Raw genomic sequence first — 72,089 nt, 5'->3', positions numbered from 1 at the left:
AGAAAACATCCCCAAAGTTACTGTTTTGACAACAATTCAATTCAGAATGTCACGTTTCAACCCGATAAAGGCTAACTCTCGCGTGGTACCACTTCAGGTAGGCGTCGTTCTGGATTACTGGTACGCTTCGTCATTCCCCCCTTGAGATGGTTTGTGCGTACGGTGACAGAGGGGACTAGGGGTGAAGGATTGACTGCAGGCTGCAGATCAATTGACGTTTACAGTTCATGAAACCAGTACTTCTTTGTCACCAAGTTCGGATCCTACAGGGAATCAAATGTCATGTTTCATATCTCAAATAGATCCTTTCAACTCTGTGACAAAGTAATTGGCAAAAAAAATAACAGAGGGCAATATAATGATTATAAGGCAGATTCAAATTATTCGTTTCAATCAAGATTTCTTTGAACTGAGAAACCCCAGCAATAATTGACGACGAATCATGCTTATCCGTATTAATAGACATTTCGTTGTCTCTTACCCCCTCCAGGGGTAAGAGGTTAAAGATTTTCCCTTTGAATGGGTGATCAATCACAAGGTATGTATATAAATTACTTGCACTGCCATGACAAGTTCACGTTTGTCAATAGCTCTATCTGTCAGACTTGCATTTGCGGAATACTCACTTGACAGCAAAACTTGCCCAGTATAGCCTCCATTGAAAGCTGTAGATAATTTGAGATGAGTTTTGGGGTCACAAATCAGCGAATTTTCTCCTAAGAGCAACCGATCTTAATCTTATAGTGGTAGCGCGCTTATTATCACTCCAATTTGCGAGTAAGCACTGCAAATACAATACAGATCTAAATAAACATGGTAAACCTGATACACTCAATATCCTTCATAAAGCAGGTAATGATATATATCATTTAAAAGGCTGAGAACCGACACTTCCCACTTCGATACAATTGGAAGTGTATGGTAAGGAGCGATCCAGACAGATGAATCGTACAGCTACCACGTAAAGCCAGGATGAACAGTGTTAGCTGTACATATTTTAATTATTTTAATACAGTAAAAATAACAAATTTCGAGCTGTTCATTTGCCATCCTCGATATCCAAGGGTCACGCTTACTTTTGCTCTCTACACCCCTGGAGTATGTCATACCAAACTTGAAGGCTCGGTGTGCGCCACCTTGTTGATGAAACAAGACTACTAGTTCGATCCTTTGATGTACATCAAAAGAATCTCGCGGCCACGTAACGGTAAAAATTGACAGTCTTTGAAGTCGGGCGTCTCTTCTTTGTAATCTTCAAAGGACAGGTATCAACCTAGCGATAGGTCAGGTGTTTTTTCTTACCTGAGACCAATCAAACAGCTATCTTCGTGCCTTCAATGTTGCTATGACATATCCCAGGGGTGCTGACAGGGAAAGTGAGTGTAACCCCTGGATATCGAGGATGTAAATAACACACAATACAGACAAATAGCTAAATTTGTTAGAGCGTGTCCATTAACGGGGGAATAATAAATGTATATTGTGTGAAACCTTCAAACGTTTCGTCACGAACAGCACTGTGATGTTCATTTTGAGGAACACGTTCATACATAAGGTAATAGACAGTGACAGTTAGCCGTACCTGCAGTTATCAGTAATGACATGCAGTGGAGGAGTTCATGGTAACATTGTTCAAAAGTGCCATAGACACATTTCAGTTCGAGTACAAAAATGTGTGCCATGAATTTGATAAGTAACATGACTATATTTAAATTCCATCTGACGTATGGAAAGGGGGAAGCGATACATCAAATATTTTGTATATACATTGATATCATTGTATGTAACCAAAAATTATTCAATCGATTTGTGTTTGTAACTACCAAGTGAAATGTTTGAATACCAAATGCTACTTTAGCTCCATCAAAATCCTGTTTTTGGTCCATACTGCCTCTCCGTTCTGATGAGTCCTGTTATTCGTAATATTCTGCCTTATTATAATGGTCAGCCATGTGTTAAGTTATATACTTTTTTCTTTCTGTGACGGTCAGTCTTGCGTTTGACTATGCACTATCTCTCGCGCGTGGTCAGATTGTGGGCGGATTGGCTGAGTGGTTAACACTCCGGCCCTCCACGCAGGCGGCCAGGGTTCGATCCCCGAAATCGTCGTACGCATAGATATTCAGAGAAAGTGTTTTTTCTCCTTCCATACAACTCCAACAACCCAGATGGAGTATAAATTGGTCTGTGGTGGATGTTGCGGTATTTGTGCTGTAGCATTCAAGTGAGGTGGTACTATAACTGATGCCGTTGGAAGTACGGTCCCACTACAAACAGAACATATTACATCTCCAGCACACACACAGGCATTCACACATAGGAAGATATTAGCCAGGTGACATAGGACTAGTAGTTGTCCCCTGATAAGGCAGCTCCTGCAAACTCTCAAAATTGTATTGATTAATGTATATGCTGATTGTATTAATTGTATATCTATGTACTGTAAAGCGCTCTAGAGTGGCTTATGTTAGCGAGATAGGGCGCTATATCTATGTACTGTAAAGCGCTTTAGAGTGGCTTATGTTAGCTAGATAGGGCGCTATATCTATGTACTGTAAAGGGCTTTAGAGTGGCTTATGTTAGCTAGATAGGGCGCTATATCTATGTACTGTAAAGCGCTCTAGAGTGGCTTATGTTAGCTAGATAGGGCGCTATATCTATTTACTGTAAAGCGCTCTAGAGTGGCTTATGTTAGCTAGATAAGGCGCTATATCCATGTACTGTAAAGCGCTCTAGAGTGGCTTATGCTAGCTAGATAGGGCGCTATATCTATGTACTGTAAAGGGCTTTAGAGTGGCTTATGTTAGCTAGATAGGGCGCTATATCTATGTACTGTAAAGCGCTCTAGAGTGGCTTATGCTAGCTAGATAGGGCGCTATGTCAAATGTTGTATATTGTCAGTTCTTTGATCGTTCACATTCTGCCTTCTTGTTTTGAAAAGAAATAGGTTTGGTCGAATACTTCTTTTCTATTACGGTAACTCCTTTGTTTTGAAATATATTGCATTCAATCATGTGTTTTGTTTCTACCTGTCTTCCTCTTAAAGTCCACCATGTGCATGACAGCCCTACCCTTTCGGTAGGGCGTTCGACTTGTTGCGTACAGTTCTTGTTTAGTGACTGTTAAGAAGTATGGACGGTTTATTTCGTCGTTAATATTCCACAAGGTAATCTTGATTTCATTGTATGTATTATTATCACCTGTTGATAATAATTAACGTCTCGTGTCCGATTTAGAAGCATGACATTTACCGCTCCGGGTCTCCTGACATAATCACTGTGTACTCATGTCATTAACTTGAAGCAAAACCTGATTAATTCACTAGGCCACCTGAGTAATACCGTAAACCTCGTTATCACCACAGTAACATTTTCTACAACACGATACGTATCATATCGAAACGACGAAATGTATTATTACACTTAGAGCTATATACAACGAGTGGCTTCCAATGAAATTAGCCTCTCAATCAGTTTGAAATATTATGCTATTAATCACTACGATGGAAAACTTCATACATGGCTGATATGTTTGACATTTAGTTAACATATTTGCGAACGATATCGTTATATTTAGAAGATAACTGAAGGCATGCTTGAAAATATTAGCGATGCTTTACCTTCAAAAAAATTGAATGGAATTGTTTTATTTAGAAAGCATTCTTATTTTAGCATATACTATGCGTTTACACTACTTTAGGACGTTCAGGTCTCTGATATAATGTGTTTACAAGGTAGTAGGTAGCAGGTTGAATATATTCTTTATTTCATCATTCAAACAAGTATTCATGTTCTGTTTAAATCCTGCTTGAATATTTTTGTTTTGCAAGCATTTGGAACAGATAGATTGAGATTTTCTTTTAAGGAATGGGACACCTGCCTCCCATGCTAATACTACCTACGTATCATAGCTGTTCATTTCATTTAAATCTTACTTGGGAATCCATAATGTACATTGTTTATAATTGTCCTTTTGACTCATAAACCACAATGCATTTATCAAATGCTTTTAACCTAAGGGGATTCAGTCTATATATCAATTTATGCACAGATTGGACTCTATGAAACTATCTAAGACCATGGAATTGGCCAGAGTACCATTGCCTGTTGATATGTATTCGACACTTTTTCAACAGGAACAACACTCCTGAAATAGACAAGAGCACAATGCAGTCCTAAATTAATATAAATAGTGACGGCCATGTCATAATGAAACCTCATGTGATTCAGAAATTGCAAACCTACACAGTGGTTCAGTAATTGCAGACCTATACGGTGGTTCAGATATTACAAACCTATACGGTGGTTTAGATATTGCAAACCTAAAACGTTGGTTCAGAAATTGCAAACCTATACGGTGGTTCAGAAATTGCAAACCTATACGGTGGATAGAAATTATAAACCTACACAGTGGTTCAGTAATTGCAAACCTATACGGTGGTTCAGAAATTGCAAACCTATACGGTGGTTCAGATATTGCAAAACTATACGGTGGTTTAGAAATAGCTAACCGATACAGTGGTTCAGAAATTACAAACTTATACGGTGATTCAGAAATTACAAACCTATACGATGGTTCAGATATTGCAAACCTATACGTTGATTCATAAATTACAAACCTATACGATGGTTCAGAAATTGCAAACCTATACGGTGATTCAGAAATTTCAAACCTATACGGTGGTTCAGAAATTGCAAACCTATACGTTGATTCAGAAATAGCTAACCTATACGGTGGTTCAGAAATTGCAAACATACGGTGGTTCAGAAATTACAAACCTGTACGGTGATTCATAAATTACAAACCTATACGGTGGTTCAGATATTGCAAACTTATACGTTGGTATAGATATTGCAAACCTATACGGTGGTTCAGATATTGCAAACCTATACGTTGGTTCAGAAATTACAAACCTATACGGTGGTTCAGAAATTGCAATCCTATACGTTGGTTCAGAAATTACAAACCTATACGGTGGTTCAGAAATTGCAAACCTATACGGTGGTTCAGAAATCGCAAACCTATACGGTGGTTCAGAAATTACAAACCTATAAGGTGGTTCAGAAATTGCTAACCTATACCGTCGTTCTGAAATTACAAACTTATACGGTGGTTCAGAAATTGCAAACCTATACGGTGGTTTATTTTATTGTATTCTAATATCTCCTCTGTTTCTGTTGCTGTTGTTTTCCAGTGTCTGTACGGCTACTGTGATTGGCTTTTGGCTTTTCAACGTTACCTGTTAATTAAGCACTGAATGTTTTAGCAAATGATGTTATTGTTCTTTGTCACACATTGCTGTTGATGACAAACTTAATCAAGCTCAGTAGGGCTTCATGTAAGGTTGTCAGCAATAGAAATCTGTGTTATAGAACCATAACAATATTTGCTAAAATATTCATTATCTATATCTACATTTTGATAGAGTTGTTATGCTTTATTTAGTTATTTCGAACAGGTCTTTTTAACAAACAGCAAATCAAGTTTTGACAACTATGAAATTGATGACGTTACAATAACAAATGTTGTTAAAGTCTCATAACAACATTTGCCTCCGCAATACAGTTCATTGGAATAATGCAGAGCAAATGAAAATATTATCTGTTGGCGTCTGGCTGATTTCTGTTATTGTCTTTTGATGTCTACCTAGGTTGTTTTTATTGTCTCTTGATGTTTTGCTGGTTCTGTAATCGTCTTTTGGTGTCTCCTCGATTTTTTGATTTTTTTGTCGTCTTTTGTTGTTATTGTCTTTTGTTGTTTTCAATGTTTTTGTTATTGTGTTTTGTGGTATGAATGGTTTTTGTTATTGGCATTTGGTGTCTCATTAGTTTCTGTTATTTTCTTTTAGTTTGTCCTACGCTTCTGTTATTGTCTTTTGTATCGATCCGAGTTTCGATTTTGTCATGTGAGTAATTGTTTCTTTTTTTCTTTTCATTTGTTCTTATCATTACGTGTATTATTTCAACAGAACTTGTCGTTCAATGTGTTTTAATGCTTCATTATAATTTTAATTCGATTAAACACTGCAACGTTAATTCCTTACAACAAGTTTCGGGCTTGGTTTTCATTAATAAGCTGTTCCTATTTATAACTTGCGTTATCTGATTCAATTTTTTTTTGTATTGAACCATTTTGTAGCATTTTGCGGACATCTGTTAAACGTCGAGCATGCTGAAACAAAGTTGACGTATGTAGATTAGGTCGTAGGCTCATACCCATCCTCATCCCGTGTATAGCTGCCTAATTGGATATATTGATGCGTAATGCTTTTCCAATAAGTCGAGGAGTCGACTATGTCAACAATACACACTCGATATTACTGCCGAGCACGTTTTTCTCCAATAATACGCACTGTAGGCCGTCAACAAAGAGGACTTATATGGCTTAATCCTGTGTTTACTCAATCATTAGCAGTACGAAAAGATATGCATTGCCATTCTAATTAATCATATATGCTTATTAACCATTGGAGGTCTGGTCATCGTGATTTTACGGTAGAGCGCGAAAAATAATCAAAAGCTCCTATGTGATATAAAGAGAGACATCACAACCCTCGGGGAATTTTTTGGGGAGTTTAATACTCGGCAAACCCTCATGCTTGACTGCACAGGTTTCTCTCTCTTCATCACACACAAGTGTCTCAACTGGCGGTGAGATCTTTTGAAATTAAGCACGAGGCTTTGCCAAGTGCTAAACTTCAATTTCTTATCCCGAGGGTTGATAATTCTCTGTTTAAATCATAAGTCATTTTACTATTATTTTCACCCACCAAATGAACACTAATTAGTACGGAGATACACTCATTACATTTTTACATTACCTTTTTCTCCTTTTGACTAATTTTAATATGTTTTGCAAAATATTTCTCTCTTGCCTTTGTCTACAATAGTATATATTTTTAACCAAAATTGCTGTCTTCAATAAAGACACATTCATATTTTAATTTAAATTGTAGTCAGTCTCGATGTGAACTCTGTTGCAGTATGCACATGTTCATTCCGTCCTTTTATTCATGCAGCTATTTTTCGTATATTCCTTCAAATATGTATTTCTTGTGGGTTTCGTTAAACATTGTTATATACACATATTATTGCCTATAAAATCGTACAGTGAACACTGGAGATGGGTTTGTTACGTCTGCTTCCTTAACATTTTCACACCTCTGCGAGTGAGGTTTCCCGGTTGACGAAACCCGTCAGGTAAGGTTTAAAGGTGGCTATGTTTACCAATATACGTGTAGGGTATCCACTCTGTTTTTTGTTAAAAATAAGGGGAGGGGGTGGGGGGACAAAAATGTGGAAATCCCTTAATTCACATCAACCATGATATTTATCGAACATAGTTAATTCCGATCGTCCATCTTGCGTCCAGATTTGGGCAGACTATCTGCGCTCCTTGTCTTTATCTTCCGCACAGCACATAATGCACACACCGTATATAGTGATACGTTGCATTGTACGATGCCACAACTGTAAAACAAGAAAAAGAACATTTTACAACGGTCAAAATCGCAATACGGGGTTACATGTAGTAAGAAAGAATCACACCTAGAACCGCGAAAAACAGACGTAAAACGACCATTAGAAGAAACGTTTCCTGTAAAACGTCCTACACCTGTTTCGATGTCTCACGTAAGACTGAGAAAGCAAGACGTCAAAAACTATCTACAATACAAGTACTGTCTTTGTAAGATACTTAACTCAATACAGAAAATGTGTTTGGGAAGATAAACTTATGTTGAGTTTGATAGCCTACTAGTATTAATCACGACATTTCGGAGTAAAATTCCAGTAATTAAATCTTTGTGGTAAGACTCAACAGTCTCGTTCACACGTTGACGATTCTTATATGCGGTTGTACATGTACTCTCAGATTTGATTTAGTAAAATGCCTTAAAAGTTTGTTGTTGGTAAGAGCTGTAACTAAATAGCCTTGAAGGCCCATGACGTCATTGAGATGACTGGAGACAGATCAGTATTCTGTTTCTTAGTAATTAACGTTTCTTGTGATGATGCTGGTTTAATGGTAAGACTTGCGTCTTTGATCTCCCTGAAAAGCCTTTCATCATGCTGATTACAAATGTATTACGTCCACTATTTGTCTTGATTGTTTTTTGATTTTTTTAACATCATTTGTAGAGCTGGGTTGTACTTTGATCGTGTAGTTACATCTCCATCTGCTTGTCCTTGTATGATTCCAGATTGTTAAAATTGTGTTATGCTAAGAGACCTCACACGTGACCAAGTATGCGCGTGTGTTGATGTTACGCCGCCGCGTTTTCTATGTATGTTGGAGGCACAGTAGACTAGTGGTAGGACGCCGGGCTCATGACCGAAGGGTTGCGGGTTCGAGGCACGTCACGGCACTATGTTGTATCTTTGAGATAGATTATTTACTCCGCTTGTTCCAGTCTACTCAGCTGTAAATGAGTACGTGGTTGGGCAGTGCTAGAATTGTAGAATGCTAGCTGTGAGCGCCGAAATGGCAGCCCCGGTTGTATGCTCCCCAGGGAGTTGAGAAAGATATTGGCTGGTGGCAAAGGCCCTATAGCCACGGATGATAATTTGTTAACCGCTTTGAGACGACCTACGAACTAGGTTGTGATAAAGCGGTATATAAGTACCTCGAATTATTATTATTATTATTCTATATGTGTAAAGAGGGTTTCTACAAATATATAATGGACTACTCCCCTCATATCTAACTGACCTACATATCACTCCTTTTATAGATATTGGAACAAATTACATCTAAAGAACCAAACAGACTTAGAATTACTCAAGACGTCCTTTTCCATTTCCTTCTACTATTTGACTTAGGAACACGCTAAATGATAACTTACAAACGTAAATGTCTAACTGAAAAGTACCTTAAACGTTATCATCAAAATTCCGCGGCATATGCACAATTACGTCATCTGCACCCCTGGAATATGTCAAGACAAAATCAAAGGTTCTGTTTGCTGTACCTAGTTTCCGGATGATACAATTACATTAGTTTACTCTGGCTGGCTGGGTTCCCATGGTTCACATGCATGGCAGCGATACATTTGTTCTTAGTATTGTCGTTTCTGGACATTTATTGCCGTTCAAATATAAAATGTCTGAGTCACATGCCGAATATTACTTAGACCCATTAAAGAAAAGCGGTTAACGAGTGGTAATATATGCAGTAACTATCCAATTTCTGAGTAACCAGAGTTTGCACAATAGCACTCATAAAATATATTGCATCGATTACTCTGGGTCTATGCTAGTTATCGCATAATTTACTTAAAATTATGATTCATTCCGTACGGCTCATCCTTTTAGAAGTATCTAACTGTCTTTATAGTACGTTAATATATTGAAGACTATAGGACTCTTAATAAGGGGGGTAGGATAGGGAAATTTCACCCGAGGGGTTTTCTAATTTGCTAAAACTCAAGGCTTTGCCAAGGGCTTTGCCAAATTTGAAAATCCCGAGGTTGGAGTTTTCCTTTCCTACACTCTTGAGCTTGAAAGAGTAATTTCCTCTTATTTGAACTACTAGAATAAGCTCAGAAACAAGGAAAACTCGTTTGGACTGGCTACCATTTTTAAAATTAAAATTTCCCCTGAGCTGTTTTGACGAAAACAAAACTGACAACAAGATTAAGCATACCCCATATTTGCAAACAAATGCGCAGAAAAAAATATTTCGGTTCCTAACGTGAACGGTAAATAGATCCCAAAAGTTTTTAATCCATCACGTATTCTTTTCCGCATTGTGGTATCGGGGATTTCCAAATTCGTGACGTCACGACATTGTTGAGGAATTGTGCGGTCACGTCACGTGAAATATGGTGTTAGATAGAAATTCATTAGATCCCTTTCTTACCCTGGAGAGCTCTATCTTACAGACACGGGAAAGAGAGAAAAAAAGGACTACGATCAAAGCTGGCAAAACTGTGCGCACGCATTTCGTTTCACTTATTCAACGATGTTTGTAGATCACCAATATCGGTAACTTCCAATTTAGATCCAGCTTGACCGAAAATCAAATTAACTCTGGTGGGTAGTATCACTAAATCTTAACGGAAATGAAATGTTAGAAAACTAATAACAGCAAGTTTAGACAGTGTTGTATTTATAGATTATCACACTGTGTTTTCAGGGTTTGTCGTGAGAACAATTTTCTCATCGCGAGCACGTGGATAAAATCGAGAAGCCAACGCAGATGGACTCTAGGTTATATCTACGTGAGAGCGATGAGAAAATTGTTCGAAATACAAACACTGAAAACACTATGTAATAAACTGTGTATCGTCTATATACTACTACCTTAAATAATTCTCCTTTCACACTGATAACCCATGATAATGAATTAAGTAGTATATAGATGATAAATAATACGAACACAGGGGCATTGTACTATGCAAGGCAGGTGAGGTCACTCTTTGAGGACAACAGTTCCAACCGAGTATTTGTATATCTGAAACCCATAAAACTTTTAACTTCGTTCCATCAGTTTCGTCATGGCAAGTTCCAGGAATGCATAGAACTTAAGTGAGTGTAACCTCTTGGAATTCGAGGATGACACATATATATGTATTAAACCTAACATATCAATGTTCAGGAACAATGGGGGCCGCGTTGGCAAAGTGGTTAAGGCATCTGTCATTCTGTTACCACTAGCCCTACGCCACTAGGTCGCGGGTTCGAGAACTACGTGGGGCAGTCGCAAGGTACTGGCCGTAGATCGGTGGTTTCCTCAAGGACTTCCGGCTTTCCTCCACCAGCAAAACCTGGCACGTCATTAAAGAACAATAGCTGTTAATAGGACGTATATCACAAACAAACCAAGCCAAAGGAACACTGATGAACAGCGTCTGTGTGTACTCCCCTATTTATGACGAACATTTCTGTCACGTCAATAGCAAACCTCTCAGCCACAATGAAGAAGATGACAATTGAACGGTCGGGGGAAACGTCATTAACACTGTTTGCCTTCGTCTTGGTTGTAGTGTTAGGTTGTCATTAAAGGAAAATCAACACTTTTACATAGAATTCATGTTTTGTTTATGCTCGAAACATTAATTAATTTAGACACAACATCCATATATAAACAAATAAAACAGTCATTGACACTTATCGATTGGGTGGGTCTTGATGAATGGTTTAAATAGGATCCATTTAACTCTGAATTACAGAAACAAATTATAGAATACCTACTACGGTCGTGTGATACCTTCTATTAATGGGTGTTATGTTAGTTAGTGTAATGCTAATGGAGTACCTGCTCGTGTTTCGGGTTGTTTGTGAGTGTAATATTAGTTGGGCATCTGTTTGTGTATCATGATGTGGCACAATGTTCCATGAGTGAGCGTAAACATAATGTTGCATTATTTTCTGTGCCAGTATGTGACAAAATATTCCGTGGGTAAGTGTAATAGGATATGCTACAATGGTTTTCATTGTATTCGTGAGCATAGCATTAATAGGACATCTGTTTATCAGAATGATAGAATAGTCAGTTTGTGGTACTTTGGTAAGCAAACGAATATCAGTAATGTGTGCGAAAAGTCAACATTCTACTTGATAACATTGGCCATTAAGCCGCTTTCACTGTGTCATGGAAATGTGTCCGGTTTCCGTACTACAGAAACACTACACAAGTGAGATATTCCCTACTTACTTGAACACCATTAGGAGCATGTACAGCCTCGATACAAATTGTAGGACAGGCAAAAAATGCATGGCTTCTTCAACATTTTCAGGGATTCTACTGGCAAATAAATTTAATTTAAATGAAACCTTTTTTGTGCCAAATCAGTTACGGTACTTTACAGTTACGTTGTCTGATCCTGGTTTGTCGAAGAGAAAAAAATGACCACGTAAGTATCGTCTAGTATAATGTATAGTCCAACGTGGATGGGAGAATTTGTTAGTGTGGGTATGTTTAAATATATTCTGATGTGTATAGTGTAAAATAAGACGTAGTGAAAGTTCATACGAAATGCAATTTTCTTGAGACTACCTAGAAAGTTGTGTATTTCACTTTATCTGATATCCCAAATGGAATTTCACTGATAAATAATGTATAGGTACATTAAACAAATAGTATAATCGTAGCAACAATACGCAATCGTTAGGTAATAAAAGTGATTCACTTTTAAATCGTTTCCTATGATAATGCCGTACAAATAATAAGAAGATTAAGATTATTCACGATGGCTTGCTGACATAAGATTCGGTCCATTAGCAGCACTTAATGAGGGGGCGGGTCCTTCCTGATATCTACTTTGATGGCGTTATCGCTTTATAGGCTTATTGGAAATACACCATTTTCTGTATTGTCTTCAACATGAATTTGTCTTTACATTATTTGTAGTTGAAAAACAAAACAAATGGTATATTGAGCTACAAAGTTAAATGAAACTACACAAAACATTCAAAGTGTTGGTTGTAATTAAATTGTATTGCTTATATTAGTCAAGTATCATATGGTTTACGTTTTGTTTTGTATTACTACATAATCATGAGAAAAAAATCTTGGAAAGGATAGGAACGAACTACATTACTGTATCATTTGTCACTCTATAAAGGCTACGTACGAAACTTGGGAATGGAAATGGCTTTACTATGGTATGATATTTTCAATAATTTTGCTAATCGACAATAAAATATGTTGCGATTAAAATAACAAATGTAATATGTAAGTGTACCATATACATGTATGTTGTCTAATTCGTTGGAATACCTTTATCATTAAACATCTAGCGTACATCACGAAATAACATTCTTCCGCAGGAATTATTTCGGTAGGCCTTTTTAGGATCCATCCAATATATTATAGTCAACTATATAACACATAGCCGTTCAGGTCACACTGTTATAGCGATCAGGCTACATGATAATAATTATCTAAGGAGATTACAGGCCTGACATGTTTCGGTGTCCTAAAGAGATTTTCGCAAGCCAAGTAAACAATAATCAAGGCCTAAGCGACGTGTAATCAATACTGTTTTAACCGCAAAAGACTCAAACCACGTCAACTTCTCCAAAAAGGATACAATGATTAAATCTATTCACCAAGAAAAGGATACAAAAACCATCTCTGAAAAGAAACGCTAATCTCTTCAAAGCGTCAAAATAACCTCTTTTAAACGACACAACAACAACAACCTGGGACATAAACAACATCAACCACCTCAAAAACACATCAGCTATCTATAAAAAATCACCTAAAATAACACAACGCCCATTTTTAAGTTAAGCAGCAATCAACTTTTAAACAACAAAACGATACAACACTATCTTAAAAGCATTACAGCAACCTCTTTTAATGACACCACAACGACTTAAAAAGGATTTATTATATTTTTTAAAGAAAAATAGTCGAAACAGCAGTCATCTCAAAACAATGCATCCTCCTCAAAAGTACAGCAAACACAAGACAATACAACGATTCGTGTTAAACAATATAACATCCTCAAAATAAATTACCATAAAACCCTCTAGAAATGAAAAACCAACCATCTCAAATGGACACAACAGGTTCTTGATTTGAGGCTGGCATGTATCTCTACTGCTACAAATGTAGTAAAAAGAAATCTGCGAATGATTTAGGTATATTTCATAGCATTTATATGAGTCACTAAAAAGACAGGTGAACTAGTTCTATGACGACAAAAGCCTTAATGCCTTGTTATTATACGCCCGTCGAAATTCGACGGGGGTATTATGTAATACCGTCTGCGTCCGTCCGTCCGATTAATGTTTGGGTGCAAGTTTCTTCAGTGGTCTACAGTTCAGTCAGATCATGTATTATTGTCCTAATTTTTTGCATGGATGTTCATGTGGGGTCTAAGAAGGACAATATGGATTTAATTTGGGAAAATAATTTCTATTTTTGTAAATTTTGGACGTGTTTGGGACCTAACATTTCTCGCGCAATTTCTCGGCTAAATTTTGGGTGCAAGTTTCTTCAGTGGTCTACAGTTCAGTCAGATCATGTGTTATTGTCCTAATTTTTGGCATGGATGTTCATGTGGGGTCTAACAAGGACAATATGGGTTTAATTTGGGAAAATAATTCCTATTTTTGTAAATTGTATATACTTAGCCAAGTATGGAAGACATGTCCCTATAAACCCACAAGTCAAATCAAATTAAGGGGAGTCAAAATCATACTCTCAAGGGTCTACTGCATGCCCTGATTAAGAGGCATTAGGCAGTACATTAGCAAAGAACCAATTACATAAATGTGAACATTACAGTGATGACAATCGCTCTTGGTAACAAAAGCATCAGCGCAAGCATTTTTATCACATAGACATGACACTGGCTACCAGGCACTTTAAATATCAAACAAACAAACAAGCATTGGATAGGGTCAGACGAGCGTATTATGCATCCGTTTGTGGTGCTCTTTTTGATTATGCTAACCTCGCTATGGAACATTTAAAAAGCTAATGGCGAATTCATTATATTCATATTACATGCACAAGCTCCTATCTTTAATTGGGGTCTTTGTATATGAACTATCAGGGGGTTAAAATTTAGGGGGGACTATAGCCTCGTTCAGGGGGCTTGTTGAACCTTAATTTAACAAGATGTTCACAATCAACATTGTGTTCAGAACGATATGACATTTCCCAACTACAACACGACCCCTTAAAAAGAAAGAATTATCAAAATTCAGTAGAGAATATTTGAAGACAACAACGTATCATCTCCCTTATCTACCATTGGTATTACGAAAACAACAAAATATACTTTGTCATAATAAGCAAACATTTACAAGTTTAGTTTAAACATATTTTATTGACATCATATTGACAAAGGGATTGGTCGGTTAGTTTTCCAACTTATTAATTGACTTCTCGCGAAGTTCACATTTACAAGTACATGATTCGTAACAGTAGAAAATGTAGGTATTAAGACATTTCTTAATTCTGAGATTAATTTCGTGAGAAAGGATCATTCTTCTCACTATTTACTTTCTTGTAAATGCTTCTTATTGTGCGTTTTGCTAAAACGTGAACAGCGTAAAAGAATACTGGCGTCCTTGTATATATGCCGTTTTGATTGCACGCGTGATTTGTTATATTTTCTGTACTTCCATATACTAACTGTTTGTAATTGTCTTATTCAATGACAAAATTGATGGTTCTATATCATGTTTGATTTGAATAACAGATGAGTATCACATTACACATTAAACTTATCTGTTATTGATATTCACTTGTATGCAGCTTCAGTCTTCGGTATTTGTAAGTGAATGTTTGAAATGTGCTGTCCATTTTTTGTGAGTCCATGATGTATGTATGTATGTATGTATGTATGCATGTATGTATGTATGTATGTATTTGTGTTTTCTTTGTTTTCCCTGATTTGTGTCACTGGCCGCTAATTCTAAAGGCATTAATCATCTACATATCATTTAACCTATTAAAACTCAATTCGAATGCTAACTACACTATTGAGTCTTCGCTTTATGGAATTTGTCTGTTCCAGGTTGTGTCCATATTGGCTTTGTATACCAAATAAAAGCAGTACATTGCTTAACTGTAATTATTTTTATAACCATTTAAATATAATGAACATTTGAAAACATAAACTTTATCTAATCTACAAAAAAATGTGAAACTTTCTAATTTATTTTATTCACTCTTGTTGCCCCGGATGAAAGCGTGCAGAGCATCTTAATGTAGGGAAAACCCGAGAGTACTGGGTGAAAACCCACGTGGTTGAGCAGGTGACCCAGTACCTTTTCACTTCCGTTCATTTAAATCGAACTCTGTCGCATTGGGGAAAGGCAAGTGCCTTACCTATTGCGCCACCCGACCACCGAACATTTTACATCACTATTAGGGCTCTTCTTAACAACATATTTGGAAATTGAAACTAAGAAATGTATTGCTAGCTTAATTTCTTACTGTTGTATTAGTGCCACCATTGATGATGTTGTTTCGGCCTTGATAGTGATATGTTGTCGATGTTGGTGTCGGTGATGTTTTTGTGCTGGTGTCAGTATTTCGGGAAAATTTCGGTGTTTTTGCATAATCGTTGCTGGCGTTGTTTTTTCACAATTTCGTTATATACACAGATAGAACAGAGTCAGATAATGTTTTGGTATCTGTTATTGTACCTTGACATTATATACTGAGATAGAACAGAGCTAGATACTGTGTGGGTATGGTATCTGTGATTGTACAATTACATTATATACTCAGATAGAACAGAGTTAGATAATGTGTGGGTATGTTAATTGTGAGTGTACAATGACGTTGTGTATGCTCAAGTAGAACAGAGATAGATAATGTGTGGGTATGGTATCTGTGAGTGTACAATGACATTATATACTCAGATAGAACAGAGTTAGATACTGTGTGGGTATGGTATCTCTGAGTGTACAATGACATTATATACTGAGATAGAACAGAGATAGATACTGTGTGGGTATGGTATCTGTAATTGTACAATGACAATATATACTCAGATAGAACAGAGGTAGATAATGTGTGGGTATGTTATATGTGAGTGTACAATGACGTTGTGTATGCTCAGGTAGAACAGAGATAGATAATGTGTGGGTATGGTATATGTGATTGTACAATGACATTATATACTCAGGTAAAATAGAATAGATAATGTGTGGGTATGTTATATGTGAGTGTACAATGACGTTGTGTATGCTCAGGTAGAACAGAGATAGATAATGTGTGGGTATGGTCTCTGTGATTGTTCAATGACATTATATACTCAGATAGAACAGAGTTAGATAATGTGTGGGTATGTTATCTGTGATTGAACAAAGTTAGATAATGTGTGGGTATGGTATCTGTGATTGAACAGAGTTAGATAATGTGTGGGTATGGTATCTGTGATAGATCAGAGATAGATAATGTGTGGGTATGGTATCTGTGATTGAACAGAGTTAGATAATGTGTGGGTATGGTATTTGTGATTGAACAAAGTTAGATAATGTGTGGGTATGGTATCTGTGATTGAACAGATTTAGATAATGTGTGGGTATGGTATCTGTGATAGAACGGAGATAGATAATGTGGGGATATGGTATCTGTGATTGTACAATGACGTTTTGTGACACAACAGTAAAAGCCATTACAACTCTGCCATTCCCGTTTATTTACAAATTGAATTATTCCGACAGCTTCTCGACCAAACGTGAGACTTAAATATTACATGACAATCTTCACATTCGAAATTAATCAACCATTGGTTTAGTTTTATAGGCAAATGCCGCCTATACGTTGTACCAGTACATACAGTATTATACTTATTAAATATAGATTTGCAAGATTTATGATGTAATGACAAACCAAGATCTGATGAATTAACTGTCTGATAAGATATCAAAGCTGCGTCTCATCCACGTTTCAATGACGAGGACTAGGGCTGGTGGGAGACTTGGAGATCGCTGCGCGCAATCGATCCGAAAGAACCCGGAGTGTGGTGGGCTCGGATCCTGTTTGGTAGCATTAGTTGGTTTGGGAAGCAGGCGGTTGGTGTGTGTATAGCTAATCGTCACTTTCGGAAGCCACATGACATTGAAAACCAGGATTATTACATGTGTACTAGGACACTATAGAGACGACGTAATAATCACAGAGCTTCCGAAAGTAAGGAGTAGTGTGCAGAGTCGGGATAAATTCGTCTAGAACAAGGTAAGTACGCGGTGATGTGTGGAGGCGTGTACACGCGCGTGTATTGTATGTGTACATGTTATTATGACAGAATTGGTAGAGCTTACGGTATCGTTAGAAGGCAGTGCATTTGCCATGAAGCTTTTTATAATACAGGCAAAGACATGTAATTCGTAGGTGATCACAAAGTATACCAGTAACAAAAAGTATATGTGATAGATTGTGCGATAGTGTCCTTTCGCAGTGATGCTTGAAACTTAATATGAACCAAACCATGTATACGAAAATGTCTGAGTTTCGCCAGTGCCCCTTTTGAAAATTTAGTTTGTTCATTTGACAGATAAACATGAAAAACATAAGTAAAGTCATCGTGATATAGGGATATGATTATCATTTCCATGCAATGTTTTCCTGGAGCAATATACCTGGAACGCACTTAAATAATTAATCATACTTCCGTTGGAAACACTACTTTTAACTTTACAACGGGAATGAACATGTCACTTGGGTCTAGTTCTATCGATTTTATATATACAAAAGATCATTGTGCCATGAACCCCTTGGATGTGTTCAACAGTTTAAGTATGGGTCCGTTCACAGGTGTGTCGGGGACTTAAACAATGAATACACAGGTATGACCAAGCACAGGTGAACCTGGGACGTAAGTGACCATACACAGGTGTGGCCATACACAGGTGTACCTGAGACGTAAGTGTCCCTAAACAGGTGTGCCAGGGACGTTAATAACACAAATGAAGTGAATGTTCAAAAACCAAGTGTGCCTGGGACGTTAATGGTCGAAACCACAAGTGTGTCAGGGACGTAGAGCTACAGATCCAACCTTAAGTGTGTCAGGGACGTAGAGATACAGATCCAACCTTAAGTGTGTCAGGGACGTAGAGATACAGATCCAACCTTAAGTGTGTCAGGGACGTAGAGATACAGATCCAACCTTAAGTGTGTCAGGGACGTAGAGATACAGATCCAACCTTAAGTGTGTCAGGGACGTAGAGATACAGATCCAACCTTAAGTGTGTCAGGGACGTTGGGGTCCAACCCTAGGTTATCAGGGACGTGGGGATCAAACCATACGTGTGTCGGGGACGTTGAGGTCCAACCCTAGGTGGTTTTTCAGGGACGTGGGGGTTCAACCCTAGTTGTGTCAGGGACGCGAATGTTCAATCCTTAGTGTATCAGGGACGTTGGAGTCAAACACAAAGTGTATCAGGGACGTATTGATCCAACCCTAGGTGTGTCAGTGACGTTGGGGTATTGTGTCAGGGACAAAGTGATCCAACCCTAGGTTTGTCAGGGTCATGAGGGTCCAACCTAGGTGTATCAGGAACATGGGGATCCAACCCTAGGCTTATCAGGGACGTGGGGATACAACCTTAAGTGAGTCGGGGCCGTGAGGGTCCAATCCTAGGTATATCAGGGACGTAGTGATCCAACCCTAGGTATATCAGGGAGGTTGGGGTCCTACCATAAGTGTGTCAGTGACGTAGTGGTCCAAACCTAAGTGTATCAGGGACGTGAGGGTTCAACCCTATGTGTATCAGGGACATGAGGGTTCAACCCTAGGTGTGTCAGGGACGTAGTGGTACAACCCTAAGTGAGTCAGGGTGACGTGAGGGTTCAGCCCTAGGTGTGCCAGAGATTTGAAGGTTCAACCCTAGGCGTGTCAGGGACGTTGGGACCCAACCCTATATGTATCAGGGACGTGAGTGTTCAACCCTAGGTGTGTCAGGGACGTCGTGATCGAGCCCTAGGTGTGGCAGGACATGAGGGTCCAACCTTAACGGTATAAGGGACGTATGGGTCAAACCCAGATGTGTCGGAGAAGTGAATAGTACATACATGTATGTGTGAATGTCAGGGACGTAGGCTTCCATGCAGGGACGTAGGGTTCCATGCATATATGTGTCTGGGACGTTAGTTATCTTTACACAGATTTGTAAAGGACTTAAACACGAATGTGTAAGGGACACGGTGTGTCCATATCAGGTCTGGACTTGGAGTCCATGTACAGGTGTCTGTGTGCGTGTGCGTGTCAGGACTGAGAATGAGGTTTAAACATAAGTGGGTAAGGAAACACAAATGGTCCAAACATAGTTGTGTCATTATCAAATAAATGGGTCAATTCAAGAATTTAACCGTTAAATGTTTCATAACGATTATCAAAACAGGTGAAACAAAGCAGTCGATTATCTATATCTGTATTCATCAGTATGAATGTAAAAACATTTAAAATTTTATAATGATGCTGAAATCGATAGATCAACAGGTGGACTGGCTTATACTCTGTGCCTTTACGATCGTCTTTGATTGGCACTCGTTTCAGTACATGGAAATCTAACAGCTTTCAATAGCATGTGTCCATATGACCAGCGTGATACCCCATTGTGATACACTGTATGGCCATGTGCATGCCAGTCAGCCTCTGGGACGTATCACATGCATAACTTGTCCTACGATCAATGGAAGCCATCGGGGACGTATTGTTCAACTAGTTAGCTTCGTACATAATGGTCCACGTGCTCTGACCTATTGAATCTCTGTGTACTGCTAACACTTGGGTGTGTTTCCGAAAAGAGTCCCGGTACACTCAAGACATGCGTATATACTCGTAAACAGTAATCATTAAGAGATTTGCGTTTTAAGAAACGTTTTTACAGTGTAGCAGAAAGCTAAAACGAGAACCAAATATAACAACTCAAACACGAGCGTGATTCATACGCAGGTGCTGCTATGAAGTATTGATGATGCTAATTAGAAAGCCATTCAATTAACCGTATAACATCTGTGATATGGTCAGACATCGTGTCATAACGACGCAATGGTTTATCAATACTGCCCTTGAGATGACCACGCTGCCATAACAACCAAATTTAATCATTTTTGCATATGTGTTCTTTCAATCGCATACCATGGACGTCACTTATAGTAACTCTACCTATTATTGTTTTGTAGCCCATCGAGAATTTAAGTCATTTAGGACCAATATTTACTCTATTAAGGTAACTCGTTAAATACTATATCCCTCCCCACTTTGTTGCCAAGGAAGTTTTTCCTCAAATCAAGGGAGTTAGTACGAAAAGAAACATCTCAAACATAATTTTCCCTTTACCGAGAACAGGTTATATCATATATATATATATGAACACATCTGGTCTTTAGGAACAAAACGTCTATTTTTACAGTGTTGTTTGGCTAGAATGACTAAACTTGTCAATTGTCCGTGTCCAAAGCAAGCAAAACAAGCCAAGGGAACCAGAAACTTGCTATATCCCCCAATCTAATACCCGAACTGTTGTATAATATATACATGTAGCTTATCGTACTAAATTGGTATTTGTCGGAGGCGATATGGACGAGAGGTGTTTATCGGGAGCGATATTTTGAGGATTATTTGTCGAAGACAATTTTCCTTATATACATTTGATGGAGGAGACATAGCCGCGAGTTGTTTGTATGAAGCCATTTTGTGCTAGAAGCCATTTGTTTAGGGAAATAGGGGTTCGACGAATGCAATATTGCAGAGGAAGGTCGCAATTGCTGGCTTTGATAGGCAAGCATTCTATGAAAAACATTCCAGACCAGTTTCAAAAGAAAACATACTCTTGTCATCAATTGAGATATAGTGCAAAGTTATAACTTCAGTAGATGAAATGGAATTTAACAGCAATAGTTCAACGGAATGGTTTTTTTCCAAAGTATAAGTTGATTCTTAACAATAAGAGAAAACTATTTTGATTTCTCAGAACTCCAGGGGGTTCTTGTGTTGTTCTATCTTTGATATTGTGTGCATTGCTGCGCGCATACTGCATTTTTAAGTCATTGGTTTTGGAATACTGCTAGCTGCATTTAAAAATATTTTTTTCTATTCTATTTTTGTTATAAATTCTTATAATAGAAAAATACAGAGAAAGGGTACATTTTCTATATGATTTGTGTATGCCGCAGCTCAACGGTGTCTGCTCACAAAGTTACTTGATTGTCACGTGTTGGGTTGATGTGGTATTCTGCATAATGCTAACTAAATGCAACTTTTACATGCAAACCATTTTGTTGCCATTTAAAATGTATAGGAGTCATTAATTTTATGAAACATCCAGATTGAACCAGATTGGGTGGTTTAAGATAGTTTATGGTATTGTATTACTATAAAAAGACTTCCATCGGAACCGGGCAGGTACTATCTAATGGCGTTGACCATCATGATGACGACCGTGTTGGCTTTGCTTGTCGTTGTAAAGTAAACGAAAATGTGCAAAAAGAGTGTCCATTAAAATATTAAGACGAAACATTGATGGGTAACAAGGTGAAGAAGGTTTACTTTTTAATTTTGCGCTTATTTGTATATTCGGCAACTACCAACTTATAATTAAGGGGTCCGAAAGTGGTCGTTCAACTCTAAAGGAGTGCTAAAAGTCGTGCATATTGTAAACAACGAACATAATCACTGGAGAGATTAACATCCGTTCGGGAACGACTGTTAATTTTTTCTTGGAGGAGCAAAGCGCACGGAAGACTAAAACCGCCTTGCAATTGGAAGAATAACAACTACCCCTTTTAATTCATTTCAATTCAATTCATTTCGCCAAAGTGTCACAATCAACTGGAATTAATTTGTCTTTTCAAATGTATTCAATATTACAGAGATTGGACATGACCGTATTCCGCGGAAGCCCCTCATGTATTTTATCATTTGTCACTCTCGGGGTTCTGTAGCATATACCGGTCTTCGTCTAATATGGCAGGTTAACAATATTATTCCTTATCGGTTTATTAATATCTGACACCGTTATAAAATGAAATGTGATGAATCTTCCGAGTTATTGATGATAGAAAATCAAGATGGAGATATTGTAATGAAAAGAGAATGATATGAAAACTTTAAATTTAAATGTGAATGCCTTGAATACGAACTGAATATTTATTGTTGTGTGAAAAAAAGTGTACAGTGTACAATTTACGGCGAGTCTGGAGTTTGATATCAGTTTTATGTAACTCGTGTGTTGGAAACGCTGCGATAGCAAGAATTTAAAACCGGGGCGTTTTGTTTTCAAAAGATACTGAAAAGTCGAACAGCGATTCAGTTCTAATGTTACATGTATTGATGAGTTGATATAAAATGCAGAATACACCTCTGAAACTTGTGTCAAATTTTCATTGATTTTCAAGAGCTTCACAGTTTCACATGTAAATCAGTTGCTTGCTTATCGTGTACGTAAACCATTCAAATTATATCGAAAACGAATGTTGAAAAATAAATGAAGCTCAAATTCACTATTAATATGGTTTGGCGTGATCAGAGTAATGCATTTATTTGCAAGGCTCGGCGTTGGTCCAAGCAGCAAGTGATGTATCTCATCTTTAAATATGGATCAGCGTTGGTCAAAATAGTGATTTAAATCAGTAACTTTGCATGTCATGCGCTATAACTTGGAATTTTATCTGTAACTATTGCCCGTCGTTGGTTACAGAATATGGGTCGTTGTTGGTTTACAATATACAAGATAGTATCTAATCTGTAACTATGGGTTGTTTTTGGTTTACATATACAAGATAGTATCTAATCTGTAACTATGGGTCGTTGTTGGTTTACAGCATACAACATAGTATCTAATCAGTAACTATGGGTCGTTGGTGATTACAATATAGATTTTAATCTGTACCTATGGGTCGTCTTTGATTTCAACATATAATGTAGTATATAATCTGTAAGTATGGCCGGGCGCTGATCAAAGCGGCGAATTAAATATTTCAATAGGACTCTGTGGTGGTGGTGTTTCTTATGTATAAGTATACATTTTATACTTATTTAATAGGTATGGTTCTGCGTTGGTCACAGTAATGCGTATTTTTTTTTATGAAAGTTTAGATCAGCGTTGGTCAAAGTGTTGAATTCTATCTCTCAATATGGCTTGACGTCGGTCACGGTGGTGTTTTAATTTATATAATTATAGCTCGGCGTTGGTCAAATGGGTGTATTTAATATATATATGTGTTGGCATTAATCGAACGTATGTACCTAATCTGCATTCTTTATCCTGTCAGTGTGTATATCAATTGTTAGATATTTACACGACTTTAGCATCAATATTTCCCTTATTCATGGAAGTACCTACATGTATAGGGCAGTGCTCCAAACCCGTCGGCCTCTTGACGCTACGCCAATATTTACTGGCGTTCAAGTAAATGAACCTTGATCCCGCCATCATCACCACTTGTTTCTAGCTCCAACTGTGGAACTCTACCAGGTAAATTATTGATCGCACGATGTCAATGTAGCGATGTTCCGCTGTGCCTGGCTGTGACAAGCCTATTGTCATCGGTCGCTTTAGTATGCAAGGTAACGTTATTGGTAGTGTGGGCGGAACTCAAAATCGATAAAATATATATATATAGCATAAACTGTCTCCGCGACATAAAAAAAACTCCTCCATCCTTCTCTCCTTGTCAACCCCCAAAGCGATTCCAAAATACACAATTAACTGAAAGACAATGTTGACGGTTTATTACACACGATAGGTTATACTGTCGGCGGGAGGAAATGAGCAGAGGGCACGTACATCCGCTTCCGGTTAGGCCTTGGTCCCAACCCGCCGTACTTGCAAGTGCGTGCTGTCTACTTGCAAAAACGTGGGCAAAACTTGGGGATCCGTTTTTTAGTTTAGTTTAAACATATTTTATTGCCAAGCAAATGGATTGGGCACAAGTTATCAAACTTATATTATCCGTACGTGGTGGGTACCGCCTCAGTGCGGGCCACGTACACATTGCGCAACCGTGCGAGTGACGTGCGTTGACGTACTCTCTCCATGCTCTTGCCACTCCCTCCCAACGTTTTCAGAAAAACGTGGCGGCCGTGGCCTCCCCAAAACACGTACGGACTAAAAACACGCACGGTGGGTTGTGACCGGGCCTTTAGTCGACACAGAGATTGTTTTACCACTAGTTTGATCGAAATTGACAAATCTTACGGATCTCTTCGGCCGGTTATCAACATCAATCACACAAATGCGCGATAAAAACAAGTTATTTTGTAGTAGGTTATCGGACATTTGGTTTGTTTCAAATATATCCTCTTGACCTTAAGGACTTATGTTCGATGATAACCGGCCAGTCAACGGGTGTTATAAGTTGTTTATATATATTGTTTAATCCCTGTCAATTAGATTAAATATATACATATAATATGCGAGAAATAAATAACTCTCTGTGGACGACAAGGGTAACACTCAGTAGTTTTGCTCCATGAAATAATTGTAAGCTTTATAAACAACACTACTCAAACGCAATAACCATTCATTGCCCAATTTTTGTTACGGCAGTCGTATCTCTCAGCGCAACGTTCGGAGACCAAAACAAATATTACTGGAGAAGGAGCTCACGGTACATGTAGGTAGCTCCAGTAAGCGACAGGTTTCACAATGTAAATGTACACCCTTCTTGCAGCAAATTCATGCTCCAACCACCACAATAAGTCAATTTACTGAAACTAATTAGCCCATGGCCACTTCATTTTGATTGGTTTCGTTTGTGAGAGGGTAAACCTACGCACCAATATAAGATTGATGATAAAGCAACTAGCTGATATCACTGGGAGGCATTCATGCTCTACTGTCAAAATGAATTATGTGTATGAAGGAAATGACCAGTAAAACTCTAATTATCTACCTTATAAATGATACAGGGATACCACTTGGGAGCAGGTTCTCGCTGGTGCTTTAATTGACTGTGAAAGTCTAATTCAATTTTGTTGTGTGCTTGATACCATCATTATGCCGGTAATAAAGTGTGTTTTAACCCAAGGCGTAAAAAAAGGATGTATAGTTGGCGATGGTTAATATGTGGTACAATGTAACTATATCCGTGGATGGTTTTGTTACATGAAATAACATCTGGATCATTGTGTTTAAAAAAGTACTCTTTCGAAAAACGTTAATTGCAAGTCAAACCTTCTCAAGTAATGTGATTGTTTTTCCTGTTTTTAACACTAGCAGAATTTTGAATGGCAGCTTACTCAGGGCGAATATTTGATTTCAAATGAGTCTTTTATGTCACTGAAATGTTACGTCTGAATTTACATTTGTTTATTATTCAAAACAAAACAGAATGACAAGACATGAATCCAATATATGAATTGCCACGTATTGCCTTATCTGACTCAAAATGTCGATGGGATGTTAATGCTAGAAATGTTTCCTGTTTTGTAATTAAGAGAGTTTAAAAATGATTATATCAAATACGATTATGAACTGATTTCAAAATCGCGGGATATATTTTTTTCAAACAGAAAAGAAATGAAAATATCAAAATATTGTGTTCAAAGACGAGGTGACGGGAGAGCATGGACGAGTTGGTTTCTGACGTCAGATTGGAGCGTTGTTACACGTCTGACTTGTGAAGCTATGGCGATCGATCTGCTTAGATGTAGTGCCAGGAACTTATTTTGTAGTGTTTTTATCTCAAGGAAAAGTAATGTGATACATAATTTGCAATAATAACGTCCGCAGACCGCGCCAATCCCTTAAGTTATGTCAGTCACAGCTTACCCTGCGGTTGTAAACGGAACATATACACAGTCTAATATTCTTCTCGGAGAGAAACGCGATACGATTTTGTTGTTTGATTTTTATTGCATCGGTTCTCGTTGCTGTACAAAAGTGTTTGCCTCATGCAATTTACCCAAACACATATATTTGCCGTTATAAGCACGTTTTCGTTCAATGTCTTGCCATTGAACAAAACTATTGAGATTTGAAAAAAAATATATTGTCTCTGGCAAATTCGATTTATCTTCTGACAATGCATGAACGTGATTAGTTTAACAGAAAGAGCTATTGGACTTGTTTCAACAATTACACAAACACTGACGCCGTTGTTTACTGTCTCCTGACTTTGGAGTCCGTTCCAGAGTGCTGCCCGCCTGGGGATGGCGCCTTTCCTTATTCAGTAGTAATGTATAACTTGTGACATAAACGGATCGCATACGCATTGTGAGCTTTCTACGGAAGCACGTCAGTGCCATGTGGTACGTTATATTTGCAGGCTTTCATAGAATTTCAAAACAGAAACTCGGTAGCATTGTTGAACCTTGTTTAGTCATTCAAAGCAAGCATAGCATTCGCAGAGAGAGGATATGACTTCAAGGCAAACATCTTGGTAAATATATATCTATGATACTCGTTTTAAACGAAGGAAGGAAGCAACTGATATTTAAGTAAAATGTCACTATCAGTGCTGTATTTCTTCGTAACTTATTTTTTTAAATGTTTCAGAAATGAATTTATCAATAGGTTTCCACCCTATACGGATACATTGTGTAAATTTTATGAAAATAAACCGCATTATGTGCCTTGTTCATGGAAAAGTACAAGAATGTGTTAGCTTTAACGCTACTCGTCTTAATCAATATACAAACTGAGAAAGTTAGAGATAGGAGGAACACAAGGCCTACCCATCGTGTTTACTTTAGCCTCGTTTTCGATAACGCATTTCTATTTTAAGCTTCTATAATTTTAGACTTTCATCGTTAATACTAAACCTCGAGGGTTTTAGCTTCATGTTTATTCATCATTGAAATTCTCAAAAATATTGGAATGCATTTCCTCTCAGAAATACTACGAGGAAAGCTAGTATCATCCCATGATCTTTAAAATCGATGTTGTACATATTGTAATGTACACTTGTACACTTGCTTTTGTTCGCTGGATTAGCCGATATCGCCTTAAGACGTCCCTTTCGAAACCAATACGCCATTACTCGACCTTGAGACATGCCACTGTCTGACATATGCAGAGTAAACACAGGGTATAGAGTCTTTGTGACGTGTTCAGACTAACATGCGCAAATTTAAGTGTCCTACATTGTAATGTACGGAGGATAATCACGATATCTCATTGCCGTAAAGTAGTTCACGTACAAAGGAAATAAACTACGGATTAATGATCTGAAGATGTCCCACGACATTTACCACGGATTAATGATCTACAGAAGTCCCACGGTATTAACAACGGATTAATGATCTGAAGAAGTCCCACGAATTTAAATACGGGTAAATGATCTACAGAAGTCCCATGACATTTACTACGGGTAAATGATCTACAGATGTCCCATGACATTTACTACGGGTAAATGATCTACAGATGTCCCACGACATTTACTACGGGTAAATGATCTAGAGAAGTTCCACGACATTTACTACGGGTAAATGATCTACAGATGTCCCGTGACATTTACTACGGGTAAATGATCTACAGAAAACCCATGACATTAACTACGGGTGAATGATCTCCAGAAGTCCCACGACATTTACTACGGGTAAATGATCTAGAGAAGTTCCACGACATTTACTACGGGTAAATGATCTACAGATGTCCCATGACATTTACTACGGGTAAATGATCTACAGAAAACCCATGACATTAACTACGGGTGAATGATCTCCAGAAGTCCCATGACATTTACTACGGGTAAATGATCTACAGATGTCCCACGACATTTACTACGGGTAAATGATCTACAGAAGTCCCATGACATTTGCTAAGGGTGAATGATCTACAGAAGTCCCACGACATTTACTACGGGTAAATGATCTACAGAAGTTCCACGACATTTACTACGGGTAAATGATCTACAGAAGTCCCACGACATTGACTACGGGTTGATGATCTACAGAAGTCCCACGACATTAACTACGGGTAAATGATCTACAGAAGTAACACAAAATTAACTACGGGTAAATGATCTACAGAAGTCCCACGACATTTACTACCGGTGAATGATCTACATAAGTCCCACGACATTTACTACGGGTAAATGATCTACAGAAGTCCCACGACATTTACTACGGGTGGATATCTACATACGTCCTACAACATTTACCACGGATTAATGATCTACATTAGTCCCAGGACATTTACTACGGAAGCACTATTATCATGTTTTGAAACTGATTTGTTCCATTACGTTATTACCTTCTAAAGTACATAACGCTGGTATGTCAATTATAAGATGGTATATGAGTCTCTGGTACAACCAATCTATACATGATCCCTGGGTATATGTACTTTTACATTAAGTTTTATTAAATATAAACTAGATTGACATGTTTACTGTGGGTACGTTATATGGTTGACGTACTATTAAGTTTTGATATTTACGTTTTCTCGTTTCATATTCGAAAATTCATGTACCAAAATATCACAATCCGTCTCTTATCTCGGCACGTCTTTCTCATCAAAGAGGTTAGCAAAATAGGTAGACAATATAGTGGTTCATGGAGTTTTTTTGTGATAAAATGTCTTAAGGGTATTTTTGAAGGATCTCTCATACGACACAATCTAAAGCGCTGTCTATGATAACGTAATTCACTTTGATGACGTAATATGTCTTCAAGACAGCAAGATAATACTAAATTGTGAACAAAACTGTAATGTGAACTCAAAATCGATGAATAAAAGAAATAATTTAAAACAATGATTTACATAAAGACCATTGAGAACATACAAAGAGGCTAAGACCATGTGTTTCGGAAGAGTAAGCGTTTTCTTCTTCATCGACGACACCTGTTATATGTACATCTTGGTCTATTCCAAGTAATACTTCGTCTTTAAACTGATCATCTGAAAAACACAAAGGAAACCTGCCTAGAAACGTACAAGGAAATCAGTTCATATAGTGGCTATCATAAACTTGCCCGTAGTCTTCAAAAACTAGCATGTCTAGGTTGTATATTATCTTTCAGTAGCCGTCATCTATGACGGAAATCATAGAATATTTGGAGTAGCCTCTTCAATAAAGAATCAGTTAAGGCACGTTTACTGCCGTTCACGATTGGAATAACCTGTTTTGTATGAATACGGTCTAGGAAACATACACTAATGACTGTTCCTGAGATTATCAAATCTCGGTTTGTCCCAATTATTTCTGATCTTCATACTGTAAATGGATGTTTGAATTTACGTATTCTTAATACCAAATATTCACTTTTTTATTTATGCTGTGTTAGATTATTTAACAAACACTTTTTGAATACCGGATTTCCCCTAATAGGGTGGAGTGTTCTTATTCCTCCACATAAACTAATCGGCGTGTCGGGAAGATACACTCATGTAACTCCTGTTAAACACTGTTGATGATAATAAACTTGTTAACTTTTAACATCTCAGCCCATTGAGTGAGAGAAAGGACTAATTCTGGTCTACAGTCTATTCGTCTATAGACAATGTTCGGTCTATCGCATTTACGTACAACAATAGGGATGAGCACAGCCCGAGGACTTTATCATTGCAATATGAATCAGTGTTCCGAGTGTCGTGTTGAATTAAACCCTATATGTGACTACGTCGTCATTGTTAGTTCCTCCAATGCTACAGTTTAGTGGAACAGGACGGCTCAATAAGGTATAGGTTGTGTCTATTTAAGGTAATAGGATTGTGTCGCCATATCTGAGTAGAATTTTTTCAAATTTTTTAGTTATATTTTTAGTTATAGCTTTGCAATACTTTAATATTGAAAGAACACACTGTTCTGTCAATAATAAGCATACAATATTTATCAGTTTAATATTAAACATTAGAATATACGGAAATTGTGATACTGTCTCCCTACATTGGATTTTCAACTAGGGATGTACTTCCTATTTCCGTTTAGCAATACACTCCTATGACCTTAAGTTTATTTTCACGTCGGGTACAGGGTTAAGGACGTACCTGTGCAGTTGTATTAGTAACAGAACGGAAATTAGATGCGAAAAAAACTGTAACGTCCTCCAATATCAAAGGAACAAGGTCTCTTTCGAAGTACTTTATCTTAGAAACTGCAAAGACATATATAGCAATGTGACATTTCGATTAATTGGAACGTATCGTGACTCAAGTGTTCTTCTTAAGTATTTTACTAGAATTGCAATGATGCAAACGATATGATTGCGTTGTACAATTCTATAAAACCTTTAAAACAAAATGCTTCATGTACTCAAACAGTAATTACAGTAAGCGTTGCCTTTGTGTTTCAATATTACACGGTGATACACTACTAGATGATAGAATTTCTGGCTTCAGCCCTTTGTTGTGTTATCCTCTTCGTTTCTAAAAAATTAAAAAAAAAATAGAAAACCAGCACAAATCATTCCTCATATGTCGTTATAGCATATTTCTTCCCTGAGATGTTTGTTCCGATTAGTAATCTATACGTTAATGAAATGTCCTGTATGGTTTGACAGTTGCCTTCCTCATATACCGTAGTGACGGTGCATCTTAGCTTAAATTATTTGACACTCCTTAACTTTATTTAAATGGCTAGACATTTACCTTCCGCATATAGTGACGGTACACCTTAACTTATTTAAATTGTTAGACATTTACCTTCCGCATGCAGTTGTATTAGTAACAGAACGGAAATTAGATGCAAAAAAACTGTAACGTCCTCCAATATCAAAGGAACAAGGTCTCTTTCGAAATACTTAATTTTAGAAACTGCAAAGATAAATATAGCAATGTGACATTTCGATTAATTGGAATGTATCGTGACTCAAGTGTTCTTCTTAAGTATTTTACTAGTTTAAATAACATTTCAATAAAGGATGCAAATGATCTCACTGTGTTGTAAAATTCTATAAAACCTTTAAAACAAAATGCTTCATGCACTCAAACAGTAATTACAGTAATCGTTGTCGTTGTGTTTCAATATTACACGGTGATACACTACTAGATGATAGAATTTCTGGCTTCAGCCCTCTGTTGTGTTATCCTCTTCGTTTCTAACAAATTAACATGATTAGAAAATCAGCATAAATCATTCCTCATATGTCGATATAGCATATTTCTTCCCTGAGATGTTTGTTCCGATTAGTAATCTATCCGTCAATGAAATGTCCTGCATGGTTTGACAGTTGCCTTCCTCATATACCGTAGTGACGGTACACCTTAACTTATTTAAATGCCTAGACATTTACCTTCCGCATGTAGTGACGGTACACCTAAACCTATTTAAATGCCTAGACATTTACCTTCCGCATGTAGTGACGGTACACCTAAACCTATTTAAATGCCTAGACATTTACCTTCCGCATGTAGTGACGGTACACCTTAACCTATTTAAATGCCTAGACATTTAGCTTCCGCATGTAGTGACGGTACACCTTAACTTTATTTAAATGGCTAGACATTTACCTTCCGCATGTAGGGACGGTACACCTTAACCTATTTAAATGGCTAGACATTTACCTTCCGCATGTAGGGACGGTACACCTTAACCTATTTAAATGGCTAGACATTTACCTTCCGCATATAGTGACGGTACACCTTAACTTTATTTAAATGGCTAGACATTTACCTTCCGCATATAGTGACGGTACACCTTAACTTTATTTAAATGGCTAGACATTTACCTTCCGCATATAGTGACGGTACACCTTAACTTTATTTAAATGGCTAGACATTTACCTTCCGCATGTAGTGACGGTACACCTTAACTTTATTTAAATTGTTAGACGTTTACCTTCCGCATGTAGTGACGGTACACATTTTTTAACATCTCGTCTGTATACGCTCGACAATATGATATGAAGTTATTGTACTTCGCTCAGACTAATTCCCCTGGCTTGACCCTTGTGTAGAACGAACGTGTCTCGCATTTGTGTGTTGCTCCCTGTACCATTGGCGTGGCCGGTAGTAATTGTGAGCTCCTAATACCATAACGCGTCTGACAAGAGGATGGTATACACCGAAATAGACCCTGACAGCTCGCCGCGTGTCCGCAACAGTTAATACAAAATATCGTACCAGACAATTTACACCAAAAATAGTCATCAACGATGCTTTTATATGTGGCTGTTACCTAATGACAGCCGTGAATTGTCGCCTCTCTAATATGATTGGTAAAATCTTGACGGTTTTAGATTCTTTTGTATGCTTTGTCACGAACTAGATTCAAAAAAATGTGTCTAGCGCTCGCCGACGATTTTGCGATTTCAGACGTGAACTATTATGAATGTCGTAGCCAATAGAAGGATGTCTCAGGGCTCAGCCATAATGTGTAACATATTGATTTGCACTCCCGCCCTCTCTCTCTCTCTCTCTCTCTCTCTCAAAAGTCTTTTCTGACTAACACATATATAGTATTTACATAAATCATACACACTGACTAAAAGTTAACACATCTAAGCATACAAATGTAATTAAAGCTTTATTACATTGTAAACTGTGCTTTCTAAAGCTTTGATTCCGTAGTAAATACTGAAAAATAATTCATAGGAATGTCACTAAACATCACCAAAATACTTGTGTCTTTTAACAAAATAATAAAGATGTTCTTCGTTATCGGTAATTCAATAACCGAAGACAGGGTAGTCACGTGTCCTGTCAATGGCTGGCACGTGTGGATTACCATGCCTGTTCAACCGTAGTTAATAATATAGGTCTTCTCTGGTCATTCTGATTATCGATATGTTTTAACATTACTTGGGCCACAAATAACAGTAATACAGCACCGACCAGGCAGGAAACATTAATTTGACCACTAGGAGGGACCACCTCCGTTCCTCCTCGAACAATTATATCATAATTGACAACTATGGGAAGGACCACCTCCGTCCCTCCTTAAACAATTACACCATAATCTGAGCACTAGGAGGGACCAACTCCGTTCCTCATTGTAAAGACACACCAATTACCACCTTCTGTTAATTACCGTCCAGATACGATACAAAACGCAGCTGACGTACGATGTGGCTATTGTTGGACTAATATCATTTACAGTAGAATAACATACCCTCGTATAGGCAAAAGAATATTAACCACTCGTAAATGAATAGTACCATGCTCATATAAATGATAATGACGCAGTTTCGGAGGAGATTGTTGACTTCAATCAGGAACATCTAAAAACTGTATCCTGTTTTAATTAAATTTATGATAAGAAAAAATCATCAAAGCCTCACAGAGAAATGTCGAACATTTGAATATGCTAATTGTTGGAAACCTACACGGCCCTCCTTAGAAGATTGTGGACTTAAATTTACCCTGATCAATTAGGAGCATGAATCCTCCTTTTATAAGATTCATGACTAAAAATCACTATCATTAAAGCTTTGCAGAGAAATGTCTAGTAACTATCTGATTTGATGAAACCTACATTGCCCTCATTTGAAGTGGCGGGGTTATAAAATTGCACGTTTAAAATGTCAAAGTATTTTTATGAAATCGAATCAATAGGAAGAGTGTTCGATACAGATATAGTGCGCTTGGTCAGTTGAATGCAAATACACGCAAATGTCTTTGTTAAAATGTAAATGACGAAATATTGATGTTCATCTCGTTTTTCAGTCTCGATATAAATATCTGGCCGTATCGTTTTATTAATGTTAGTAAGCAGAAATGATGGCTAGGTACGTAGTCTATACGTTTGCTATCTTGTGTCTGATACTGGACATTTAGACCCTGCAATCTTCTGTTAACGGTCATCATATATTTCAGTTATCATATATCTTGTCCGAATAATCACTTCGAACGATACGCCGCCTTCGGAACAACCACTCAAGAAATATTAGCATCTGCCATTCTTATGCTAACATTAAGATTATGTGTTCAAGCTTAAATTATTAATTCAGTGATAAATCAATAAAACAAATAATTATTTGTAAATGACTTGAAAGAAATTTTGAAAGATTTCAAGCCGAAAACAAGTCAATATGATCACTCTTTACCTTTTTCTGTCTCGCAGGATTTTAGCGATTTAGAAGAAAGTTGATTTGAAAATTCATGTTTGAGCATATACAAAGTTTAATGTACACGAGCCTGGATAGGTCGACATCAGTTCCGCGCTTTCACAAGGAGACAAACACGAACATATCACAGCCTCCCAACACACACACATACACTACACGCATGCATATTGCACACACGTGAGGCCGTCCTTAAATGACCATAGCTGTGATAGGACGTTAAACAATACTAAACCAAACCAAACCAAACTGCAGAATTCGATATTTGATTTTATGTCCCTTCTTCGGGACAAGAAAGCAACCAAAATGTATCTGCTGCACCCTTTGCAACTTTTGGGATCCTTTTGTTCACTGTATTTTGGTTGGATTACTGTTATCCCTATTGCCTTTGTGTTGAGCATTCGCCCAAGCGATGACAGGTTAGGTTCCATTCCTCAAACACGACAGCTCAGTTCTTTGTTATTTAGTACTACAGCACAATCACACCACCAACAACACATAGTACAGTGTAGAGAGACATGGTACATTGCAAAAACATCCTCGATATCCAGCGGTTACGCTCACGTTCGCTCTCTACACCCCTGAAAAATGTCATAGCAAAATTGAAGGCTCAGTGTGCGCCACCTTGTTGATGAGACAAGAAGACGAGTTTGATCATTTGATGTACATCAAAAGAATTACGCGGTCACGAAACGGTAAAAATTGACAGGCTTTGAAGTCGGGCGTCTCTCCTTTGTAATCTTCAAAGGACAGGTATCTGCCTAGCGATTGGTCAGTTTTTTTACCCGTGACAAATTAAACAGCTATCTTCGTGCCTTCAATTTTGCTATGACATATTCCAGGGCTGCAGAGAGCGAAAGTGAAAGTGAGTGCTGGATATCGAGGATGACTAACACAGGGCTGACAGAGATCTCAAACTTTGAACTGAAAATTTAGATATTTAATGAGATATCTTTGTAGAGAGCTACTAAAGTAGTGGTATAATAGTTGAGAAATATACTCGGAATAAGATAAATCTGTTTGTTATGAATATTACAGGCTCAGTTTGTTTTGAGCACAAACAGGAATTGAAAACTCATTTTGCGAGCTTTCGAAAACGTCTGTGTCTCGCTTCACTGAGCGACTTGCATGAAACAAGACAACGCAAATATCTGATTTGCCGCTAGCTTGCTGAAAGGACGTATAAACGCTCGAGAAGGCGTCTAGAAATGACATCGCTGACAACATCCACCACCCGAGTACCCAAGTAAACGTGACAGCTCTCTGCTGTTCCTGCCAAGGGATATAAATTATTCCCGCTTCTACTGCAAACTGCGGGAATATTTCATTTCTTTGTCAAGTAAAGAGTGCAAATGACCGGTGTCTCGACTCTAAACTGCTGATAACAACTCACTATGCCACAGTGCGCCGAAGTCAGCTGTCAAAAATCATGGAGACATCTAGCCTATTTGCACTCTAACACTGCAGGCAGGCAGGCAGCGGACGGGTCACAAGTTTACCCGTGTGCCGCCCTTTAAATCATTAAAATCAAACCACTACTCATTAACATACTTGTTATTTTTTAGTGAGGAAATATTTTGGAAATGAGTGAGGTCCGTCATATACACCAAGTCAGCTGGTTCTGTACATTATAAACCTCTCTTCGTTAAGATCTCTTGGACCTCGATTACTCTATAGTATTCAGCTTGCGTTATGCGGTTTTCCCATCGATACTGCAGTAAGCAGCTCCAACATTGATCACGCCATCATGCAGTCCTGTTGCGTCCTTATAGTCTTATCCGACTAATAGGCTTCTTGTGAGAGGCCTTCGAATCGTAGCGTAAGAGGCAGAATAGCCTCTTGATTTAGACTGAAATGATTTTTGCACCATGTACACCTTGTAAAGAATGTTGGACTTTGTCGTGTAGGGATTGAATTGCTAATAGCTCATGTGATTGTCAGATAGAAATAAAACGTGACAGCCAATAGGGCATACTGGAGCAGGCTGTATGTATATGTATATGGTATTGCAGCTATCATTTGGTATTAAAAGACAGTGGGGTTTTTTCTTTTCTTTTTTTTTTTCATTTTTTTGAAAACTGAGAACGAATATGCAATAAAGTGAGTGCAAATTGAATTTTCTCCTTATAAGTAGATAATCATATTTTTCATTGACATCTTTATGCTTATATTTAACAGTTCTCGTACTACTGTCGTCACGTTATTACTTCAAAAAGCATGCAGACTTGTATTTCATCTGTCGTTACTGTTAACAGATACACGTTTGATGAAACCACAGTATGCTTTTACTTGCTTTTGGTTGCACGATATAGAGTGCTGACATTCATATAGTGAACAGTCTTTTACGTAACGAGTAAAATTTGATATTTATTCACAACATGAAATAATGCAAACTTCAAGATCTGGATCTATAGCTGAAGTGATATCCAGCAAAGTTTTGTAGTGTTACTGTAGCGACAGTGTCTAGTGATGACAACGTGTTACAGGGACTTTGTATAATAAACACTGTTTTTTTTGTGACGGTATTTACTGAATGCATCATATGGGATGATACATACTAGACCTCAGTATTTGGCTCTCGTATACAATAACTGTACTCTTTAATCATGTCGTAAGCTCAGTTAAGGAGGGAGGACCCAATAAGGATAATTCTTCATAGAAAACTTATAAATCTATTGAAATGTGTCAACATTTCACGATAAACAATGATTTAACCTTATAATTTACGAGTTTAAATAGCACCAAAAGACAATTTCAAACTTAAAGTAATTCATTCATTTATTAACGTTGTAAAATAAATTGCGCGTTCGATGACAACGCTATTTTTTGTTTCGGATTATAGGAATAAAATAGGATTATAGAAATCTTATTTATACAAATCCAATAGATCGTTATTAATTGTTTATATGCCAGCAAACATTTGTTTATTTGAAGTGTCAGATATTGCAAAATTCAACTTGTGGTCCATTTAGGGTACTGCCATAGGCATAAACGGAAACATGTTTCCGTCCATATTTTACACGTGCATGACTGTGTATTTGTTGACTTAAAGTTGCTTTTGAGCACAGGAGACCCTATTAGCCATTGTGCCTACCAGCAAAAAAAAGCTGAAACGTCTTTGTTTTTTGTTCAGCGTACAGTCGTACCATAGTATAAAATGTCAAGGAGACGATACGATGTGTAAATAGTATTAGGCGGTACATGACGTGTGTTTGTGATAGTACTGTCGAATTAACCCGAATTCAAGCATAACATTTAAAATGCCACAAAACTTAAACTAGTGAATATTCAATTAGCTATATGTACGATTAACTGACAGTAAAAAGTCACAAAGTCACTCATACTATTCTGCTGTACTTTTCCTCTCTGTCAGACTCCATTTTACTAAATAAAGACGTGAACGTTTTGTGTTGATGTAATTACGGGCTGTGATAATCGTTTAGAGTACGGACAGCCGGAATGAATGTAGTTTGAAACAATTCCTGGAAATGTCAAGTTGGGAATTATCCGTCAATTACAGCTTATTACACCTACGCAATGGTAGCAAGCTTGCTAGCAATGTCAAACAGCAGCTGTTAATTGTCCGTTTGTCACAATTGAAAATCAATGGTGGAATGTTGATATAGGTCGTCTCTTTACAACAAAACGCCTCAAAGAGGGATACTAAGTGATGTTAAGAATGCGTATCCCTGACACGTCTATATAAGTTTGTTTTCTGTTGATCATTTGCTGAAAAATAGTATTTGTTTATATATAGTATAATTAAATATCCAATGAACTAATTTAGAATTTTAAAGAAATCCACTGAAATGTCAACCATTACATTTTAAACAACGATTTCAAAGATAACAAGAGAGGAAAAGCATACTTACATGAGTAAAAAGAAAACAAAAACTTATTTAAGTTAGATTTTTATTCGTGTTCGAGTTTTCCTGGAACGACTAGGGGAGTATTTGCCTTAAAAGGCGATTGCGTGAGAGAAATGGTACAGAAAGAAGATAACAGGGAACGTATTACTATTGGTGTTTGAACTCTAATTCGGGCGCTTCACCTCATCCATCATGTAACTATTACTTCATCCGGAAGATAATGCCTTCCCTTGTTTATTTACACTGACATATATATGAGCGTACCGTCCAAAGTCCCCCGATATATTAGTTCATCACTCGTTCTGGTCGTACATACAAATCGATGACGTCTGGGCCTCGTCACTTCACATTCAAATCTGATACCGCCAGCCAAATATGATCCCTTATCTTACGACTGACCTATAAGAAACCCAACCATTCTTGCAGTTATACTTGGTTGTTTGACGCCGTAGTGCCTTTAATGTCTTTTTGTTACAACCAGTGGTCAAGTTGCATATGCAACGACCAGCCTTTTAAAGTACAGACTCATGTTATGTGAAACTCAAACTATAAAGCTCGTTAGCAGTTGGACAAATGTACATGTACATGTGTGCACAAGAGCTCATAATCACAGTAACCCCGTTGGACATCGTATCAAATTATATCAGATCGTTTTGCTTTCTGCGTCGCTGTTCGATAAATATGATGTATTGAGATATTGCTTTTGATTCTAAGGTTAAAATGTAAATAATATGACAACACCTTAAATGTAAATTATTTTTACAAAACGAGTGCATCAAATAAGCATGTTAGTCCTCTTAAGTGTTGGTATATCCTTCCAAGGTTTCAACTTGAAATTATCTTTACTTGGAGACAATTCCCATGTTCACATTCATTATCAAAGTTCTTTGCCAGTCATTGGTGACGACATTGTTTTTATGTAGTGCAGACATACGTGAACGTGACACATAATTATATAAGGGGAATGTTAGAAGATGTTACCAGTACTACTGTCGCAGAGATTGTATGTATACAGACATGTGTCGGACACTGAATGAGTCAGTGCTGTTACTACTTAGTCACATAGACCACTACCGTAGCATACAAAGCTAGATTCCATCTCTCGTAGGTACACTTTCACTACTATAATATTGTAAATAAACAGAAAAAGATTGTAAAGGTCAGTCAACTTTGAAAATGGAAAAACAGCATTGTGACAACATCGCTGTTCCATTTTTATATCCACACGAGATAAGCTGTCCATGTGGTTGTGGTCATATTGAATACCACAAATCCTACGAGCCAACTGGAAAGACTGTTTATTATGCACAGTTGTACTAGCGATTTAAAAACTGCATTGGATGTTTGAATGTAAGACTGACTATACTTGTAACGACAGAAACAAGCAGACAAGGAGACGCTGTTTCTCCCAGGTTCCGTGCCCAGCGGTGGTAGAATTATTTTAAATAGCTTGGTCTTTCATGTGTATGTCGGTGCTGACATCTAGGTTCCTGTCGCTCATTCAAACAAACTAATTATCATCAGCGCCGGTTAAAACTCATTTGGACATCATTACTGAAACAGAATATTGATTAAAAGGTGAAAAGCCGGACCAAGTTTAACAGAACTGGTTCACGAGTACTAGATGCAGCTGATGCAATAAACTAGACACAGACAATAGGCCTACTAATTATAACTCGACGGTTAACACATTGTCAACGGAGGTTAACTAGGCACAGACAATAGGCCTACTAATCATAACTCGACGGTTAACACATTGTCAACGAAGGTTAACTAGACACAGACAATAGGCCTACTAATTATAACTCGACGGTTAACACATTGTCAACGAAGGTTAACTAGACACAGACAATAGGCCTACTAATTATAACTCGACGGTTAACACATTGTCAACGAAGGTTAACTAGTGCACAGTCGTCAAAGGAAGCTGTTAACATATCCTTTAAACCAAGGTGATTAATAAGCGTAAATGGTACAGAAAATTCTCAGAAGTACAACAGAGTATTGGTATACATCAATACTCAGGCAACAGCAGAGTGAATTCATAAAGGCTTCAGTGATACTATAATAACTGGTTCGCATCATTTTAGAATAAGCATAGAAGTTGATGAGACATGACACATATACGTAATAGGTAGTAATGTTATAACTTCGTATGTATATGCAATTCAAATATATATATGTGTTAATGTTGTGAGTACGTTTTGGTCACTTGTGATGAAGAAATGTTAGACCGGCTGTCTACTTACAGGAGACGGGAGCCTCCGTTTCAACTCTTCAGCTGTAGCATCAGAAATGAAGAATAATACATCATTTATACTCAAATGTTTGAAATCAATATTTCACGTCATATTTTGTCTACTGAATGACATTTGTACTTTGTCACTATAACCACATTTCGTTTCTTTTTCATAAGCGTTGAATTGTTAACCAACATTTCTAAAATTGCTAGTTCAGTTGTGAGCCGTCGAAACTAGTCGGAGATCTGATGTGTTGTTTATGAGTGTGAGGTTCTAAAGATTTTTCTTATGTCATATTCAGGAGAGATTGTCACAACTATCGTCAAACATGCGGATATTTTTATTAATGAAAAAGACTGATGAACGTATATGACGCTCAACGTTGCTGCAGCAATACCGATTTCACCACAACAGAGCGATCAACGATTGCTACGCTGTTTCCATGATTACAAGTTAATAAGCTATTCCTCGACGTTTGCATAGCCAGGTGACTGCAGTCTTAGTTTGTATATTTTTTTAACAGAATACTCCAAAGTGCAAATAGCCGGATGTAATTGACGTACATCCCGACAATAAAGAAACAGGAATATATACATGTACCCATTGATATTTAATTGGAATTGTTAAATAGGATTGTAGGGCATCATGGTAAGTATGAAGTACTTGACCCACACTGTTTGAGCCTCCGATACTGACCTCATCAATAAACTCGCACGGCAACCTTATCGGTCTGGTCGTGCGGCTGAGATTCCGACTGACATCTGGTATTAGACCCAAGTGTCAAACACGGCAGGATCCGGGCCGGTAATTGGACAACCTAATTAAGATTGATGACAAAAATCGTAAAACAAGCCGAAGACAATCCTAGTATCTATTCTAATACAGTATGAATCGATAGGTGGTTTATATAGCCCGCGTGATAGTTCAAAATTAACCGCACTGGTAATGCTGACAGACCAGTACTAGGTAAGCACAACCATGAACCTATTTAAGTACATTTACGGGTGTAATTAATTAATAATTATAGTAATGATAATTCAAGGTTCTTATATACCGCTTTATCACAACCTAGTTCGTAGGGCGTCTCAAAGCGGTTCACAAATTATTATCCGCGGTTATAGGGCCTTTGCAACAAGCCAATATCGTTCTCAACTCCCAGGGGAGCATACAGCCGGTGCTGCCATTTCGGCGCTCACAGCTAGCAATCTTCTACATTTCTATCATTGCCCAACCCCGTACTCATTTACAGCTGAGTACACTGGAACAAGAGGAGTAAAGTATCTTGCTCAAAGATACAACACAGTGCCGTGCCGTTACTCGAATCCGCAACCCTTCGGTCATGAGCTCGACGTCCTACCACTAGACTACCGTGCCTCCTATGAATTAAGAGTCTGTGCTAACTTTAGTTACACCATCTACCCGCTGACGTCTGACTAAACAAACACGTCATAGGGAAAGTCACCCCCGGTACAAGTACACTTTGTAGGTAAAACATGATCAAATGAATTTCAACCCTTTTGCATTTATTTCGATTTGAAAAACATTTTGGTTTACAAAAGCATCTAGATCATTTTTACACAAACGCTCATGTCCTTATTAGTCCCTATTGCTAACTAGGTCTGACGAAATTTCTTATTGTAAAGTGTAGAAATCTATTTGTTATTTTATTCTGTTTGGTTGTACTGGGTGTTTCTGTGTTGTCGTGATAATATTCTGTATTACCATGCCAGTGTCCTATATTGTCTCAATCATAATACATATTGTCTTGATAATACAATGTAATACCATGATAATGTTCTATATAATCCAAGTCATACTCTTTATTGTCGAGATCATATTCTGTACTATAGTGACTATGTTCTATATTTCTAAATCATATTCTATATTGTCGTGATAATAATATGTCATACCGTTACAATGCTCTATATAGTCCCAATCATAGTCTATACTGTCGTGGACATATTCTGTACAGCCGTGACAATGTTCTATATAGTCCCAATCATAGTCTATGCTGTCGTGAACATATTCTGTACAGCCGTGACAGTGTTCTATATAGTCCCAATCATAGTCTATACTGTCGTGAACATATTCTGTACGGTCGTGACAATGTTCTAGATAATCCCAATCATAGTCTATACTGTCGTAAACATATTCTGTACAGCCGTGACAGTGTTCGTTATAGTCCCAATCATAGTCTATGCTGCCGTGAACATATTCTGTACAGCCGTGACAATGTTCTATATAGTCCCAATCATAGTCTATGCTGCCGTGAACAAATTCTGTACAGCCGTGACAATGTTCTATATAGTCCTAATCATAGTCTATACTGCCGTGAACATATTCTGTACAGCCGTGACAATGTTCTATATAGTCCCAATCATAGTTTATACTGTCGTGAACATATTCTGTACAGCCGTGACAATGTTCTATATAGTCCCAATCAAAGTCTATACTGTTGTGAACATATTCTGTACAGCCGTGACAGTGTTCGTTATAGTCCCAATCATAGTCTATACTGTCGTGAACATATTCTGTACAGTCGTGACAATGTTCTAGATAATCCCAATCATAATCTATACTGTCGTAAACATATTCTGTACAGCCGTGACAGTGTTCGTTTTAGTCCCAATCATAGTCTATGCTGCCGTGAACATATTCTGTACAGCCGTGACAATGTTCTATATAGTCCCAATCATAGTCTATACTGTTGTAAACATATTCTGTACAGCCGTGATAATGTTCTATATAGTCCCAATCATGGTCTATACTGTCGTAAACATATTCTGTACAGCCGTGACAATGTTCTAGATAATCCCAATCATAGTCTATACTGCCGTGAACAAATTCTGTACAGCCGTGACAATGTTCTATATAGTTCCAATCATAGTCTATACTGCCGTGAACATATTCTGTACAGCCGTGACAATGTTCTATATAATCCCAATCATAATCTATACTGTTGTAAACATATTCTGTACAGCCGTGACAATGTTCTATATAGTCCCAATCATAGTCTATACTGTTGTAAACATATTCTGTACAGCCTTTGCAATGTTCTATATAGTCCAAATCATAGTCTATACTGTTGTGAACATATTCTGTACAGCCGTGACAATGTTCTATATAGTCCTAATCATAGTCTATACTGTCGTGAACATATTCTGTACAGCCGTGACAATGTTCTATATAGTACCCAATCATGATCTACACTGTCCTGACCATATTCTGCTCTACAAAGACAATATTCTTTTAATTTAATCATGTTCTACATTGTTCTGATGATAATCTGTTTTGTAACAGTCTAAAAAATCATATTCCTAGCCCTAACCATATGCTTTATTGGCAATAATCATATTCTGTATCGTCTTGACCATGTCATATACTTGCTATGATGTATATCTGATGATTTTACAGTTTACATGTTACAGATAATATGTGATATATGACCATTATTGATACTAGGTGTACGAACGCCAAAAGAGTTAACTTTGACGAGCTATACATTTCATGTTCTACGACGACCTGGTTTGTTGTAAGCAGTCTCGTTCTATGTGACCTACTAGCCGGTAGATAGTCAAATATATTAAAGTTGTCAGAGTGCTTCCCATCGATAATGCATGATTCTTTTCTCATTAATTTAACATGCACTTTTTTATGTTTGGTCTGCTGTGGCAATCAACGTCACCCCATCATAGGACCGTGTCATCGATATACCGTGAAACTTTAATAGAAGGTTTGCTCCCGCGAGGTAGATTAAAACATTAATTAACTTTGAAATTCAGTATTGATTTCTCCTTATTATCTTCCGAAGATGAAATTGTTTTTCACATGTACAGATTCTCACATTTCAGATGTGAACTTTTTAAATGTTGCTTAGAAGCCATAAATATTGCAGTGTCAGATAATATCCTGGTTTTACCGATTGTAAAACTGTTATGACTTTATATATGTTTGTTCAGAAATGAGCTACGACATTTCAAACAGAAAAGGTACAAACATTTAGTGCTGGGGTTACATTACTGATTGAATAATGCATCAGCGAAGCAAATTAGTCTTGTAATTGTGTTAGAAGTGTGGTAATAGCATTATAGTTGTAACTTATTTATTTCATTTTTGTTTCTTCAGGTTCCACCATGACCCATCACGGACCCGGATGAGGAAGACAAACTTTACAGGACAAGTTATCTCCCGCGTTTTCGTTAAAAATTCCAGCAAACATCATCATCCCGACATTTTCGTTTTCATGGAGAAATGAGTGACGTAGGGATAGCCCTCCTTGTTCTTGGAATATGTATGGTGGCGGCGGTGGTGATTGCCATTCTGATCCGTCTTTTTGGGATATACCACTTCACATCCTGTTTTGCCTCTGGAGAAGAAAAAGCCGTATTGACACAGCATGAGCAATACAACGGATACATGGTACGTACTACTATAACTGTATATGTGTTCATAACTATTGATATTTCATAAGGTGTCTTATAGGTATAACCTGAAATAGAATTTGCATTTTGAATTCGATAGTACTTCTACATGCATTAAACAGAAAGACTCGTTTATGTTATGGAAATATTCATTGACATACTGAAATAAAATTTGCATTCATAGGAATTCAAGATTATTTCTTATAAGCAAGAATACTCGTTTATGATATGGATTTATTCAATTATATATCCAAAATTATCCAAAATTATAGGGACTGAGAATAGGCTGATTTGCTTTAAGTAATATCGTCTCCAAAACTACTACCAAGGTTTTAACTAATTTTTGGAAGAAGCATCCTTAATTCATGTTGATCAAAATCTTTACTAATCTAATTTAAAGGCTGTGATTCCTTTGAGGTTCCTGCTAACTGGTAAGGTTTCAAACTGATTGAAGGCCTCTGCTCTAACGTTTGATCAGGAAATGTTAAAAAATGGTTCTGAGTTCTGTGACGTCGGAATTTGACTTAAAAAGACAATACAACTTCATACAACGACCATGAGTGTTAAGCAAAGTCTATGACAGTTTCATCTTAATCTCGTACAGTAACTGCTTTTAATAATTTCATAGCTTCAAAAGACGATGCATGTTTCATTTAACTCGACTAGTAAACTAGTTAACTTGATTTGATAATCACGGATGCCATCACACCACGTCTGAAGTAAAGCGTTACGGGCGGCATCATAACTGAGTGTTGTTGGCGGCTTTGCATTACAAATGATATATTGCCTGACGACGCAAATTGACATGCACTAAGATCGATAGCAAATGCAGAGCAATGTGCACGGATTTAAACAATTCCTTTTGTTTTCGAACATAGCGTTGGCATTACGTGATGTGATGTTGTAGTTCCAATTTATTAAATTGACGTGTGCTCCAAATCAGCGGCCATGTGTGATGAAGCAGTTACCCAACCATTACTCAATCCCAAATGAGATCATAAATTTCCGCGCCAAAATGCAAGCATGAAAACTGATTATATTTTGGATAAGAAGCTGATATATATTGGATTGTTGAATTCAATTGGTAAATCTATTTTAAACGAAACCAACATGTTTGGTATGAACATTTAAGGGAAAGCTGCATAATATATTACAGATTCACCTAATGGTTCAACAACGATCGCGTTTAGCTCATAGGTGTGATTTGAACAAGTCAGCGTTATTTTACACAAATCTGGAAAAATAATTCTATTTTTCTTTTAAAATGTGGGTGTTGGTGTTTTTACATTAAATGGGTTTGATGCGAAATCAGATGGCTAGTACCTGGCATTTCCCCATATCCATATTTGTGTGAAGGGATACAATTACCCTCCAAAATAAACATGAGAAGCATTTTTAAGCTACAGCCGGTAATGTCGCGTGAAAGTATTTGCCACTATATCCCTTATGAAGATGAGAACATCTTAGCTTCAATTTTCTTTAAAGAAAGAAAAACCTTTCTCAAATTTCTGAATGATCAGTTAAGAGGAAAGCAACTATGGGAAATGAAAAATAGCAACCACAAGCAGTTTTCGCAAAACAGTGTTGACTTGTCTATTTTTACCTTCCTGTGTGATATCATCAAGGTATGTTATTATACAACCACCGTGCGTTTTGCAAGTGTTGATAGGATGCGTGTAACTTAATCTTGGCCATCTCCAATTACTGCAAGACGAACAATACAAACTGCTGCGTACGATGCCCGTCATACCGTTATACAAAAGTAGTCAACATGTCTGAGCACTCTCTGCTATCTAAACTTCGTGTCAACGAAACCATTTGAGACCATTCTCTCCATTGACACGAATTTCCATTCCAGAAAGTCCAACTCTAATTACCGTGTCTTAGTCAAACGTTTTCAAGACTTTGTGATATTTGGACCTCCCAATCTGTGTAGATTGAGAGTTCAACTTTGACATTATGGAGGTGTCCTTGGTATAAGAAATAATCAAGGGTCAAAAGGATTCCTTGCAAACAACATCTCACGATATCGTCTTGCTATGCAAGCTTTGCCAGCTAGGATTAGTCCCTGGGGTCTTGGGTCTGCTTCCGAGATAACCTTTCAGTCTGATACACGCGCCCATGGACGAGAGTTAGATACACGACAAAAACACTAATTGAAATGACCTTATTCGTGATTGCACGCCTAGGCTGTACGCATACTAATGTCCCCAAGTCTGCTTTTTCACTTTCAATTTTGCATGCATATCGCTTATCAACACATACAACTGCCATGCAAAACGGAATGCAGTTAATGATTTGTATCAAAGGTTGGGAAAAGTGTCAAACGTGATGCCACGGAAGTGAGGATCTCTCCTGAAAGTGCATGTTTTTCTTGCAGTTATATCAATGTTTCAGCACGACCAACATTTCTTGTATCTATAATTATCATGTTCGTTCGTTGATACGATGTACCATATTTTAGCACGATACTAAGAAATGTTCTAAGATTTCCCATTTATTCACTTCTCAGATTTGCAAAACGTAATGGAGACAGCACAATGTTTTTTTTATCGTATTGGTAAATATTATGTATTGATCGAAGTTGTTGATCTTGTGTCGCCAGTGGGGTGTTATTTATCGACCTTTTCTACAGAGTAATCTATTTTTTGTTTGTTTGCTGTTTTACATTACACATACATGTCACTTTTTAGGTCTTGTTAACGTCCTTCAAACAAATATAAATGTATTGTATAATATGAGACTGCTGCAAGCATCTGTTGCTTATATAGTGGTGAATCAATACTTTATTAGCAGAGTAGTTGGTAACTAGTATTCTATCTAATATTTATTTTAGATTTTATCACGTAACTATAGCTACATTTTAATGGTTCAAATGAATGCAATCAGTGTACATGAAATGCTTGAAAAGCCTCGGTATGGACAGTTTCGTTCTTTAGCTGTATGCATGTTAATGTTCAAATGTAGCGATGGTTTTATTTCAGCTATTGATCTATCTTCACAAGTATAAACTAGTATAATTTCCCGTTAGCTCCGTGGTAGAGCGTCCGACTAGGAACCTGGAGATCGAGGGTTCGATCCCCGGTGAAAGCACACTATTCTCTTTCCTGTTACACACTAATAAAACCTGGAACGTAGCTTTTGAAATTCCAATTGATTATGTCAATATGATTACAGTATTATGCTAAAAATGGGTTTGAGCTCAACGCATTAATTCATCTGCGGTGTGATTGTTATAATGCCATTGACCCCCTACAAATACAGCATTTTGATGTCTACTTCGTTTCTGTAGCATTTTCTATCGATAGTGAGTTTTATTTTTTTTATTTTTTTGTGCTAGTCTAGTGACACTACCCCAGAGTTCTATCGTGCAGCAATTCGGCTAACGTCTTTCAATGCTCCTTCCCTTTCAATGGTATTTCCCTGCTCACATTTTGTTTGATAAGTTGACCATGTAACGTGTCTGACGTGATGAAAATGGTCATCTAGAAGATAAAAACATGTATTAAAATTTGGATTCAATCTATATGTCATACAGAAGATAAGCATAGATAATCACTTAGATCCTGCCCCTGGCTGGGCGTCACCTGGTCCTGTAATTTAGTGGCATGTCGTCTGAGAATGCTGGCAGTTTTACAGTATGAACTATAAAACGTTCACTTCAGCAGCTGCGAACTCCGGTGCTCGCGCCAATCTGTGATTGCTCCATCAACTTCATAATCGATCTGAGACTCTAAATGATCCCTTTTTTCAGTTTATCTTACACTTGTCATACCATATCATCAAGTTGGTCAACAATTGCGTCATCAAAACAGAGTTTGACAGAGTACTCTATACGGTCTCCCCAGGAATGACAAACAATCTCCTCGGACGCGAAGCCTTACAAAGTCAAATTCCTGATAATTTGGAAACCAATGAAGCCTTCCCTGTTGGCTATAGCAGAAACAGAGACGACAAAAGCACTCTCTTGGAAAGGTTTACAATCTTGTAAAGTAAATATAGTCTTTGGGGAGAACTCACGAGGCGAAAGGGACTACGAAATAAATAAAACAATTCAAACTGTCAAAAACATTGACAAATCCATAGGCAATTTTTGCATATCACTCGAAACATTTCGTTCTATGATATTTGAAACACTTAAACCCCGACAAGCTATTCCTGTTGTTGATATCGTCATCAATTATTCAGACGTTTACTGGCCCTGTCAGTCTGTGAAACTTGGTTTCCGAAATTGTGTCACTCAGCAGTCACTTGTAGACACCATCTAGCCATACCTAACAAAAAATGAGCAGGGCATACTTGGCTTGGCAAGGTATATAATAACATTAATAATAATAATTCGACGTTCATATATACCGCTTTATCACAACCTTCTTCGTTGGTCGTTCACAAATTATTATCCGTGGTTATAGGGCCTTTGCAACCAGCCAATATATTTCTCAACACCCCGGGGAGTATACAGTCGGTGCTGCCATTTCGGCGCTCATAGCTAGCATTCTACAATTCTAGCACTGTCCAACCACGTACTCATTTACAGCTGAGTAGACTGGAACAAGCGGAGTAAAGCATCTTGCTCAAAGATACAACACAGTGCCGTGCCGTTGCGTGAATCGAACCCGCAACCCTTCGGTCACGACCTCAGCGTCCTACCACTAGACGACCATGCCTCCGACCAAGAGCCTATCGGTACCTTATTACACACACGTATGTTGCCAATCAACAAAAGCCAACATCGTGGGAGTAGGAAAGTCTTTCAATATTACAAACAAACTGGCCTGGCAAAATGTCAAGACAGATCGAGAAGAAAACCAGCAATAATAAAGTAGCAATATAACACAACAAATAGGAAAACTATAGACACCATCAACGTGATTTTAGAGAGCCTTTCGTTTAGCGAAGTCGGAAATAACAATACCATCAAGGAATGAATAACTTCCATAACACTGCATTGTTCTAGCGATATAGCAAATGGCAAAAGCAGGACAGGCTGGGCGTATCACCCGGGAAGGAGAAACATCGTCTTCCTAACCAGCGATTGTGAAAACTTCTGCAACAATAATGATTTGAGTTCACAAAACTGATGCTAGTATAGTAATGAATTACATGTATAGCTTCACTCCTGGACATTTAATGGAGCTTCAGAAAACACATCATTTTCCAAAAGGACCTCTAGAAACTCAAAGCCTAACCAGCCTGTAATCAATGAAAGTCAATGCCGAAAATGCAATATGCTGAACTTACATAGTTTAAGCAAACTTATTATAGCATTGACATTCATACCCTACAGCCGGCCAACTCCATTCCTAGACATTACCATCTTTGACACAAGAACGTGGCACAGTCGAAACTATGCGTATTTTTGGAACAGGCAGCATAAAAATACAGAATCGTACACATACTTTGACTTTACAAATGGGGAACTGTTCAGTCTTTGAAAGAAGATAGCTTAACTATATAACTACTACAACTAATAATTAGTTCTAACACAACACAACAGGAATTGACAATATAACATTAACTTCACCATACAATCCAGGATGTGCCCAGAGAGCTAAACGGTGCCTGCTAAACATCAACATCCATCACTATGTCCGCCCTGAAATTCCGGAAAGACAGTCGGTCACAAACAGTTCAATACGCAAACATTTATTCATGTCATCAATGGGTGACAAGTGATTCCGAGGTCGATTTGCATTACATCAGAGTCATGTTTAGTCCCTCCGGTAGTCGATATGGATTATTTTATAGGGAAAACACATCTTGATTTGATGGGCGCCGAAAGTGTATCCTTTCAGAGCACATGGTTTCAACGGCATTTGATATGTGTTCCTGCTGTTTCTCGTGTTTTCCTGTATCATCCTTTAGATCTGTTGTTCTATTGTTTTGCGTGTTGAAGATGTGGTATATATTCCCTTTTTTATTTCACTTCTTATATACTTTTTACCTTGAAAGAATATGTGTCTGTTTCAAATAATCCAATAAAATTGGTTCCTTGTTTCTGGCAGTATCAGTTGCATAACCCTCAAATTGGAACTAATACATCAAACAAAACTAAATGTGTGGGGCCGGTAATAATTTAACCATTGTAGATCTGACGATCTATACTTTCATTTTTACAGATGCCACTTACCACATCTCAGATGTCATTTGCCATAATCAAATGTCATTAACCGTAATCCAATGTCACTAACCAAACAGATGTTATTCACCTTAAAGTACAATCAAAGCTCAATGATCAGTTGTTTATCAGTGTTTATAACGTGTCACACATTTGAAGGATTATGAAGCCATATTAGTAAAATGCCCTTTCTGGTTCTATTTTTGTTACTAAATGTCAAACGTAATTTCTGCCTCGAAGAGTTATCGTACATTATATTGTTCTGTTATATATACCTATAGTGGCAGAATACAATATCATATGTGATATTACCCCCATTTAATTATTTTACTGAACGCTATCATCATTACAGAAAGTGTTCATGTACAACGCTTAGAATAAAATCTCAGTTATATATTGCTGAAAGGGGATATTTAGCAACACGTATCAATTGATTAAATATATGAAACTCGTTTTTAGATTATTCATAGCAGCACGGTTTGTCAAGAAAAGTGGATTTTACAATTATTTTATTCAAGCATGTAATACGATAACGAAATACCAACCCAAACGCCTAATAGCTTCCGATCATTACACACAACTGAATTCCTATACCCACGTTTGAGATAATGTTGTCATCGTTAAATGTTAATCTGTTAAATGTCAAAAAACAACTATATATATATTGTCATTAAAATATAACTATATACTGCAATTAAGTATTATGTTACGCAAGGCAAAATATGTGCTGACAAGCACCTCCCTAGTAAATATTATTGTTAACATATTCATGTCAGCCTTTTTTCTCACTTGCTGTACAGGTCAATTCCGAGTCTGACTTTGTCCTGGACACCAGTGGAAAGTTTGTACAGTACGATACCATCCAGTCTGATCCAAACTACGCACAGACCGCAACGTACTCCCCACCTCGCAGTTATTCACCTCCGCGACAAGAAGAAAGTGCGCGCAGTAGTCCTGTGTCCGTCGGTAAGTGATTGGCCTTAGTTCAAGTTCTTAGTTTATATGTGCAAGGAATGTTATAGTGTCTCCCCTGGTTTGTGTTTGGTATCGCTTTCCTCGTCTGCGTGTAGTAGTTTGAGGTTACCTTCAATTTTAAAGTGTATTCATTACATAAATTCAGTAAGTACAATTATAAATTAGTAATATGTACAAACATACTGTATGTCTTATCTTAATACTGAAACTTTTAAACAAACGGTGTTTACTGTTTCGTTTTTACTTTAGTTTCTCATTACCCTAACGTTTGAGGAAACATCAAATAGAAGCAATAAAATTAATGATACAGAGCGGTTTCCCGTTCCGAAGGTTAGGTTTAGGGACTGCAACAGGTTGAAAGTGATATGTTTCCATACTGTTGGTCTAGAAAACAAGATGAATTTTTTCATTTTCATATTGATTATGAACCCTTTCGAGTTATTCCGTATTTTATATACCTGTTAGATACCGTCTACAATAATAGTTTTTTGCATTTGTTCTGCGGTCACATATGTCACCGCTGTCTTTCATGTAACGTTGACTGCCTTGCTATTACAGCCTCTGAGGTAGAGATTCCTCACACAATACGCAGAGCAGAGTCATGTGACAGCGTAGCTTCAGACTCCTCGGTACTGGAAATGCAACCGGATATGCCGAAGATTGGACAACTGGAATTTGCATTAGAATACGACAGGTTGGTCTTCTAGCTTTATCATGTTATCTGCTCCATTTGTTACAATAACATTTAGCACGCGCATTTAGGCTGATTAAATGACACCATATTTACACCGCACCTATATTTGACAAACAATTTGACCACATAATGAAAGACAACTCACCTTGCATCTTAAATGCAGTTAGAAAAGTGACACTGCAAATCATTATATCGTGCGTCAATCTTTTGTTAATGAATATCAAGTGAAAAAATGTGTTTTGCTGAAATACTACTTCATATCACACTATCGTACGTCAATCTTTCGTTAATGAATATCACGTGAAAGAAAAATGTTTTAAGCAAATTTAAATCAATAGCAATGTTCTTATTTTTTTATCATTGCAGGGAATTTACGTTAACATGGGTATAATAGTATCCAAAACATCAACTAAAACATTAATAACAACAACTAATTTTCCAGGTCAAACTAATTCGGATTTCGTTCGATAACAACAATGTAAAGGACTAATCTATTAGGATGCCAATTGTTCCAAGATAACGAGGCACATATAGTTTGTATTGAGATACATTACTTTATGAAACTTTTACTGGTGCATCCTTAATGTCCACAGTCATTCATCAATTCGTTAAAGTAAATAGTTTACAGCCTTAAACTCTGAATGTAATAACAGTGTTGTCGTTCGCTGCCCCATTGATGATCATCTGTAAAATTCATGACGAAGATAATCTCCAACTCTATGTAACGTGAGTTAAACACATCAGCACATGATGATCACATAAAAGGGTCAAGGTGATGAATTGACTGGTATGCCAAACCATGCCACAGGGTATATGAGGAACGCGATGATGACATCAAGTCCCATCCTCTTGGCCTAGAGTCATATTGTTACACATGATTGTACTGCATCAGAGCAGATTATTTCGAAGGAGTGGACTATACGCGCCTATATATTTCGCTCAATTAAACATCATCTCGAAATAGCGATATAGGAGTATTTTAATGGCTGGGTTTTCCTTCAAGAAACAATTCTGTTCCCTACCCATTATGGCATTCAGCCAGGCGATGTTGCTGCGTCTGTCTGGGTCACTTGGTACAAATGTCACAAGATAATGTGTCAGATTTCATAGAGGACGGTAACCAGAAACAAATTATACAAAATTTCAAAGGCAAGACTGACACAATATCTAAGTATGTGAAATATCCAAAGTGAAATTAGATCAAACAACTTTGTAATATTTTTGTAATGGATACACTGATATATTATCTATATATATTATACGTATTATAATATATGTATACATAAGATAATATATGTATATTATAATTTATATACATAAGGGTCAAAGAAGCAATATTAACGGTAAATTCCCATATAAAACTGATCCTTCCAAAGGAATGTTTGTTGGATATGAATTACTTGTAATTGGTATGTGGGGCAAGGAAGTTATTCCGACAGAGTAGACAATATAGGTTGTCAAATTTGCTGAGCAATACGCTCCCTTATCGAGACACAGAAAAACACCAAACACTTACATTACATGAAAACAAAATAGAAATATTATAGGATATAACTAATATTTTAAAACAAAAAGCCCTTTGGCTAGTGTAATTTATATAAAATTCTTTATTGTATAGAAACACATTACAGGAGCAATGAGGATGTGTTTCATCTACAGAATAATGTCATTCATAGAAATTTTGTTCTGTGAGTAAAATATAATTTGCTTATACTTTCATTTTATTTGTAACGATATGTTCCGTCTCATAAGTCTTAAAAACTCAATCATACCACAAATCACAATGTATGAATACATGATACAAATGTGAAGAACGAAAACTCTCATTGGACTGTAAAAACAATTCATAACGTCAGATGGTCATTCATGGCGTCGACGGATGTGCTTTACTTTCGCTTAATTTTCACAAGGTGATAAGCCGTTACGTGAAACTGCCAATAATGCAACTGAATAGAATATTCATTAAATTATTTATTATGCTTTCCAAGACAAGCGATGTATTTGAATACTCTGTGTGGTAGGATCTATTATATTTATTATATATATACTTGATATTTTTTGTATCTTTAACTGGACAGGAAAAGTTGATACAATTACTATAATGGTTAAGTTTCACTGTGTATAAGTCATTTATTTTACCTTTCTAATTGTGCTGTTAAAACAAAAGGTATATATAAAACAGAGAAGATAAAAACTACTGATTATATGATGTAAATGTATAATATGATGGAAGTGTTGGTAGTTAAATAAATCTATGTATGACATTTGTATTTAACAGAGAGGTATCGGAGCTCGTGGTCAGTATCATACAAGCACGTGACCTGGCCCCTAACCAGTACTCAGGGACACTGGACACCTACATCCGGGGAATTCTCCAGCCAGATACAGATACCAAGCTACAAACAAAGGTATTCAATCAGTGTTACCGATAGCGTTTATGAGGTTCCTATTGAAATGTTGGAGAAGGCTATACAGCATATAATATCTGACCAAATTCTACGTAACATGTGCTATCAATAAAATGTTATGAAAGGAAAGCCTGAATCAAACCAGTTGAAATCAAATAACTAATTTAAAACATCTCTTCTTTTTGTCGCGAGCTCGTGGTTAAAATCCAGATACGAACAGCTGGATTAATATGATTTAAGCCAAGATCCGGCGGGATTATCAGTTTCTCCATATAAACATTACTTAGTATGGTGTTCTCTCATGTTTTTTGTGGTTTAAAACGAGTTTTTACGACGAGCCATTTCCCTATGTGCTACCATTATAAAGGATCAGAGGTGATTCACCTCTACACACCGATGTCCCGTTACACGAAAACACTTTTTAATAAGAGGAAAATCTTTTTTATAAGAGGAAAATCCCAAATGAGAAAATCCATTCCTTAGTCGCTCTCAATGTCTCAAATTTACAAACACTGACCATATATGGTTATGGTTTACCATACTACGCATAGGATATACTACGTATACATGTAGATGGTTTCTGTTGACATTTGTCGACCTCTTACATATCATCCCTCCAACTTTTTTTTTCGTTTATATGCTGAAACTTTCTCCTAATTAAATATCTTATTATAGTGCCAGTCCAAATCGTAACGTTTTCTTGTTTTTTATGTTGCTTACTAAGTTTGTTGAACCTACATTAGGTGAACGGAGATTTAAAATGACTTCTGACCGAAATATACTATAGATGATGTTAATAAGGCATTTATTAATTTGATTTCATCTCAAAGCAGGTGCAGTTAGCCCATGGTGATTCGTACTGCCTACATCATCATATATTTTACAATTTGAAGATTGCTGATGAATTGCAAATTAACGATTTTTTCAACTTAATAAAACATATATTGTTATGAATCAAACTGTCTGGAAGGCTTCAGGCGCACTAGGGGAAGAGAAACTGAGTGAAAACAGTTGTAAACATTTCTATCGCAATCCTTCATATCTCGGTTAAATATCCCAATGTTGGCGGATAGCGATTAAAGGGTGTCTTACCACGACGGTAGTGATCAATACTGCTGATCGACTACAATTTCCGGGAATTCCTTTTATATACGGTTTTATGATTTAGTTCTATGTATGGTAACACAATAAAAACCTCGTTTATTTAATTCATTAACACAGCTTTTCTCTCACAATCGTGTTTGTTTTGCTCCATTTTCCTGAAAGTGGTGTATGGCATTTTGAGTTTCCACAAAGCATGTCGATATTGACATGTGGTCTGCTCTTGCAGGGACCTGATTAAATTAAATACATGCACAAGATACTGTATCTTCGAAGGGTATTCCTAGCGAATTCCTCAGCCCACTGACAACATGGTCATGATTTTATGATGAACATTTAATGCGTTTCTGATGTTCATTTCATGTAAATTGGATACCTCCAACATTCATTAATGACAGTGATTGATTTGCGAATGGAATTGGTATATGACTGTGCCAAAACATCACGTGACCTCGTCAGAAATAGTGATGCCTGCAATTGGTCAGCTGTTACCTGATCCGAATAGATACAGTCTAACGTGCACCATCACATTGACGTAATACAAATAATTTCAAAGTCGTTCTTTACGAAACGTTGAAATTAATGTGTTTGGAAGTAAATGTATTCTTTGCATGTTGAAATGTAATTACTTACTAAAACATAGTTTGGTGACATGAAGTTTTGATAGATATGTTTTTGATTGTTTTCGTGTTCATGTGAGGAAGAAATTAACCATTGTAACTCAACCGTTTACATGCAATAAGCAAATTGATTTCCATCTATCAAAAATCGTTTTTATCTGCATGCAGTAGCGTAGATCCTACATGACTTAAAGTCCAGCAATATTTAGAAAGGTTACCACTGGTATTTTAGTGAATGAACGATGATTGTGATCATGTTGCTGATAAAACCGACAACACCTTATTTTGCCTTCGTCGTTAAGGTGAAACTTAGCAAAATAGAATAGAATAATGACCATTCATTTATTCATACCACGTAGTACCCTGATGATAGTTCACATCATTTGTTTGTCATGGAAATTTCAGGTATTTTGACACAAGTGATTTTTCATAACAGCTTTGGAAATTCCAATGTAACGATTCTATTAGATTTCTTTTTGAAATACGCAACGCTATCTTTAAATTTAGAAGAAGAACTTAACTTTTAGTTAACAATCGAAAGAGAAATGTAATAAGCTATCATTTTGTTATCAGTAGAGAGTAATATTTATATGATATCGTGTGTTCTTCAAGTGGGAATCGTTGATGTTTCTAACGGTCATATAGGTATCTAGTGTTCATTTGACCATAGTAACAAAATCTTTCTCGGTGGAGAAAGAATGAGATGAACAGCTGAGCTTCAATTTCTTGGTCTTCGCAAATTCCTTTAACTTGTAAAAGACCCAATTAAACCATTTCCAATTACTTTTCCCAACTGATGTAACAAAATCCGAATTATCCAAATGCAGATCAACAATGTTTCTTCGAACATGAACTGAATATCCCGGTATAAGGATTTCATGATTTGATCATGTTGCTAAATATTATACCATGGATGTGTCAAATACTAATTTATATCTCGAAATTCTGCCATGGTTAAACCTATTTCAAGATAACGAGATTTAGCCCGATACATTTCTATATATATTTTAATGTCAACAGATACAGAAGAACTCGACAGATCCCGTGTTTAAGGAGAGGTTCCTGTTTGGAGTGGAGCCCGAGGACCTGGACAGTCGAACCATTCTCTTCCAAGTTTTCTCTGTAGACAAGTACGCTCGTCACAAGGTCATTGGCGAGTCGGAAATCAGGGTCGGTGACATAGACCTCCGCATTCCCATCAAAATGTGGCTTAATCTCCGAGACATTGACGAGGTACGAAATCAGCTAATTCAACTACTGCTTGATTCAAAAAAAATCCCCAAGAGATTGTTTCGTTATTATCTACTATATAAATAATGTGTGTGTGTTAAGTTTCTGTTCTCTTCGACATTAAATAATGTCACTCTGGTAAAATGCTAGTCACTTCCTAACACTAACTCTGCTAGGGTAAATATGGTTTAAGCTATATCAGCAGAGCTTGGTTCAATTTACGTTGTGGCTCAAATCTATGGCAGAATTAAACTCATTATTAGACATCACATCGATGTGGGACATAAATGAGATACTATTGACAGGAAACCATGAATGTGTAAGTGTTTAATAATAATGTTATACGCTAAAACGTGTAAACATAGTTAGTACTATCAGTGCGATCATCGTACTTAAGGAACATTATAGTTATTGTATCATAGTTATTTTTCATACAAGTTACATTCTGCATTTTCTCGTGATTTTGAATAGATATTTTTGCGATGTTCTAAAATTGTAGGTTAACCTACATTGTTGATGTTACTCTCAGACGATGACTTGCACTGAACAGAACAGAGTTAGAAAATATCACTGTGGTGATATGGATTATGCTGCAGCACAATGACAATAAATTGTATAGGAATGCGTAAAGATTTCAGTTCACACTTCGAACGAAGGTTCATGCTTGCTTGCCACAGTTTTCTGGCATCAATCTTTTCTTTATTATATATATATAAATGCGTACACTTTGTGTGAGGTGCTAGATCTGATGAGACAGTATGACAGCTCCTGTGTACGCGTGTCGGTGTGTAGGCGTATGAAATGTTCCAGCCTTACTATTGTCAACTGTGTCTCTACTAATCAGACAGATTGCTCCGCCGGTAATCGGATACAAGTCACTTAATTATGACGTCATTGTAATCACTTCGCAATCGGCCTTCCGGTAATCAATCACCTTTGATTACAAAGCTTCCTGTCTGGCTTTGAACTTATCCCTTCTAAATCGGTATGAGGTGACAACATCGTAGACTGTTTACTGTTTGTTATTTTTGTTAGATTCTACAAAGGGATTTTATAACAACATGAGTGAAAAGTGTATCTTTGACTTTTGGATGACTTTTTGTTGACGCTTTGGTATATCGTTGTGGTGGTTTTTTTACAAAACGTTTTTTTTAATATGGCGGTCTATTGTCCCTGCGTAATCTTCACTCGTGGTAGTTAGGCGACAAAAATTGCACAAAAAAAACATGTCATTTACAATTTCATACAAATGTACAGTAAATACAAGCTGCAATAACTATTGCCCGGGACCGTTGTAAAACTTACAATTGTACAGTAATGATTAAGTAGAAGATACTGTATCCAATTGAGTTCCATAAATTTAGGACTCAGAATTAAATACAGAGTTCTGTTTTTACTGTCCTAACATTGATACATGTAAATCAAAACCAACATTAGATACATTTCAGTGCAAAAGGCATAATAGTCAGACGACAGTGTTACGATAGCAAATACAAATTGAATAGCAAATTGCTATTAAATCCATCACAAATCCGTATAACACAGATATAGGACAATCGAATTATTATAGATTATATAAAATATATCAGTGAAATGCATATCAAAAAAAATAATGACGAAACAAACTATATCGACTGATGTGTTGGCTAGCAATAATAAAAATAGCATAATTTATCATAATCAGGTATTTTTATTTTATTTTTGTATTGTATAGAAACCTACCGAGTTTGGTGACATCATGTTTTCCCTGAGTTATCTCCCCACTGCTCAACGTCTTACCGTAGTCGTGGTCAAGGCCAGGAACCTCAAATGGTGCGACAACAAAGATTCAGGGGGTGAGTACTAAATCACGGATATTGGAATTCGCTTTTTACGGTGACTTAAATGTTTCTCACGAAAAACCAGGGCTACTTAAACACATCTCATGACGACAAAGATTCAGCTGGGAGTAGAAACATTTAATGAGATTGACGATAAAAACTCTGTTGTTTTTACGTAATCATGGACACTAGAATACTAGGGACTAAAAAGGAAGAAATCAAAATCGGTCTAAAGTCCTGTTGACACAAAAGGGGAGGTTCATTATATCCATTGTACAATGTTAACTAGATTTATCTTGCAATAATTATGGAGTAAGATTGTTTTTAACCTATATTAATCACTCTTTGGGAGTCGAACCCCGGACTATTTGGTGAAAGGCAAGCTGTATGAGCGTTATCCCAGCATGCACTGTGTCTGAATAATGTCTCGATCATATGGAACGTGCGTGTGTCTAATAACTATATTGCTATTCCCTAAAGAGATATAATTCTACATTGAATATAAGCCTCAGGATTCCTAATCTAGAAAAGGTATAGACACCATGATTGACGAGTAATGCGATTGAGGCTCGGAGTGGGCCAAGTTGTCCTGGCAAGTACATTTATCCACCATACAGCTCCTGGGCACGTCAGATACATTTCTCGGCGACCATTTCAAAGTATGAAATCTCTATGATAACAACAAAACATACCATAAAACACTATGAAACCTTAGGTGATATAGGTTATACAAGCTCCAGACGGTTTTTTAATTATGTGGGTTTTTTTAATTATTTGATGTCTCTTAAATACCAATCATATTATTTTCGTATCTAATTTGAAATTTAATGTTAATTGTACGCTGACCTTTTGGTACTGTTTTACCTATATTGTTCCAGTGTTATATCACACGGAAACCAAAATTACCTCACCATCGAAACAGCTTCAAGACCTCTACTTGTGACCTGATGCTTCTTTATACGTTATTCTGCTCTGAAATCTTTTCAAAATATTGATGTATCCGTCAGATTTATTTACCTGCTCCAGGATCTTGTATTTCTTTACCTGACACCTGACACGCCCTCTGTGTCTTGGATCTTTGATGATCTGCATTCATCGCAGGATTTGAAAGGAGACATCATGACGAATGCCATTTATGGCTTGCCGAGATTTTTGCACAAATTTGAGTTGAGGCTCCCGAGGATGAAATTTCCTTGTCCTACACTCCTGGATATAAAATAGTATCTTCTTTTTATCATTTCAATCACAAGAATAAACTCAGAAATCACAAAAAGGCGTGTAATTTCTGAATCTGTTTTCATTGAACCTATTGTAATGTCCGATTTCGTACAGGATTTATATGTTTCTTTTTCTATTTAAGAGTCTCATAGTGTCTTTCGTGGATCTTGTGCATTGACAATAATGTATTATTTTCGTTACCTTTCTGAGAATTAATGTTACCGGTTTAATAGTGAGATTTTGATTACGAATAGATAGTATGCTACCTTTAAAATTGAAAAATTCGATTAAATTTAGAGAGGTCGATGGTGCCTGTAGAATTGACACTATTTGTTTACTTGGCTATTTCTCTCTTTGACTACTCGGTGCTACTCTGGTGTGATCGGTGCCATATATCGACCGGATCCGACATGGCTGCCAATAGTTACTGGCGCGCGGCCCACTCACACACCAAGGAAGCCTACACGGAATGCATATTTCATTGTGTTTTTCCTGATAAGACATTGTGGTTATACTCGTCCTCTACAGATTAGCTGATCCAGTCCATTACTGGGTCCATTTAAACACTATGGAACCATCTCTCTTGGTGATAAACAACGCACGCACCTAATTTTCAAAACTTGACAATCAGGGTCAAATATGCGATTCCGTTCTGTCTTGCATTGCGTGCATCGTGTCTCCAAACACCAGCCCTCCGTTTGTTTTCCGCCTATTTCCATGACGGCTACTAAGGTGGAAAGCTGTATTCGTTTAAATTCTGAAATCCTTTTCATGGGCCAACCGTGTTGATTATAAACAACAGGACAGGAACCCAATCACAATGATAATAACGCTCTGTCTGCAGTTTACATAACTACTTCACAGTTTGTACCACTCGTTATTGTGGAGTACCTTGATTGTCTTAAATATGTGTCGGCATCAAGCCATGGAATGCATGCATGCTTAAACCTTTTAGTACTAGATTGTACATTGACACTCCATTTACACTTTTTTTAATAGAATGTTCCGAATATAAACACATTCGTGATAACTACTTTCGAGTCCCGGATATGAAAACTCTTTTTAGTTCCGTGGATTCGGAGGCATTATTTAACTATTTGAAAGACATCGGTCTATTGTATTAACTCTGATGTCTTTTAACCCACCTTACCCTTTTTGACGCTATATATATATCACATAGTCCATATCATCTATTCGTTATCTCTTCTATTATTTTAAACCCCTTTCAATTTTCATTATCTGCACAAACAATGCGAATGCTTTTAAAATGAACCTTTAAATCTGATTTAATCTTCGCTACTCACATGTTTGTTTAAAAAAAATCCAAAACAAAATCGCCATGGCCCTAAATGACCACAGTTGTATGTCCTCAACGGAATCAAGGCAATGAAATAATATAATACCCGAAATTTGAGAAAGGTGTAAACTGAAGGTATATATCAAGTTTTGTGAATGTTACATAAAGGCAAGTGTGTGTCAAAATTTGTTAAATGTATATGGATGTTAAAATCTTAAACGTTAAATACCTGTCAAAATGTGTTAACTGTAAGTGTGTGTAAATTTGTTTTGAAAGGTATGTTAGGTAAGTGTCAAAACGTTAGATATTTGTTCAACAATGAACGGTAGGGATTTGTCAATAAAATGTGTTACAGTTAGATGCGTATCAAAATGTCTTAACAAAAGGTACTCAGTGAGTTAATAGCAAGTGTGACTCAAAATGTGTAAACGTTAGGTAGGTATCCAATGAGTTAATAGCAAGTGTGACTCAAATGTGTAAACGTTAGTTAGGTATCCAATAAGTTAATAGCAAGTGTGACTCAAAATATGTAAACGTTAGGTAGGTATCAAATGAGTTAAAAGCAAGTGTGACTCAAATGTGTAAACGGTAGGTAGGTATCCAATGAGTTAATAGCAAGTGTGACTCAAAATGTGTAAACGTAAGGTAGGTATCCAATGAGTCAAAAGCAAAAGTGACTCAAATGTGTAAACGTTAGGTAGGTATCCAATAAGTTAATAGCAAGTGTGACTCAAAATGTGTAAACGTTAGGTAGGTATCAAATGAGTAAATTGCAAGTGTGACTCAAAATGTGTAAACGTTAGATAGGTATCAAATGAGTTAATGGCAAGTGTGACTCAAAATGTGTAAACATTATATATATGTTATTAAAACGTGTAAACTATAGATGTATGTCGAAACACATTGGCGATAAACTGATGTAGAAAAGCATAAAAATGAAGTTATATTTGAAATATTGTCTTACGACGTGCAATAATATTCTACTTTGATTATAATTTAACAAAATTATATGAACTGACTATATAAGGCGTGCATGTATGTATTTGTCTTTAATGTTTGTTCATTGCAAAACGTCTTAATCCGAAATGTGTTCGTCATTACTTATTGGGGTTTTTTTTCGATATTTGAAATATCATCAAGACTATTTCTGTGAAATCGACCTTCCTATCAATGTAATAAACATTTTAAGACAACGGAAATTGATCTTTCCATTATTTGTCATGTTTATTAACTCTCTTGTGGTTTCTTTATAGCGCTTTTTAATAATTTTGCGTATTTCTTGCAATAGACGACACTAGTTGTCGTTCAGGGAATAATTGACGGTGGAAGTTTTCATAATAGATGTTGCTTCATGACATTCGTCTGCAACAAGCTTTTTTAAGGAGCGCCGTCGCCTTCTTTGTCACCTCACTACACGTTATGTATACTAACAAATGTCCAGGAAACGTGCATCTACTTCGATTATATACAAATTGTATATTGGTGCTTTCTTTAATTGTAGACAGTTCGGACAAACCGGCTGTCGAATTTCCATAGCATGTTAATATCATCAAACACTAATTTCGCAAAATCGTTTCTTTTCTTTATGCTATTATCATTAAAGTTGATAAATTTTCCGAAAGTTAGGATAAATAGACAAAAACATACATGTGAGCAAGTCGTTACTCTTTTATGGCAAAGAGCCAAACTTGAACAGATATATTACTATGCGTATGTCACACGGTAGCTAAGTCAGATGTATAAGCGGTGTGACTGGAAGGGATGGGTCGCAGTGCTGTCGCTAGGGGACCCAGCGCTAGCACAAACTTCGGTAAATGAGAAATGTAACCACGAGAACGATACACAATGGAGCTATCTTTGGGAGACAATGTCTTTTTAGGGAGCACTTATATCTTAATGTTGTTCTCGGAGTCAGCAGCCATTGATCCATGGTAGCACCATTGAAGAGCGATCATTGCGACTTGCTAGTACTGCTATATATTGTAAATAGATGTAAGTTCTATGATAAACATGCTAATTTTACACAAAGCGAGGATTCTGCAGGATTCATTGGAGGGCAAACGTTAGAAAAGGCATTGTATCGTGGGAATGTATGCTACAGGACTTATAACCGAGTTATGTTTACTTAGTTTCCATGTGTCGTATCAGATAGATCGACGAGTATCATATTCACATCTGGATGATCTTAGGAGGCAGCAGTTATTCATTGGTTTATTTTATCATATTTTGTGTATGACTCATTCGGATTTATTTCTTTACCAATGATGATGTTTTATATTAAATATAAGTTATCATGTTTTCCTAGAGAGAATATTGTTTTTCATAGTTAAACAAGTATACGGTCTCTTCTTTTTCTATTCAAGCTTTGCATTCTTTTTGATGGCGTGAGTCGAAGTGTCATTTTGTCGCAAAGGTCATATCTTTAGAAGTTAGTTTAATGGTAAACATGTCTACTTCTACAATATAGATAAGTTAGTTTTATGTTTCATTTTGCAAGATAAAGATGACTTTTACATAAAGATAAAGATTTTTACACTATGTAAGGACTTTCCATCCTTGTTTTTCTTGTCGTATTTTCGTGTCGTCCTTTCCGTATTGTGTGTCGAGAATTTCGATGCCAAAGTGTAGATGATAGTGACACTAGGAGAGCAAAAGTACCGTGATACCAGATGATTTCAAGAAATTCATATATGAAGCGTATGGAATGCGGACATATGTGTTGTGTGTACCGGCCTCAGATGTACATATCACGTTCTTACACCAGTTCATGAGATCGAATATTGAAGCGTACTGACTCTATGATGTTTGAAAAAAAACACAGTTTTATACTTGTATTTGTTCACCTCTGTTTCTGTGTTTATGTGCAATTAAGTCAATGGTGCCATTTTGATGTCAATATTTAATTGAATTCCTTCAGATTTCATGTATGTGAAAGGAGATAATTATAGTAATGAAACATTTTATCAATTGATAAAATGTAAAATAATTAAAGAAGAAAGAAATAGGGTATATGGATGAAACCCAATATATCGAAATGCTTCAATTTTCATAAACATAACCTCAACATAGTTGCATAACCATTATGAATTATGCTGATTAATTGCTAAGGGGCGGAGCCTCCTTAACATAATTGTGCAAATAAACAGGAATAAAGTTCTGATGACGTACATGTAGCACTTTAAGGAAGATTACAGAACACCATTTTAGTGATGTACGTTTAGGTCAATCAGTAGACCCTTATGTATGGCATTGTTTTACTCAAATGGAAATGCCTATAATTGAACTACCGTAATCTGATTTTAGCACGTTATATCAGGTATGAATATGGGAGGCCAAAACGGATTTTGAAAAGTGAAAAAAAATAATTACCAAGAAGTGAATAATTAAAATGACGAGTCTTAGAAATTGATTTTCACATTGTTACGTTTCTAAGTCATGTAAAGCGATTATCTTCTTTGCATATTTCCATAACAACAGTCGTAATTCAGTTATGTTTTCTCTGCAGGAAAGTGAGTGTTTAATAACGTTTTGCTTCAGAAATAATGTAATGCAATGATGATTTGGCAACAGTGTTAGTGAAAAACTATTGTTTTAATATATTTCATTCCATTTGGTTACATCCTTTGTTTTACATATACGTGATTCAGTTCTTCGTATTTCATTATTTAACATGACAAGGTTGTTAGCTCTGCCTGGATTTATTCAGGCATTGTTTACATACAAACTGCGCTTTAAGTATAAATCATCTGTTGAAGCCAAGATGTAAACCTGTAACATAATAAGGTATCTTAGAGACACTTTGCCCTTTTCGTTGTACCGTACACATGTTTTGGAACACTTAAGACATGGAGTTTTCATTCTTTCAACAATTAAGTATTACTGATGAGACATAAGCGGACAAAATGAATACTGTGTTTGGCTCCATTTTGTCGTATTTCTATTGATCATTATACATCAGAAAGTTTATAATATCGTTCTGTGTTTCATAGATACGTCTGAATGTAAATTATATGGTTCTCTGTTTCGAAGATACGTCTGAATGTTTATAATATCGTTCTGTGTTTCACAGATACGTCAGAAAATTTATAATATGTGTTTTTTTGTTACAATGATAGGTCAGAAAGTTTATCATATCGTTCTCTGTTTCACAGATAAGTCTGAATGTTTATAATGTCGTTCTCTGTTTCACAAATACGTCAGAATGTTTATAATAACGTTCTCTGTTTCACAGATACGTCTGAATGTTTATAATTTCGTTCTCTGTTTCATAGATACGTCTGAATGTAAATTATATGGTTCTGTGTTTCACAGATAAGTCTGAATGTTTATAATGTCGTTCTCTGTTTCACAGATACGTCTGATTCTTTATAATGTCGTTCTCTGTTTCACAAATACGTCAGAATGTTTATAATGCCGTTCTCTGTTTCCCAGATACGTCTGAATGTTTATAATATCGTTCTATGTTTCACAGATACGTCTGAATGTTTATAATTTCGTTCTCTGTTTCATAAATACGTCTGAATGTAAATAATATGGTTCTGTGTTTCACAGATAAGTCTGAATGTTTATAATATCGTTCTCTGTTTCACAGATTCGTCTGATTTTTTATAATGTCGTTCTCTGTTTCACAAATACCTCAGAATGTTTATAATGTCGTTCTCTGTTTTACAGATACGTCTGAATGTTTAGAATATCGTTCTCTGTTTCACAGATACGGCTGAATGTTTATAATGTCGTTCTCTGTTTTACAGATACGTCTGAATGTTTAGAATATCGTTCTCTGTTTCACAGATACGTCTGAATTTTTATAATGTCGTTCTCTGTTTCACAGATACGTCTGAATTTTTATAATGTCGTTCTCTGTTTCACAGATACGTCTGAATGTTTATAATGTCGTTCTCTGTTTCACAAATACATCAGAATGTTTATGATATCGTTCTCTGTTTCACAGTTACGTCTGAATTTTTAAAACATGGTTCTCTGCTCCACAGATACCTTTGTCAAGGTGTACCTCCTCCAGAACGGGAGGAAGGTCAGTAAGAAGAAGACCTCAGTGAAGAGACGCGAGCGACACCCGACCTTTAACGAGGCTATGATCTTCTCAGTACCTTCCACGGCCTTACCAGTAAGTTCAACTGAAGAACGTAATAACTACTTTCAGATAGTATATATTCTCAGTACCTTTCACGGCCTTACCCATAAGTTCAATTGAAGGACTTAAAAATAATATCAGTTTGATCTTCACAATAATGTCACGGCTTCTCCATTCCGTACTCACTGTTGATCGTGAAATTAAAACAGAACATGTTTTATACTTGAATATAGTAGATTGAAATAGTTCTAAAATGTAAAAGATTGTTCTTTAGAAACAATCGTGTAATTAGTTGATTCATATTTGTGTCAGCAATAGTTTTAAAATGAACTAAGAAAAATAAACAGGATAGAATTTGATGCATTTTTGTTATGTTTTTGCTTATGATTATTATGAAGATAATAATATCAATCAAACCAAAAATAATGCAATATATGAAATATGTGTCAAATTAATACAGCAATGGTTCTTCTTGATTCTTTTTTTATTAGAAGCTTTCGCCAGTTCTAGCATGTACACGACCTCCGTAGTCGACCAGATAATCTCCCTTTATATTAAAGTATTTCGCACACATGTTATATATTTGTTGTTTCTCCAGACTGTCCAGCTTAGGATTACCGTGTCTGAGGCTATTCCGGAAAACCGGACACCGTCTCTCGGTCACATCATAGTTGGAGCAAACACTTCCGGTACAGAGCTGTCTCATTGGAACCAAATGATGACGTCACTAAGGAAACCTATTGCTATGTGGCATTATCTCAGAAAATGATGACTGACTTTTAAGGCTAAGGCATATCTGTGAGTTTGATGTCAAACAGTTAAATAAAATCAATATTTTCTCATAAAGACAAATCCTTGAAGTGTTTATCCGTTATCCCAGTATGTCGTCATCACACTGAAGTGTATTGGTTGTTTGAATTGATTTTTGATATTAACAGTTCACATACAAATTGCTGAATTGGTTCTAGATGAGATTGATTATGCTCTGGTGAAAATACCAAAATCCAATGGTGAAATTTGAATAGCTGTGCTAAATTTGGTACACGCCTTTGGGTTATTAGACAGACACCTCGTATCATCCTTCACGCCATTCCTATATAAAACGTCATCTGCTGTTGCTCCGTTCGAAATAACTATCATCCATGGTATTGTCTGTGGTAATATATAGCTTTGCTGTATGCCATGGACCGTCGTTTGTGTCATTGTATCCAAGCCTGCTTTCGCACGGGTGCTACACACTGTAATAGGGTATATATGTTTATCATTCCAAGCATGCAGGTACGTGAGAAGGACCACTAGACCTATATGTGTGGTCATCGTGTACGTGTTTATTCGTAAGAGCTGGTCACTGCCATACATTCTGCTTTCTTGGACAAGGGGAAAGGCAAGAAAGGGCAACAACTACCATTAAAGTGTAGAATAGAATTGCAAGCAACGACATGTTCAAATATATTCGCAAATCATAAGACATGATTTTATGTCTATATCTGTTTAATAATAGCATTTATAATGTGGATGATTAGCTTTGAGTACCTATAATTGTTGACAGTGCATGGGAACGTGTTGGCAGTAAATATGATAAAACAAATCAAATACTTTTGTTTATTTCCTTTCTCCTGCTTATATATTTTGGAAATTCACATCTCGTTGTAGTGTAATTCTATTTACGTCCATCGATATTCACTAAATTTTGCTTGTTATATCCAAAAACTCCAAATATAATCTTTAAAATTTCAAATTGCAAGTGTAACAATTTATGAGGTTCATTTGAAATATTTTTTCCATCTTTATTTATATATATATATGTAAAATGTTCAAGTTAGAATAGGAGTTTGTGTAGTTTTTAGTGAAATGTCATTGACGTAAAAATGTCTATGAATTACCCTTCTGTATTAATTGTTTATACTCACTTTTACTGTGATTGTTAGAGCGATATTATTTCGTTATGATGTATTTGCTTTCAAGCTGTTGTGTATACACATGAATATCATTAAGAAGAAGTCTCTTTAATTCATATTACTGCAATGGTTGTCGTTATTTCCGGTTTAGACAAATGAATACATTGTCGAACGTAACCAAATGGTGGGTGACAGTGTGAGATAACTGGTATGGCCTGGACATCCATCTAGTTATTCATTTCAGGAAATGTTGTTTGAATTTCTCTTTTCCATTAAAGTTTCGTTGATGTTTTCAGAGGTTTACGTACAATTCTGTGATTAAACATTATCTTGTTCTTGTTTGTAAATGTGTATAGAAATATATGTATTTGAAATTATTTTTGAAGGAAAGAATGAACTTTATATGTGAAAGGAACCAATATCAATAAAGTAGGTCACTGTGACCAATATAAGTGATGTTCTTGTTTCTTTTGTTTTCTGATCAAATTTATCTTATAATTAAATACGGCTTCATAGGGTGGAACGAATATGATACAATCCAATAAGAGTGTATATGTAACCGTACTGATTGTAATCTTTAATGTAATGCTAGCGATGTAACCTAGGTCACGTTTTACAAATGTTTCCAAAAGAAGTCTATTATAATTCCATTCTTAACGGAGACACACGAACTGCGCCGTTTCCGTTGCATTTACACGTAGGTCAATAATACCAAGTAACTGTTATCATTATTCCGTCTTTGCGTATTGCAGAGTTATCTTCTCTTGGGAACAGGGATTGATTGTTACGTCATTGGTTTGTGTGAAAAAATTAAGTCGTTTTCTCAAAAATTGATGACGTTACTCTCACAAACAAGTGACGTAACAATCAATACCTGCTCCCAAGAGAAGATAACTCTGTAATATGCAAAGACGGAATAGAGAAATGTAAGACATATATCTCGACTTTTCAGTTATGCTCACTTGTTTCCTCTTCCCCTTGAATATGTCATGACAAAATCGAAGGTGTGCTGTACTGGCCATCCGCTAGGCTAATACCTGTCGTTTGAAGAATACAGAAGACCGACAACAGGGTTCATGGCAAGTAGATTTCACCGCTTTTCAGCCGCTAAATTATTCCGATGTATATCAAAGAATTTAAGAAGTCTACTTGTATAATCCACAAGGAAGCGCGTACAGAGCTTTTAATTTTGTCATGATATATTCTTTCGGTGCAGAGAACGAAAGAGAATGTGATCCCTGTAATTTCGAGGGTAGTATGCATTATGAAGGAATTAATATGACAAGATGTATGTTATAATGACGGTACCTTATGTAAACGTGTTAGAAAACAACATTTTAAGTTAATATCAATAGCTTCTTTACCAACCACAGTCACGGAAACCAGGGTCAGAATTAAAAAGGCAGACGAAGGCAGACGAAGCTTGTTTGTAAATTTACATATGTCATTTAACAAGATTGAAAGCAATGGCAAAATCGTAGGATTAGCGTCTTCGCCAGTGAACAGGCTTTATACAAATACTACACTAACATTGCAAATTATATGTGAGAATAACAGTAAGTATATCACGAACGCTTCCCAATACTGCGTATAATGAACTACAGACGCAAGACGTTGACGCTTAGTAAAGCATCAACAAAAACAATACCGTTTTCTAAACGTATTGAGCAATATCATGTTTACTTCTATATAACACAGTTTAGCTATTTATAGGAAAACAAATAGATAACTACTGAAATATTCTGGTTAATTTTATTTTACAAACATAACAAACCTGGCATTTTGAAGTAAAATTACAAATCGATATACCAAAGCATCAATACAGGATAAAAGATAATACGGCGTCAATATAAAATGACAGTATTAAGCACAGCATCAACACACAGACAAAATATACTATAGCGTCAAAACACAAGGATAAAATATACCTAACTCTATTTAACGCAGCGTCCACTCGAAGGGACAAAATCTATCACATTGTCAATGCACGAGAATAAAGCATACCATAGCGACAGTTCAGCAAAATATAATATGTTAAAGCGTCATATAGCACGGGACAAACCATGCCACAGCGTAAACATGAAATGATAAAAACAAGAGCAGTTCAAAGGGAGAACAAAAGGAGAAGAAAACATTCCAACAAGACATCAAAGGACACAATAGGAGGCAAACATGCGTGGTTCGGGAGAGTGTTACATTAGCAAGAATCGTCCGTCACGAATTTCAAATCATGACACTCTTTCAAATATGCTCTAATGATAACAACAGAGAACATTAAAAGAATAAGCATTGTCGTACGGATGTTAAATGACAGAACAAAATTATCATGTTATCAACAAATCCGGACAAAATCGGAACAATAACAGGATCTTCATTTTAAAAGAAGATAAATCACACAAAAGGAACCGAGAAAATATCAAAACAACAAGAACCGGAAAGCTACCAAAACAGCCAAAATTAAAGAAAATCTGAAACAACAGAAAGCCAGCAAATATCAAAACAAATAAAACTGAGAAAATTCCATAACGATGCACCACATAACAAGAATAGAGCAAACACCACAACAACAAAAATTAAAGATATATAAGATATCGAAAAGCATTTACAAAAAGTCAAGGTTGTAGTAAGCTTTCCTTTATAGTTTGGTATTGTCTGACCATTATTGTCCTACTGTAGATAAATGTTACATAGTTTGGTAGTGTTCTGACCATTATTACCGTAC

General features: G+C 36.7%; 1 protein-coding gene across 1 annotated transcript; it reads left to right on the top strand.

Moving 5' to 3' along the window:
- Positions 1-17,451: 17,451 nt before the first annotated feature.
- Positions 17,452-69,817, top strand: LOC110450740 (synaptotagmin-12-like). The gene is made up of 9 exons (XM_021498420.1): positions 17,452-17,652; positions 44,601-44,894; positions 51,815-51,980; positions 52,548-52,683; positions 54,962-55,091; positions 57,833-58,045; positions 59,757-59,877; positions 67,369-67,502; positions 68,068-69,817. Exons 2-9 carry the CDS (start codon positions 44,727-44,729, stop codon positions 68,236-68,238), a joined length of 1,239 nt encoding a protein of 412 aa, XP_021354095.1. The 5' UTR covers positions 17,452-17,652; positions 44,601-44,726; the 3' UTR covers positions 68,239-69,817.
- Positions 69,818-72,089: the final 2,272 nt, after the last annotated feature.

The sequence above is a fragment of the Mizuhopecten yessoensis genome, unplaced genomic scaffold (assembly GCF_002113885.1).
Source record: "Mizuhopecten yessoensis strain PY_sf001 unplaced genomic scaffold, ASM211388v2 scaffold5459, whole genome shotgun sequence".
Classification (NCBI taxonomy): domain Eukaryota; kingdom Metazoa; phylum Mollusca; class Bivalvia; order Pectinida; family Pectinidae; genus Mizuhopecten; species Mizuhopecten yessoensis.
This window is presented reverse-complemented; position numbering and strand designations above follow the sequence as displayed.

What these genes read in the sequence shown, in the direction of transcription:
- LOC110450740 (XM_021498420.1), top strand. Translation starts at nt 44,727, where the DNA reads ATGAGTGACGTAGGGATAGCCCTCCTTGTTCTTGGAATATGTATGGTG. An exon ending in CAGTAGTCCTGTGTCCGTCG is followed by an intron (nt 51,981 to 52,547) that starts GTAAGTGATTGG and finishes TTGCTATTACAG; the next exon opens with CCTCTGAGGTAGAGATTCCT. An exon ending in ATCTCCGAGACATTGACGAG is followed by an intron (nt 58,046 to 59,756) that starts GTACGAAATCAG and finishes TGTATTGTATAG; the next exon opens with AAACCTACCGAGTTTGGTGA.